The sequence below is a fragment of the Somniosus microcephalus genome, unplaced genomic scaffold, assembly GCF_052327205.1.
Source record: "Somniosus microcephalus isolate GS21.2 unplaced genomic scaffold, FLI_Smic_1.0 unresolved_chr1, whole genome shotgun sequence".
NCBI classification, from domain to species: Eukaryota; Metazoa; Chordata; class Chondrichthyes; order Squaliformes; family Somniosidae; genus Somniosus; species Somniosus microcephalus.
Window position 1 is genome coordinate 127,321,423 of NW_028225179.1, and position 72,089 is coordinate 127,393,511.

Sequence of the window (72,089 nt, forward strand, 5' to 3'; positions counted from 1 at the left end):
ATAAAAGACTGAGAGTTAAGAGAGTAACTAAAGGCTTTTATTAACAAAAGAATGAAGGTCTGCCTCGAGTGGTCGACCGGTCCAGAATACAAAGGGGCTGGGGAGCAGTCACCTTTATACGAGGACTTGTGGGAGGAGTCAGCCGAGGCATGTCCAGGCATGTACACAGTGGAATACAAACAGTGGTTTACCACATTCACCCCTTGTTTAAAATTGAGTCCGGTGGGGTGAAGTGTATTAAAAGTTAGTGTATTGGAGTCTCTCCGGAGGTCTTGTCTGCCGCTGTGATCGGCGTGGCGACGGCAGGAGTCGTGGAGCTTCCGGCGTCGAGTCCCGCGTAGGCTGTGGCACAGGCGTGTCGTCCTCGTAGGTGTCGAGCGGGTCGCTGGGCCCAGGCCTGCCGTCTGCTGGGGCTGGATATCGGATCGTGGTGGGGGGGGTGGTAGTGAGTAGTGGGTTACTGCGGCCCCCGAGGGTGCAAGGTCTCTTATGGAGACTGTGTCCTCCCGCCCGTCCGGGTATGCAATGTAAGCATACTGGGGGTTGGCGCGGAGGAGGTCGACCCTCTCGACCAGGGGGTCCGTTTTATGGGTCCTCACGTGCCTTCTCAGTAGGACCGGCCCTGGGGACGTCAGCCATGGCGGTAGCGATGTCCCCGATGTGGACTTCCTTGGGAAGACAAACATTTTCTCATGAGGGGTGGCATTAGTGGCAGTGCAGAGCAGTGACCGAATAGAGTGGAGCGCATCGGGGAGCACATCCTGCCAGCGGGAGGTTGGAAGGCCCCTAGACTTTAAGGCTAGCAGGGCGGACTTCCAAACTGTCGCATTTTCTCTTTCCACCTGTCCATTCCCCCGGGGGTTGTAACTGGTGGTCCTGTTTGTGGCAATACCCCTAGTTAGCAGGTACTGACGGAGTTCGTCGCTCATAAACGATGAGCCCCGGTCGCTATGGATATAGCTGGGGAAACTGAACAGGGTGAAGAGGTCGTTCAGATATTTAATGACCGTGGCACTGGTCATGTCCGGGCAGGGGATGGCGAACGGGAAACGGGAGTACTCATCAATAATATTGAGGAAGTACACATTGCGGTCGGAGGAGGGGAGAGGCCCTTTAAAATCAACGCTCAGGCGCTCGAAGGGGCGAGTGTCTTTTATCAGGTGGGCCCTGTCTGGTCTATAAAAGTGCGGTTTGCACTCAGCGCAGACTTGGCAGTTCCTGGTCATGGTCCTGACCTCCTCAATAGAGTAAGGCAGGTTGCGGGCCTTGATGAAGTGGAAGAACCTGGTGACCCCCGGTAGGCAGAGGTCATTGTGGAGGGCCCGCAGTCTATCGATCTGCGCGCTGGTGCAGGTGCCACGCGATAGCGCATCCGGGGGTTCATTGAGCTTCCCGGGCCGGTACAAGATCTCGTAATTGTAGGTGGAAAGTTCGATTCTCCACCTCAAGATCTTGTCATTTTTGATTTTGCCCCTCTGCTTGTTGTTAAACATGAAAGCAACTGAACGTTGGTCAGTGAGCAGGGTAAATCGTTTTCCGGCCAGGTAGTGCCTCCAATGATGCACAGCCTCCACAATCGCCTGGGCCTCCTTCTCAACAGCGGAGTGTCTGGTCTCCGGGCCTTGGAGGGTTCGTGAAAAGAAGGCCACGGGTCTCCCCGCCTGATTGAGGGTAGCGGCCAGGGCAAAGTCGGACGCGTCGCTTTCCACCTGGAAGGGGATGGATTCGTCCACTGCGTGCATGGTGGCTTTGGCAATGTCTTCCTTGATACGGTGGAAGGCTAAGCGGGCCTCTGCCGTCAAGGGAAAAGAGGTGGACTTGATCAGCGGATGGGCCTTGTCCGCATAGTAGGGGACCCACTGGGCATAATAGGAGAAAAACCCTAGGCACCTCTTCAGGGCCTTGAGGCAGTGGGGCAGTGGGAGTTCCATAAGGGGACACATCCGGTCGGGGTCGGGGCCGATGACTCCGTGTTCCACAACACAGCCAAGGATGGCGAGGCGGTTTGTGCGGAATATGCACTTCTCCTTGTTATATGTCAGGTTCAGGAGTTGGGCGGTGCGGAGGAATTTTTCGAGGTTTGCGTCATGGTCCTGCAAGTCACGGCCGCAGATGGTCACATTGTCCAGATATGGGAAAGTGGCCTGCAACGCATTTTGATCTACCATCCGGTCCATCTCCCTTTGGAAGACGGAGACCCCGTTGGTGACGCCAAAGGGAACCCTAAGGAAGTGATAGAGGCGGCCGTTTGCCTCAAAGGCAGTATACTGGCGGTCCTCAGGGCGGATAGGGAGCTGGTGGTATGCTGATTTCAGGTCAATCGTCGAGAAGACGCGGTACTGCGCGATCTGGTTGACCATATCAGCTATGCGGGGGAGTGGGTAGGCGTCCAGCAGGGTGTAGCGATTTATTGTCTGGCTGTAGTCGATGACCAGGCGCTGCTTCTTGCCGGTCTTAACGACCACAACCTGGGCTCGCCAGAGGCTGGTGCTGCCCTCAATAATCCCTTCCTTCAGGAGCCGCTCCACTTCGGTTTTAATGAAAACCCTGTCCCCGGCACTGTATCGCCTGCTCTTTGTGGCGATGGGCTTACAGTTGGGGGTGAGGCTAGCAAACAGTCGGGGGGGGTGACTCTGAGTGTGGAGAGGTTGCACCTGGTGCGCGGCGGGCAATTTGGAAGCTGCTGGCTGCGGACTGTGAGTGGGGGGAGGGGTCCACCGTACGCCATCGTAACACTTTTAAGGTGGCACTGAAAATCTAACCCCAGCAGGACGGCAGCGCAGAGGTCGGGCAAGACCAGAAGTTTAAAATGATCGTACACAGTCCCGTCTACTACGAGTGTCACCACGCAGTAGCCGCCGATGTCCGCCGACTGGGACTCGGATGCCATAGAAATCCGCTGGTGCGCAGGCAGGACTGGGAGAGAGCAACGCCGCACCGTGTCGGGGTGGATGAAGCTCTCCGTGCTCCCAGAGTCAAAAAGGCAGATTGTATCGTGACCATTTACCTTAATGTCCATTGTGGAACTGGCCAGCTGGTGCGGTCTCGCTTGGTCCAGTGTAACGGATGCCAGCGTAGGGGTCGGTGTGTCGCTGCGGGTATCAGATGAGGCGGTGTTGGGGGCCTGCTGCGTTCCGGCTGTCGTCCAAGATGGCGGCGTCCATGATCCCCATGTGGCTGGAGGCGTCCAAAATGGCTGCTGTACCGGTGGTTCGCACATGGCCGGGGAGGCCCAAGATGGCGGCCCGCATGGCCCACATGCGGCGCTGCTGGGGTTCGGGGTGGCTTTGGCCCTGCAGACGCTAGCGTAGTGTCCCTTCTTCCCGCAGCCCGAGCAGATCGCATTTTTCGCCGGGCAGCGCGCTCTGGGGTGTTTTGCCTGGCCACAGAAGTAGCATTTCTGGCCTTGGGGCACTGCTGTCTGGCCTTGGGACACTGCTGCGGTAGTTGGGCCGTTGCTGGGGTGTGGCTGGGGTGGCACGGAGCTATGAGGCGGTCCTACCGTGTCCCAGGCTGTCATTCCCCGCGGCGTCCACGGTGCAGAGGAGTAGGCATCCATGCCCCGGTAGGCTGCATCCAATGATAGTGCGAGTTCAGAGGCCTTGTTGAGGTCGAGGTCACTCTGCTCCAACAGTCGCTGTCGGGTGTAATTGGATCTGTGGCCCGCTACAAAAGCGTCCCGGATAAGTTCCTCTGTGTACACGGCGGCCTTTACATCCCTACAACCACAGGCCCGGCCAAGCACAGACAGTGCCTGAAGGTATTCCACGGTCGATTCCCCAGGTTGTTGTTTACGACTCCCCAGAAGGTGCCTGGCATACACTTCGTTCACTGGGCGCGTGTACTGGTCCTTGAGGAGCTTGATAGCGTCCGCGTACGAGGTCGCGTCTTGGATGACCGAGTACACTCGGTGGTTCACTTTGGAGGTCAGGACATCCAGTTTGTCCTCGTCCGATTTGATTGCTGCGGAGGCGGTCAGGAATTTTTCGAAACACTTAAGCCAGTGAGTAAACTTGGTGGATGAGTCCGCCTCCCAATGATCTAAGTCCAGGCATGCTGGTGTGAGGATCTTCTCCATTATAAAAATTTTGTTAATAAAATTGATGCGCTATCAATTACTCATAAAAGACTGAGAGTTAAGAGAGTAACTAAAGGCTTTTATTAACAAAAGAATGAAGGTCTGCCTCGAGTGGTCGACCGGTCCAGAATACAAAGGGGCTGGGGAGCAGTCACCTTTATACTAGGACTTGTGGGAGGAGTCAGCCGAGGCATGTCCAGGCATGTACACAGTGGAATACAAACAGTGGTTTACCACAGAGAGGACATTTAAATTGCCAGAAAAAGCAGTAAACCTGAGGATTCGGAGCAGTTTAGGATTGGACAAAGGGATTAATTAAGAAGGGGAAAATTGAATTTGAGAGTAAGCTTGCAGGGAACATGAAAACTGACTATACAAGCTTTTACAGATATGTGAAGAGAAAAAGATTGATGAAGTCAAGCATAGCTCCCTTGCAGTCAGAATCAGGGGAATTTATAATGGGGAACAAAGAAATGCCATACCAATTAAATACGTATTTTGGTTCTGTCTTCACAAAGGAGGACACAAATAACCTCCCAGAGATGTCGGAGAACATAGGGTCTGATGAAAGGGAGGAACTGAAAGAAATCAGTATTTGTAGGGAAATGGTGTTAGGGAAATTGATGGGATTGAAGGCCGATAAATCCCCAGGGCCTGATAATCTACATCCTAGGGTACTTAATGAAGTGGCCCTAGAAATAGTAGATGCATTGCTGATTATCTTCCAACATTCGATGGAATCTGGAACAGTACCCATGGATTGGAGGGTAGCTAATGTTACCCCGCTATTCAAAAAAGGTGGTCGAGAGAAAACGGTGAATTACAGACCGGTAAGCCTGACATCGGTAGTGGGGAAAATGCTGGAGTCCATTATAAAAGATGTAATAGCAGTGCACTTGGAAAACAATGACAGGATCGGACAAAGTCAACATGGATTTACAAAAGGTAAATCGTGCTTGACTAATCTACTGGAATTTTTTGAGGATGTAACTGGTAAAATAGATAAGGGAGAACCAGTGGATGTGGTGTATTTGGACTTTCAGAAGGCTTTCGATAAGGTCTCACATAAGAGATTAGCGTGCAAAATTAAGGCACATGGGATTGGGGGCAAGGTATTAACTTGGATAGAGAACTGGTTGGCGGATAGAAAGCAAAGAGCTGGAATTAATGGGTCTTTTTCCGAGTGGCAGGCAGTGACTACTGGGGTACCGCAGGGATCGGTCCTTGTACCCCAGCTATTCACAATATCTATTAATGATCTCGACGAGGGAACTAGATGTAATATCTCCGAATTTGCAGACGACACAAAGCTGGGTGGGCATGTGTGCTGTGAGGAGGATGCCGAGAAACCCCAGTATGATTTGGACAGGTTGGGTGATTGGGCAAAAGCATGGCAGATGCAATATAACGTGGATAAATATGAGGTTATCCACTTTGGTGGCAAAAACAGGAAGGCAGATTATTATCTGAATGGCAATAGATTGGGAGAAGAGGAAGTGTAACGAGACCTGGGTGTCCTTGTGCACCAGCCGCTGAAGGTAAGCATGCAGGTGCAGCAGGCGGTTAAGAAGGCAAATGGTATGTTGGCCTTCGTAGCGAGAGGGTTTGAGTACAGGAACAAGGATGTCTTGCTGCAGTTGTACAGGGCCTTGGTGAGACCACATCTTGAGTATTGTGTGCAGTTTTGGTCGCCTTATCTAAGGAAGGATGTTCTTGCCATGGAAGGAGTTCAGCGAAGATTCACCAGGCTGATACCTGGGATGGCAGGAATGACGTAGGAGGAGAGATTGGGACGATTGGGCTTGTACTCGCTGGAGTTTAGAAGAATGAGAGGGGATCTTATTGAAACTTATAAAATTCTGACAGGACTGGACAGACTAGATGCAGGAAGGATGTTCCCGATGGTCGGGGAGTCCAGAACCAGGGGTCACAGTCTAAGGATAAGGGGTAAGCCATTTAAACAGAGACGAGGAGGAATTTCTTCACCCAGAGAGTGGTGAACCTGTGGAATTCACTACTACAGAAGGCAGTAGAGGCCAATACATTAAATATATTCAAGAAGGAGTTGGATATATTTCTTAAGGCTAAAGGGATCAAGGGGTATGAGGAGAAAGCAGGGACAGGGTACTGAATTTGGATGATCAGCCATGATCGCATTGAATGGTGGAGCAGGCTCAAGGGGCCGAATGGCCTACTCCTGCTCCTATCTTCTATGTTTCTATGTTCAGTATCAGTAATGGTGAACCATGAATCTACCAGATTGTTGTAAAAACCCATCTGCTTCACTAATGTCTTTTAGAGAAGGAATCCTGCCATCCTTACCCAGTCTGGCCTACGTGTGACTCTTAACTGCCCTCCGAAATGGCCACTCAGTTGTACCAAATCTCTGCGACAAAGTCAGCACTGTGGGAGCACCTTCACCACACGGACTGCAGCGGGTCAAGAAGGCAGCTCACCACCACCTTCTCAAGGGCAATTAGGGATGGGCAATAAATGCTGGCCACCCACATCATGTAAATGAATAAATTAGTCAAGGCCTACAATAAAGCCTATTTTCTTCTTCTATGGCTTCCTGTCCACTTAATCACTGAAGTAAAGGCCAGGGACGTTAATCTAGCTCTAGAGAACAGGAAACTGCAAGACGGATAAACAGTAACAATGAATTTGAACAACACAGTTCCCTGCAATGACCATTTCTCGATTTTAATCGCTGCACCATTGGCAGCCTTGCCTTCAGCTAAATATGGGGAAGGCCGAAGCCATTGTCTTCGGTCCCCACCACAAACTCTGTTCCCTAGCCACTCTCCCTCTCCCTGGCAACTGTCTGAGGCTCAACCAGACTGTTTGCAACCTTGGTGTCATATTTGACCCCGAGATGAGCTTCTCACCAGATATCCACGCCATCACTAAGACCGCCTATTTCCAACTCCATAACATCGCCTGACTCCACCCCTGCCTCAGTTCATCTGCTGCTGAAGCCCTCCTCCATGCCTGGAGTACTGTGTACAATATTGGTCTCCTTACCATAGAGGGAATGCAACGAAGGTTCACGAGATTGATTCCTGGGATGGCGGGACTGTCGTATGAGAAGAGATTGAGTAAACTAGGCCTGTATTCTCTTGAATTCAGAAGAATGAGAGGGGATCTCATTGAAGCATACAAAATTATTACAGGGCTTGATAGGATGGATGCTGGGAGAATGCTTCCCCTGACTGGGGAGTCTAGAACCAGGGGCCACAGCCTCAAAATAAAGAGTAGGCCATTCAGGACTGAGATGAGAAGAAATTTCTTCGCACAGAGGGTGGTGAATCTTTGGAATTCTTTACACCAGAGGGCTGTGGAGGCTCAGTTATTGGGTATATTCAAAACAGAAGTCAATAGATTTCTGACTCGTAAGGGCATCAAGGGATATGGCGATAGGGCCGGTGAATGAAGTTGAGGCAGAAGATCAGCCATGATCTCATTGAATGGCGGAGCAGGCTCGTAGGGCTGAATGGCCTACTGCTGCTCATATTTCTTATGTTCTTACGTTCTTTGTTACCTATAGACTTGACTATTCCAATGCACACCTGGCTGGCCTCCCACATTCCACCCTACGTAAAACTGAGGTCATCCAAAACTCAGCTGCCCATGTCCTAACTCGCACCAAGTCTCGTTCACCCATCACCCCTGTGCTCGCTGACCTGCATTGGCTCCTGGTTAAGCAACGACTCGATTTTAAAATTCTCATCCTTGTTTTGAAATCCCATCATAGCCTCGCCCCTCCCTATCTCTGTAATCTCCTCCAGCCCCACAGCCCCCCCGAGATATCTGCGCTCATCCAATTCTGGCTTCTTGAGCATCCCCGATTGTAATTGCTAAGCCATTGGCGGCTGTGCCTTCAACTGCCTTGACCCAAAGCTCTGGATTTCCCTCCCTAAACCACTCCGCCTCTCTACCCCTCTCTCCTCCTTTATGACACTCCTTAAAACCTATCTCTTTGTCACCTGTCCTAATACCTCCTTATGCGGCTGGGTGTCAAATTTTGTCCGATAATGTTCCTGTGAATGATTTATTATGTTAAAGGCTCTGGCCACCATTTTAATGCCCGAGGCGGGTTGGAGTCAGGTTGCGTGGTGGGCGGGTTCCGGAGCCGCTTCTGGCGGCATCAGCTGTGGATGTCCGATTTTAATTAAATCAGCTCGTTGACTTCATTGGGGCCCGCTGGCCGGTCCAATGAGTGCGATCAGATCAGCTAGCCGCCTCTGATGACGTCATCATAGCAGCTGCTTTTAAAGCTCCCATTCAGCCTCAGCCTTTGTCTTCTGGATTCTGATGGTCTGTGAATTTGTGCAATGAATTCTTCCAGAGGCAAGGCAGCTTCACGCTTTAATGTGAGTCCCTCTGATGTAAGCCCCCAAAGTGTGGACTAAGTGATATACAAAGTCGACAACACTGGCTTGTTATAAGAAAGACAGACCCAATAATTGAAGTAAAAACGGTTTATTCAGGCCTGGGGAGCTGTGGCTCTTGCGTCCCAACACAAGGCTCCAACTCCACCGAATCTCTTGAGGTTCACACAGTTATACAAAAATTAAGGCCCTGCCCTAAAGGCGGGGATAAGCTTATTAACATATACAGAATTATAGTTAAATTGTAATTATAAAACCGTGACATTCCATTCTTCCAGTCGCTTACAAATCTCACATTTTGTTATCAGTTGGTCTTGTTACTTTCTCATGACACGGGCCTCAACTTTATTACTTTACGATCGCCCATTTGCTGTTGTCAGATGGCTTGGTCTTTTTAAGTACTTCTCTAAGATAGTAGATCTTTCCAAAGCGGGCAATCCGCAGACTTTCTGTCTCTCTCTCTTAAATTATTTCTACAGAGCAAAAACACTTTAATTAGTTAAAAGAATAGAACCCTATTGAGCTTCACACTTAACAAACCCTTAAGTGCAAAGGTGTCAACTCGCGTGGCCGAACCCATATATCTCTCCCTCTTTCTAAGGGGTTGTTTTGACAGTTTTAATCTCTCAGCAGTTAACCCGTAGTCCTGTTTAAACCTTATCTGGGTTTATACAACTTTTACAGACTTCTATTGTTCAACTCAGAGCACGAATTAACCTATTCCCTCCATTTTGTATATTGGTGTTACAGATGAATCCTGGTTTGTTTTACCTTATTAAATCCAATTTTTAATATCTTACTTCAGTCCCCCCTTTTGACCTTTGGACAATTGCTCCAAACAGGTCAACATGTATTTCCACTTCCTGGTGTCTGCCAGAGCGTGCACTCCCTGGCCTTCTACCAGTTTAGGTTATACATGTATATATATCTTATCAATTGGAGGCCGACTTCCCCCTCTGTGGTATGGTGGTCTTTCCTTTACGGTGGTCTTTCCTTTAGGGTGGGCTTTCCTTTATGCACTCCATCCGGTGTAACCATTCCCGGGGCCCCTTAGACCCTACACTAATGGTTGAGGCTTTTCTGCTCAAGCCTGTCCCTCATTCCCACGTGGGGTGTGTGACGTGCCAATTCGAGACTGTCATTACACACCAATCCTCATTCACCACCCTCCTTCTGCCACCTCCATCTTACGGTTGGCCGGCCCGGTCTTTATTTACCATGCCCAATTAATCCCATATAATTTCAGGGCTTCCCATCGCGTCTTACACCATTTGCCTTGGAGAGGCGGGGGAGTTGTCCATTCTTAACATCGCTACCTGCCCCTCCTCAGGCTCTACTTCTTTCACCGCACCAATTTCGGCCTTACTCATTCTGGCACAAAGGCACTGGAGAAATAAAAATACACAATATATCAGAATAACAATCAAGAGGAATATCATTATGCCTTGTATCACTGAGGCGCCCACAGTCCCCGACCATCCTGATCCCCAATTGTCAAAATATGAGGAAGTGGGTGAGTTTCCACTAATGTTGTAATAATGTCTTTTTGTTGTTTCTTTAAGCCTTCTTCTATTTTATGATAGTACTTTAAAATTTCCTTTGTTTCCTGCCGTAACTTCTGCCAAGCTTCCTCTAACTTAGGAATTGCCTTGGGCTCTGGTATGACATAAGTTTCAACCCTTTTTAGTAAGTCTCATATTATCAAATGACCAGGTTTTCCTATCTGTGTAGGTATCTTTAGACCAACACAAAGGTTTGGTTGGGGAATGGGACAAGCCATATCTTGATATTCATATTTCTGTTCAATTGTGGTGACACAACATGTCCCATTGTTCCTTGGTGCTACCCAGGTCCGGTGTATCCCCTTGGGTGAACCTCGAGGGTGCAATTGGTAATTTTCGTAAATCCGTACTCTGATGTGTCTCCCTCGGTGGGGGGGTGTGTGCACACCCATGTCCTTCCCTTGTGGTGGCACCCGTCCACTACCACCCCCCTTTAGGTTTCATTCTTCTGTTTATTATCTTCATCCCTTTCCCAAAGCGCCTTGGTAGGGACATCATGATATTTAACCTACTTTCCCTTTGTACTTCTCCTATATTAATCACGTCATATTGGAGTTGTCCCCCTTCTGGGAATTGTGGGATGGCCAGTACAAAGCCAATCATCTTAGTCCATGGGGTCAGACAATCGCCTGCCCGGTATACTTGTCCCATTTTACATTCCTTACATAGGCTTTTATTTGTGTCAATCCAAGGTTCCAGATCCTTATTAGTAATCCAATCAGGGATCTGTCCATTATTTATTTGCCTCATGTTATGCTGAGCATTCGACAATATCCATGAGCCCTACGTGGCACATATTAGTTCCTTATTGTTTTGGCGAGAAGCATTATTAAGTCTATCAATAATTGTATTGATTGTTTCTGCATGGGGGGCTACTATCTCTTCCACCCCCGACAATTGCATTATTGTTTGGTTTCCCTGCCAGTGTCAATTGCTGGCTATTTCCAGTAGCTTGTTTTAGTAACTTCTCTATTTTTGCTTGTAATTCTTCTACTCCTTCGTTTACTCCTTCTATGTCCAAGCTATTAACTGTTGCTAACCCGGCTGCATACCCTGCTCCGGTCGTTTCCAATACTCCCGTTTCTTACATCTTTGTAAGATAGATTTTTTCTCCTGTGGATCCTCTAATTGTTTTACCCACAGGGATTTCCAGGTTTGTTTTGTATCTCAAAAGTACTCCTATTAATGGCAAGCTTAGTAACTCTCTGTGCTACACTAAAATACACCTCATCCTGTGTTCTCCTTATTACTAATCCCCCTCGATAATGGCAATACTTATGTTCATCCCTAGAATCAAGGCGAGGACGCTCCATCTCATTCCGGACGTCCAGTATTCCTGTAATTACAAAAAGGGGCTGGTCGTCACCAGCCAGTTAGAATTATTCTGCTCTTATCCATTTTATCAGTTCAAAATGCTGTACATCTGGTTCATTTCTTGTTCTGTGGCTCTGTCCCCAGACATACCTGAAGATGCAAACTATGGCATATAATATTATCATCATACACAGCCTATTATCATCATACACAGCCCTATCATTGATATATGTAGTGACTCCCCTTCCCATTCTTTATATCTTCTAGTATACTCCTCACTCTGTCAAAAAGGGCACCATCTCTGGTTTACTCATTGTCTTTCTTATATATTTTTAACTGAGTCCAGTGTTTCCACCTTCCTTTACCCATTCCAGACCCATCTACATGAGCACATGTGTCATTATTCATTAGGTCCTGACCATCTGGGTGCTAGCCCTGGTTTGGCTGGTATTATTTCTGCTAAGACCTCCTTCTGGTCGTCCCATGTATCCTGTTCTCGATCCCGTATAATCTGTTGGTCTTTGGCCTCATGTCTCTAACTATCTGTCCAGATTTATCTTTGGGTAACAGGACAGCTTCCCAAGCAGTCTCCCTGCCGTTTGAGACGGTGCTGCAATTAGTATATAAGATAACTTCCATTTATCAAATCCTAATTTTCCTTCTATCACTGTGGGGAAATATTAACTCAACATTAAGAAATTTACATTTAATAATGTCCAATATCTTTAAATTCTGTTCAGTAATACTGAAGTTGTTGCTTGGTGAACTCAAACAGCTGTCAGTGGAAAGGGTTAACTCCTTCGCAGGCTTTTGAAGGTGGAGCTAAACATTATTGCGTCACTTCACGCAACCCAAAAAACATCCCTGACTGAGAGACAGTTGTGGTTTCACACTTTGACTCAACATGAACATTTGGGCTTCATTGGTCAGATTCCCTCTCTCAGTTGATCGTTTAGCTGCCCATCCTCTTGTGTGCTTTAATTTATTATTATGCACTCTTTGGGTAGGAGAGAGGTTCCTACTCATTCCTTGATTATATTCTTGTCTCTTACGGGTCTTCTCCTGGTGTCATATATCCCTGCCTACTCCCGCTATCATGTAATCAGACACCACCCCAAAGGCATTCCGACTATCTATATAGGTTTACACTTTTTCCTTTGGCTACCCCCCTTTGATCAAATCCTGTATAGGCTGGGCCATTTCAACTTTGTTTCCCGGGCCTGCCTGTTTGTTTGACTTATAATCTGGGGGCCAGTACACTTCATTCGCTTTAGGGTCGACTAAAGCTCCTACTTCTCGCAGTATATCTATCCCTAGGATTGTTCCTTCCATGTTATTGCATACCCACAACTGTGTAGGTATTATTATACATCCAATTTCTAGTAAGACTGTTTCGCTCTTATAAGCCCTGATTCTTCGTCCACCGATTCCTGCTATACTAACTGAAAGTTTCGTTCGGGGCAAGGGTAAGTCTGTCAAGAGATTGTGGCTCCTGTGTCTATTAACATTTTGCACTGTCTGCCCCCTACCAATGCATCAACAAACATCCTCGGATCCCCCTCCCCTCTCTGGCGCGGTCCCTTCCTGCTGCCATCCCTAGAAGCTTGCGAGCAATCAAAGCACGCAGCCAGTCCTAATGCCCCTCCCATCTGTTTTTGGGCATTTGTCTCTTCCCTTGTGTCACTATGTATCCTAGGTCGACTACTTCATCCTTCCCTACCTATACCTTTCTAAGGTTTAACTCTAGTCCCGCCTTCTATAAGGCTTCCAGTACCATAGTCAATTAAATATTGTAAAGGGACCTGCCACTATCAGATATTCTTGCGGAGTGGAGTTATCTTATTCAATTCGGACTACACCAATTTACATCAACCAGAATTTCACTGTGGCCACAATGAAAGTCTGGTTTTAATAGGTTAATTTACCTCATAACTTCAAGGTTAGATCTTAGACTGAAACTTAATCTTTCATTAAACAAACTTTTTGTTGCTCTTCTCAGTTTTTACACTCCAGCTTAACTTAAATTGTAATAGGTTTTTTTCATTCTGAGGGCACAATCTTACTTGCACATTCTTAAACTTCCAAAATCCCCGACAAGACAAAGGGGTTAAATGCTTTTACTTTAACACAGAGAAGTGGGTGGGGCTACAACACACAGCAGACATTTCTTTTTCTTAACGGACAGATTTTCAGACAAAGGAATATTGTAACCTCTTAAACATTCCTAATCAGGAAAACATCCACACTCACACATTTTTATACAAACTGTAATTTCAGCACATGTCTAAGGTTCCTTTCACTCAGCAAATCTCGTGTTTTACTTGTCTTGGTACAGATGCTAATAACTTCCATGTTGGTAAAACTTTAAGTTTATCTTTTCCTTCCTTTTTAAATCTGTGACTCAACAGCTTTCCCTAGTTTCCAAATCCCTGTTTGTTTGGTTTTTTTTCTTGCTGGGGTTTCAAATTGGTTTGCCTGCAAATTAGATCTTTTCCCTTCTTTATCTCTCCCTTCTGTTTCAATTCCTTACATTATCTGTTGCCTCTTTATCTTTAGCTCCTCCCCACCAAGCCTTTGGCTCTCTGCACTGTTTCTTTTTATTTTCCAGGAGTCGGGTTATAGAATCCAGGTCCCTTGAGGATTCTTCTTCCACCCTCTTAGTCATAACTAACTGCTATGTTTAATGCGTAATTCACGGTATTGGTGAATTAGGTTTACACTACGTTGCTCACCCCTATAGCGTTACTCTGATTAATTGCTCACTTCCTGTCAATCACTCTTTCGTTAAACACACCAACCCTTTAGTCCCGAGGTTTTGAGTTTTAACCTCTTTGTGACTGTAGGGGTTTTATTTCATTCACTCACCACGGTGCACCCATTCATTCAATTGTTGAGATTTCGCCGTCTCACGGCTGAAAGGATTTCCCACCTCCCGGGGTAGGGGTCTTTCCGCCCCTGTCGGTTTGCCGCCACATGGCTAAATGAGGATTTCCCGCCTCCCGGGGTAGGGGTCTTTCCGCCCCTGTCGGTTTGCCGCCACACGGCTAAATGAGGATTTCCCGCCTCCCGGGGTAGGGGTCTTTCCGCCCCTGTCGGTTTGCCGCCACACGGCTAAATGAGGATTTCCCGCCTCCCGGGGTAGGGGTCTTTACGCCCCTGTCGGTTTGCCGCTATACGGCTTAGGGAACACCTTATCCCTATCTTTTTAACCGCCTTCAATTAAGGGTGTCTTTCTTCTTATAGTTCTTTTATACGTCGATTCTGACTCAACGTCTCGCCAGCGATTAACCCCTAATTTTACAGGTGGTAATTAAAACATACTCACCCGTCTTAGGTTAACGCTGTCCGAGAGTCTTGTTCAGAACGCAGATCCCATCCTCGTCGCCAATTGATGTAAGCCCCCAAAGTGTGGACTAAGTGATATACAAAGTCGACAACACTGGCTTGTTATAAGAAAGACAGACCCAATAATTGAAGTAAAAACAGTTTATTCAGGCCTGGGGAGCTATGGCTCTTGCGTCCCAACACAAGGCTCCAACTCCACCGAATCTCTTGAGGTTCACACAGTTATACAAAAATTAAGGCCCTGCCCTAAAGGCGGGGATAAGCTTATTAACATATACAGAATTATAGTTAAATTGTAATTATAAAACCGTGACATTCCATTCTTCCAGTCGCTTACAAATCTCACATTTTGTTATCAGTTGGTCTTGTTACTTTCTCATGACCCGGGCCTCAACTTTATTACTTTACGATCGTCCATTTGCTGTTGTCAGATGGCTTGGTCTTTTTAAGTATTTCTCTAAGATAGAAGATCTTTCCAAAGCGGGCAATCCGCAGACTTTCTGTCTCTCTCTCTTAAATTATTTCTACAGAGCAAAAACACTTTAATTAGTTAAAAGAATAGAACCCTATTGAGCTTCACACTTAACAAACCCTTAAGTGCAAAGGTGTCGACTCGCGTGGCCGAACCCATATATCTCTCCCTCTTTCTAAGGGGTTGTTTTGACAGTTTTAATCTCTCAGCAGTTAACCCGTAGTCCTGTTTAAACCTTATCTGAGTTTATACAACTTTTACAGACTTCTATTGTTCAACTCAGAGCACGAATTAACCTATTCCCTCCATTTTGTATATTGGTGTTACAGATGAATCCTGGTTTGTTTTACCTTATTAAATCCAATTTTTAATATCTTACTTCACCCTCCATGTTCTTGTGGATACTGTCAGAGGTCGCAGGGAGGTTCTCTTCCCTCCGGATGGCTGGAGGAAGCCCCCTCAGCAGACCAAGGCAGCCTGGCTGCGCATTGCTGAGGAGGTCAGCGCAAGGCCAGTGATGTAAGAGAACTACTAGGCACTTGGTCTAAGCGTTAAACAAAGCTTTAATCAACTGTTTTACAACATGGAGGTCTAGTTGTGTCCTTTGCTAGTTCCTGTTAAGAATGTCCTGCGCAAGCTGGGCCCGTGCCCGAGTATTTATACTCTCCCTGGACAGCGCCACCCACAGGCCGCTCAGTTGATTCATGTCAGTCAGAGTGTTCATGCACCTGGATCCAGTGCCCAAAACGGTTTCATGCTCTTGTGCGAACATCAAAAGTGAGTATCCCATCACACTTGCCTTCAATCTGTTTCCCTTCTCTTCTCATCACCAGCAATCTGCATTGTAAACCTGCTCCTCCACATCCCACCTTACCCTTACTTCCCTTGCACCCTTACCAATCCATCTCTGTCTCTGCACTGAATCAATTCAGCATCCTGCCTATGCACCCCTCAGACTCGCTCTCACTGTCATGCAGTGACAAAAACTAACAATGCACCGGGAGCTAGCTTCCTCTTGGCACCTTACGCCATCTTCACCTCCCTCAAAGCTTCTATTGTAGGGATTCTTCACACTCACTCCATCACTGTTGTACGAAAGACTGGTATTAGAGATTCGTAGAAGATGGGAATCACATATGTATAAATTCAAGCGTTGCCATTGACCAACTAATCTTACCCATGATTCTCTGTGAGTATGGAAATGCTAAAGACTGTTCGAATCTAGCCACAAAACAGTTAAAAAGCAGCTTTGATTAAACTCAGATAACAAACAGCCACAGGCTGCGAGTGAAGGTTAAATTGTTAAATAACATATTACAGTACCAATAACATATTATAATGCTAAGTAGGAATTAGAGTTTGCTTAACAAAACTAATTGCAAAGCCATTTGAAAGACAATTAGTATAAAAGATGTAAAATGAAAGAGATCTTGGGAATTAAAGTGTCCACTTGGTAGATCAAAGTGAGATAGACTAAACACTGTCAAGATAAGGGAGACAGCTCTGACATGGGCCCTTGGTATTAGGCCGTATACTGCTTGTACCAGGGAAGATAGAATAAGAGAGATAAGATAAGTTCCAATAAAGTGAAGAAACGTATAAACCAGATAACGATGAAAGAGAGTAGAGTTATTGGAAAGTTACTGAGCCAGGAGGAGTCAAGATTTCAATTCAATTCAATTCAAATCGCTTTATTGGCATGACAAGTTACATCTTATGTTGCCAAAGCATCGGAAAACATTCATGTTTGTTCACAAAAATACAGATCTATCCATACAGTGTATAAACAGATATATCCCTGAGTGTATAAATATACTTTCATATAATTTATATATACTCTTATCTTATCTTTAGTGGTTGTCCCTCTGTTTATGGCAAGCTGTAACATAGTGTGCCACCAGTGTTATGCAACTTCTCTCTTCCCCTAGTAGGTATGGGAGTTTTTGGTCGTCATTCAATTTTCTGAATTCCGGGCATATTTTTGTAAATTTTGGGTAGAAATTCTCCCTTATGCCCTGATATTTTCTACAAGCTGTGAGGAAGTGCATCTCTGTCTCCACCATTCCCTGACTGCAGTGAGAGCATATCCTGTCCTCTCTTGGTAGCCGGGTCTGCCTGTGTCTATCTTTTTCGATCGCCAGGCTATGTTCACTAAGTCTGTACATTGTCAGGATTTTTCTCAGTTTGCTGTCCTTTACCATGGTCAGGTAATCAGCTATGTTGTATTGTCTGTTTAGGGCCAAGTAGCAATTGAGTTTGCTTTGGGTTTTTGTTGTTTCTGCCCAATATGTCAGATATTTTTCCTTTTGCTTAGCAACGATTGTGTTGGGTCGAATTCTTTGTGTTACACTGTCACTGTCCTGGGGCTGGTTATTGTTAGTAGTGTTAGTAGTTACTTCACTGAGTCCCAGGGCTAGTTGACTGAGGGTATTCTTCTTTATGGTCAGCTCTTGGCATTTCAGGGCGTCGTAGTGATAGCATTGGGGGTTGCTCATTTGTAGGTGATTCCAAAATTTGGTGGCTCTTTTTTGGATAGTGATTATTAATGGATATTGGCCTAGTTCCGCCCTGCATGCATTGTTTACTGTTTTCCTTTGAGTCCGGAGGATACTTTTACAGAATTCTGCATGTAGGATCTCAATTGGGTGTTTGTCCCATTTTGCAAATTCTTGTTGTGTTAGCGGTCCCCATACCTCACTGCCAGGAGTGCAATTGGTTCAATTACTGATTTGAAAATTTTTAGCCAAATGCTAATTGGGATTTCTATTTGGATTGATTTTTTAATGGCATAGAAAGCCCTTCTTGCTTTCTCTTTCAGTTCATTCACAGCCAGTTTGAAGTTTCCCGTAGAACTGATTTTTAAGCCCAAGTATGTGTAGTTAGTGGTTTGTTCAATTTTGGTTGTTCCTAGTGTGAAATTTATTTTGGGTCCCTGAGGTCTGTGCTACCCTTAGTCTGAGTGACAGATGGTATTTTGACCATTAGAACCTATGAAAAAAGGTGGTTTTGTTAAAGACCATATATAGACACTGGCCAAATGAACCGTTGATCAGAAAAGGGTTAAAACCCCGATACTAAAAGAATAACTTCACACAGAACTACTGCGAAGGCAAAGGAACAGATTGAAGACATCGCCACCTGTGTCCGAGAGGTTCCAGAAGCCAAGGGCTGCGAGCTACTTGTTAAAACTATCGCCTATTGTTAAGTATATTATGCTGTAAGCTTAATAAATCTTGATCTACTGCTCAAACATACTGGCTGTTGCATATTTGTGTCTTGTCCAAGGACTCTGAAGGATCATTTAAGATCTTACATTGTGGCTGAAACACCACTTGTGTCCCTCCTTGCAGGAAAAGATAGCCCACAATAAGAGGGCGAGAGCACTGACTGGAGGAGGTACACCAACCCTAGCAACCTTGACAAGTGTTGAGGAGGCTGCACACTAAACTGTTGGAGGTGGCGAGGATCTAGAAGTGGGCGATGGAGAGATGGGCACACTAGACGAAGCTGGTGACATAATAGAGTTTCATCGCTCTCATTGACATTTAGTGATTGACTGCAATGGCATATGATGTTCATGGAGAATCGCTTTGTATCATCTGCGTTAGATCCGTGTATCTTGATGTTGTGTGTCCTTCAATAATTAGACAATAATAAGACAAGAGACTGCAGGGAACAATCAACAGGTGTTTACTGGATGAGGGTTACTCTAAAACTAATTGTACAGATCCCTACTCAGGGTACATATACAGGTGTGGTCACTGCCGGTACTACAGTATACAGGAGCTGTAAAAAGTTGTTCTCCCCTTAAAGGTACATACACTACAATTCCTCCCCTTTTAGATTAACAGTACCATAACATTCATTTAACAATCAAATATCAACTAATTACAATTAACACTTTTAACATGCAACGTTAACTGAAAATAGTCTATTTATAAATTCAGTCTTTGGGGCGGCTTCCTGATCCTTTCTGGATAGCGCCTTTCCTGAGTGTCTTGCTCTTGGTGCGGAGGTGATTCTGGCCCCCTGTCGTCGGTTGGTTCATCAGCTTCCGATGCTACTGTTTCTGGGGTAGATGCTACCTGTATGTTGGGTTCATCACCAGGTACGCAAGACATGGGGTTGACTCGTTACTGTGACTCTAGGATCTGGTCAACATGGCATCTCACAATGTTCTCCCCAACATCCTCTGTGTACATTAGTGACCCCTGCCGTGTGCATATCGTTCCTGGTTGCCATTTCTCTGTTCGGTAGTTGCGGGCCAAGACTGGTTGCCCTACATTGAAGCTCCTTGTCGGCTTCTCATTGATGTGCTGGAATTGCTTATTCTCAACATCTCTTCATACATTTGGTCTGAGCAAATCCAGACGAGATCTCAACCTTCGGTTAAAGAACATCATGGCCGGGGTCTGGTTGGTGACTGCATGTGTCGCATTTCTGTAGGCTAACAGGAAATTGTCCACCTTATGCTGCAGTGGAATGTCGTCATCGCAAATGGCCCTTACTGCTTTTTTAAAGGTTTCGACTTCCCGTCGCACATTGGGTTTTAACAAATCCAACCGGGACCGCAACCTTCTGTTATAGAACATTATGGCAGGGCTTTGATTTGTCACTGCATGCGTGGCGTTTCGATACGCCATTAGGAAATTGTCCACCTTGTGTTGTAGTGGAATATGATCTTCACTCATGGCCTTTATCGCCTTTTTGAACGTTTGTACAAATCTCTCGGCCAACCCATTTGTAGCCGGATGATATGGGGCAGATATATAGTGTTTCACCCCATTCTTTTTCATGAATTTCTGGAATTCTTCTGACACGAACTGTGGTCCGTTGTCTGAACATATTTGCTCCGGCAATCCATTCCTTGCAAATATGGTTCTTAGAACTGCAATCGTCTTCTCAGAGGTAGTGGTCGACATCTTAATCACTTCTGGCCATTTAGAATGTGCGTCTACTGCTATCAAAAACATGGAATCCATGAATGGACCTGCAAAGTCGATATGCACACGTTGCCATGGGGCTGAAGGCCATTCCCACGGATGCAGCGGTGCAATTGGAGGTGCGTTCTGAACTTTTTGGCACCCTGAGCAGCTTTTAGTCAGATCCTCTATTTGTTTGTCGATACCTGGCCACCACACATAAGCCCTAGCAAGGCTTTTCATCTTGACTCCCCCCAGATGACCTTCGTGCAATTCTTTTAGAACTCTCTCCCTTAATTTAGGAGGAATAATCACCCTTGTTCCATACATCAATGTTCCTTGACATACGGACAGCTGTTCTCATCTGGCTGAGAATGCTGGTAACAGTGGTTCGCCATGTGCTGGCCATCCCTTCACTGTCAAGTCGTAGACCCGAGACAGTGTCGGGTCATTTCGGGTCTCTCTCTCAATACCCACATTGGTGACTGGTAAGCATTCGATGATGGTCGAGTGAAATATCTCGACAGGGTCAACTGCTGGTGCCTCTTCCGCTGTAGGTAGTGGCAGGCGCGACAGCCCATCAGCATTACCATGTTGCTTTGTACCTTTGAATTCAATATCATATTGATGTGCCCCTAGAAAAAGAGACCATCTCTGAAGCCTCTGCGCCGTCATTACCGGAACACCCTTCTTAGGGTTGAAAATGGAAACCAACGGCTGGTGATCTGTCAGCAGCGTAAACTTTTGGCCTTGCAGGTAATGGTTAAATTTCTTAACTCCCCACATGAGGCTGAGAGCCTCCCTATCTATCTGAGCATAGTTGCACTCAGCGGAGGTCAATGATCTGGATGCGAAAGCGACTGGCCTTTCCGAGCCATCTGGAAACTTATGTGAGAGCACTGCCCCGATACCATATGGAGAAGCATCACAAGCTAAGCGAATAGGCAGCGTTGGGTTAAAGTGAGCCAACACTTCCTTAGAGGTGATCAGTGCCTTGCTCTTTTGAAAAGCCCGCTTACAATCATCGTTCCACTTCCATGGTATTCCCATTTGCTAAAGAGTGTTTAGCGGGTGTAACACCGTGGATAAATTTGGAAGAAACTTGTGGTAATAGTTAACCAACCCGAGGAACGACCTCAACTGGGATACATTTTCCGGTGCTGGAGCTTTGACAACAGCTTCGATTTTGTCAGGTGACTTATGGAGCCCCTCCTGATCAATGACGTAGCCGCAGTACGAGATTCGCTTTTGAAAGAACTCGCATTTCTGGCGATTAGCTCTTAGCCCATATTCTTTCAATCTGATGAGCACCTGCTCCAAATTCGCGAGGTGATCCTTATCGTTATCTCCTGTAATCAGGATGTCATCCAGGTAGCAATGTGCACCTGGGATTCCCTGCAATACCTACTCCATTGCCCTTTGCCAAATCGCTGGAGCTGATGCCACTCCAAAAACCAGCCTATTATACCGATATAAGCCCTTATGTGTGTTGATCGTGAGATACTGACGTGATGCTTCATCAACTTCCATCTGTAGGTACGCCTGCGCCAGGTCTATCTTGGTGAAGTGTTTCCCACCAGACAGCGAAGCGAAGATATCTTCAATCCACGGAAGCGGATATTGCACCGTGTGAAGAACTGGATTAACAGTGATCTTGAAATCGCCACAGATGCGAACCTTCCCAGGTTCCCCCGGCTTGTTGCTCAACGAACGCTTCATGACAGGAACAATGGGTGTAGCCCATTCGCTCCAGTCCACCTTGGACAGTACCCCTGAACGTTATAGCCCTTCCAGCTCTGCTTCCACAGCAGGTCGTATCGCATAAGGCACCGGTCTGGCTTTGAAAAATTTTGGGTTTGCATGTTCTTCAACCTTGATGGTTGCCGTAATTCCTTTCAGTGTTCCAAGTCCCTGTTGGAACACCTCCTTAGCATCGTCTAAGATTTTGGACAGTCATTTAGGTTTGATGTCATCCTCCTTACAGGCATCCACAGTCAGTGCTTGTATGGAATGCCAGTCCACATTTATTCTCCGGATCCATTCCCGTCCCAGTAGTGGCGGACCTCCATCAGGTAACACATACAAGTCCATTTTCTGACTTTCTTTACCATTGTAGACCACATTTACTTTTATCTTTCCTTTGGGGTATACTATTTGCCCCGTGTATGTTTTCAATACAATCTCTGTATCCCTCAGGGGAATGTGCGAGAATAACCTTTTGTAATCTTGCTTATTCATTACCGTTAATGCCGACCCTGTGTCCAATTCCATCTTCACTTGGACTCCTGCTATCCGGAGCATGACCCAGATAGTTTGGTGGTCTGCTGTGTTACCCACATTATGTATTTTCAGACAACCCAGTTCCTTACTGTTGGAGTCTGAATCCGTCTTCTGTTCATCCGAACTGTTCTCTGTCACCTTGTGTACTTTTTTGTACTTCTCCTGCGGTGACTTTTTGCTGCTGGTCTTCTTTCCTGACCGGCATACTCTCGCTATGTGACCAAGTTTGCCACATTGCCTGCATTCTTTGTCTTTGAACCAGCACTGGTTCTGGTCATGCGTTGTCCTTCCGCAACAATAGCACTTTACTGCGCCCAATGCCATTTCATTGGTGCTGAATTCCAGTGGCCTTTGCTGTATCTCTGCAGTGCCCCGTGCTGCTGTCTCGTGGGATGCTGCAATGCTGAAAGCTTTGTCCAGCATAAGATCCTTTTCCTCTAGCAGTCGCTTCTGGGTTCCTTCCCTTAGGAGCCCACACACAAATTTATCTCTCAGTGCGTCTGCTAGTCCTGTTCCGAACTGGCATTACCTTGATAACTTGTGCAGTTCTGTTAGGAATTCAGCGTTGCTTTCTTCTTTAAGTTGAATTCTTTTGTAGAATTTAAATCGTTCCGCTATCAGCAGCGGCGTGGGGTTTAAATGCTCTTGCAGGATAGTAACAATATCCGCGAAACTCTTCCCTACCAGTTTGTCTGGGGTTACAAGGTTCCTTAATAACCCGTATGTCTTCGCACCCATCGAGTTTAATAGGGTTAGTGCTTTCTTATCATCCGGTACCTCATTCGTTGTACAGTAAACTTCAATGCATTCCACATAAGTGGCCCAATCTTCCACATCGTTATCAAAAGCAGTGATGTTACCCGTTTTTGGCATCCTTGCTGAGTTTCTCCTTTCCCTTCGGATATTATTTAATATGATGACTTTAAAAAAAAAAAATTATTTAAGATGGCGGCTTTTCCCGCGCTTGTCTTCTTCCCCCGCCGACTCAAGATGGCGATTCCCGCGCTGTTGCCGTCCACGCCTCCCAGTGGTCCTTTATTTTCCTTGCGCTGCTGCTCTTGTTGCCCCGCCACTCCCGCGGTCCTTGTGGCTGCTGCGCGTCTCTGCCCCGATTGCAGTCCGGCCCCTGACACCGGCTGCGGTCGTGTTCTCCGCCCTTTTCGTCGTTTTCCCTCCCCTTCTCCCACTGACAACTCGGCCGACTTCCCCCACGTGCCACTCGATCGGGCTTACCCGCCGCTGTCGTAGAAGGGATGATCACTGATGTTGGACTTCGTGGCCAGAAAACCAACCCGGGTTCCCGATGGCCTCCCGTGCGATGCAGTGCTCAGCAGGATGTTGAGGGCGGATGCCCTTTTTCGACGCTCGTTTCTGAGGACAAAGCTTCCTTGGATGCAAAACTGCCACTAGGTAAGATCAGACTCGTTGCCACTGTTGAGTCTGTGTTTACAAATGCAGTTATACTGAATAACAGGACACAGACTACAGAAGTAAGTAAACAGGTCTTTAGTGATTGAGGGTCAGGGCGGAACTGAGGTATACTTTGCTCCGCAGGGTTTATATACCGGTGTGGCCACCACCGGTACTACAATGTACAGGAGCCATCAAAAAGTAGTCCATCACCTTAAGGTATCCTCTTAAGGTTGTACAGGTTACATACACTACACAATGAATATAGGCCCAACCCACTCAACCTTTCATCATACGTCAACCCCTTCATCCCAGGAATCAACCTAGTGAACCTTCTCTGCACTGCCTCCAATGTAAGTGCATCCTTCCTTAAATATGGAGACCAAAACTGTACGCAGTACTCCAGGTGGGGTCTCATCAGCGCCCTGTAAAGTTGCATCAAAAATTCCCTACTTTTATACTCCATACCCCTTGCAATAAAGGCCAACATTCCATTAGCCTTCCTAATTACTTGCTGTACCTACATGCTAACTTTTTGTGTTTCATGTACTAGGACCCCCAGATCCCTTTGTACCTCAGCATTTTGTAGTCCTCCTCACAACTTGCTAACCCACCTATCTTTGTATCATCAGCAAATTTGGCTAAAGTACACTCGGTCCTTTCATCCACGTCATTAATATAGATTGTAAATAGTTGAGGCCTCAACACTGATCCCTGTGGCACCCCACTAGTTACTGGTTGCCAACCAGAAAATGAGAGTATTCCATCACACTCCTGACTTGTGCCTTGTAGATGGTAGAAAGGCTTTGGGGAGTCAGGAAGTGAGACATGGCTAGGGGCTGGAGAACAGAGATAGATGGAGATGGACCTGGGCCCAGGCCTCTGTCGGTCTGCACACTCTGCCAGTTATTTTACTGATACCTCAAACACACCCACTCGAGCTGTTTTTGAAGAAACAATATTCACCTAAAGGCTAAATTTATTATTTTAAATGGGAGATTTTTACATTTCTTTGCTAACAATCTGGTAATCTTTGCAGTGGGGAAAGAGTTAAACTGACCGCTGGCAGTTTCACTGAATAGTGTAAGGAAGACAGGGACTTCCATGAAAGACCACATCCATAAAGATGCGGTCAAAGATAGCTGACCTTTGGAGAGATATAAAACAATTAAATGGAGACGGGATATTCAGCATTTCAACTGCCCGTAAGAACTTTATTACCTAGGTTACATTCCAAGGTATCTTTTAATTAGCATTCAGCAGTTTGAGTGATTGATTGAGGAGGCAGCTTATACATGTTTATATTAAGATTCGTAACCAATCCGTGAAGGCGCATGTGGGCCAAGATCCAATCAGGAGGCAGGAATGAATTTAACATGCGGTGGCCATGCTTATTGTAATGTATAAAAATGTCGTGTTTTCTGTACCAATTTGGAAAGGTCTGGCTAAGACAGTGCAGATTGTTTCCCCACCGGTGCAATAAAGACGACTTGACTATCGATCTAAAACCTTGTGTCGAGTGTTGGTTTAAAATACTCCACATCATTTTTATTTTGAAATGTTTTTGAAATAATTTCAACACTTTGTTCTGGTCACTTTCAATGCAAACCCAAGCTCTGCATCACATGAGAAACTCTTCCTCCATTTCATTCAGTCCTGCTCGGTGTCCCGTTACCATGGTATCGGGCGACCTCCGTGGAGCTCACCATGTGCAGGGAAATAAATCTCTTTAAATGCACTGATTTTATTTTCATCAGTTATTTTATTTCCCATTATGGAATGTTTTTTTCCACACTTCTAGTACAACAACAACTTTCAGTAGTATAGTGTCCAAAGGCACTTTACAGGCGTGTTATAAAACAAAATGTAGCACTGAGCTTTAGGTAGGGAATTCCAGAGCCTAGGGCCGAGACAGCTAAAGGCACGGCCACCAATGATAAAGAAAGACTTACATTTATATAACACCTTTCACAACCGCCGGATGTCCCAAAGCGCTTTACAGCCAATGAAGTATTTTTGAAGTGTAGTCAATTTTGAACCCACAAACAGCAATGTGATAAGGACCAGATAATCTGATTTTGTTATGTTGATAGAGGGATGAATATTGGCCAGGACACCAGGGATAACTTCCCTGCTCTTCATCGAAATGTTGCCATGGGATCTTTCACGTCCACCTGAGAGCAGACGGGGCCTCGGTTTAAAGTCTCATCCGAAAGACGGCACCTCCAACAGTGCAGCACTCAACAACAACAACTTGTATTTATATAGCACCTTTAATGTAGTAAAACGTCCCAAGGGGCTTCACAGGAGTATTATAAGACAAAATTTGACACTGATCCACATAAGGATAAATTAGGGCAGGTGACCAAATGCTTGGTCAAAGAGATAGGTTTAAAGGAGCGTCTTAAAGGAGGGAAGAGAGGTAGGGAGACGGAGAGGTTTAGGCAGGGAATTCCAGGGCTTAGGGCCCAGGCAACAGGAGACACGGCCACCAAAGGTTGAGCGATTATAATCAGGGATCCTCAAGAGGGCAGAATTAGAGCAGTCGAGATATCTCAGGGGGTTGTGGGGTTGAAGGAGATTACAGAGATAGGAGGGGCAATGTCGTGGAGGGATTTGAATACAAGGCTGAGAGTTTTAAAATTGAAGTGTTTCTTAACTGGGAGCCAAAGTAGGTCAGCGAGCGCAGGGGTGATGGGTGAACGGGTCTTGGTGCGAGTTAGGACACGGGCAGCACAGTTTTGGATCACCTCAAGTTTACTGAGGCCAGAATGTGGGAGGCTGACCAGGAGTGCATTGGAATAGTCAAGTCTAGAGGTAATAAGGGCATGGATGAGGGTTTCAGCAGCAGGTGAGCTGTGGCAGGGGCATGTTGAGCAATGTTCCAGAGGTGGTAATAGGCAGTCTTAGTGCTGGCACGGATAAGTGTAATTCTATTTCTGAGTTCCCCTTGGCTGTTTATGAATGTGTTGCCGATTGTCTTTAATCGGGGCTGGGGTTCAATCGCTCACTGATCTAAAGTGAATGAAGCTCAACTCATTCCCGGAGATCTTCAGTCTCATTCAGTCGGGCTCCTGTGAACAGGTAGATTCCCGCTCACCATCTGCCCTCCAGTTACTGTCCGACACTGAGTTACCTGAACCTCCAACTGTAGCTGGGACTTATTAATGAATGAACCGATCTCCCACACGTCTTTATTTAATGATAGATGTTCTCGCCTCGTCACATGGAGCTGCGGCTGGAGATGGAGAAGGTGCAGCTTCTATCGGTCCACTCAAGTGTGCCAAGCTGAAGGGAGTGTTGCTACGTTTAGTTTTCCCGACACATCCGATAGTCGCGGCCCAATACTCTGGAAACTTTGGCAATCTGTTGGTGAAACACAGCATTCCGTGAGTTACTTTTATTGCCTCAGTTATCCTGCTTTAGATATCGGGCCTAGTTCCCAAGGCTTTGTGACCAGTGGCTGCAGCACAACAATAATTTAGGGCTGGGGTTGGGGGGGGGAATCTGACCTCCCAGTGAACCCAGTGAAGGGCCTCTGTTCCTTCTCCAGGGGGCGGCTGGGAGAGCGGTGTTCACGGGCAGGAGCTGTGTCCCCGGTGCACGGTGTCAGTGAACAAACCCGCTGACTCAGGACATGCCTGCCTGATTGCAGCAACTGTATATTTTTATTTCCGACCTCAAATCGAGAATTATCCAGCTGCTTTTTTTTAAACAACGTGATAATTGTTAACACAATGCCACACAACTTCTCTGGCCCAGAAAGGGAACAATTTAAACTGTTCAGTGTCATTCCTGCATGTAGTAAATTATTCTTAGCAATTTTTTTGAAAATTTAAAATTTTTCACTTTACTTTTCCTTTCTCTTTCTCTCTTAACCCAATCTTTCTTTCCCTCTCTCTATTTCACTTTCTGTACTGATTTGACTCTAATTCACCCTCTTTCTCCGTCACTCCTCTTTCTCAATCCTTAAATCTCATTGTTTTCGGAGATAGACTGTTGGTCCCGTCCTTCACTGAGGTCCCAGATGCTCCGTTGCCCTCGCTGCACCGTTATCAGCTCACACTTCCAACACATTACGACACGAATTATATTCGAGCTAAAGGATGCAGGAAAAAGTCTAATGAACGACGCACGTCACGAGATGCCCCACTCCAGCATGATTTGGCCCGTTATATCATTGACTTGATTTAATAAAGAATATGAACCAGGTGTTTCATAGAAACATAGAAGATAGGAGCAGGAGTAGGCCATTCGGCCCCTCGAGCCTGCTCCGCCATTTAATGAGATCATGGCTGATCATCCAAATTCAGTACCCTGTCCCTGCCTTCTCCCCATATCCCTTGATCCCTTTAGCCTTAAGAAATATATCCAACTCCTTCTTGAATATATTTAATGAATCGGCCTCCACTGCCCTCTGTGGCAGAGAATTCCACAGGTTCACCACTCTCTGGGTGAAGAAATTCTTCCTCATTTCAATCCTAAATGGCTTACCCCTTATCCTTAGACTATGACCCCTGGTTCTGGACTCCCCGACCATCGGAAACATCCTTCCTGCATCTAGTCTGTCCAGGCCTGACAGAATTTTATAGGTTTCGATGAGATCCCCTCTCAATCTTCTAAACTCCAGTGAGTATAAGCCCAATCGACACAATCTCTCCTCATACGTCATTCCTGCCATCCCAGGTATCAGCCTGGTGAATCTTCGCTGCACTCCTTCCATGGCAAGAACATCCTTCCTCAGATAAGGCGACCAAAACTGCACACAATACTCAAGGTGCGGTCTCACCAAGGCCCTGTACAACTGCAGCAAGACATCCTTGTTCCTGTACTCGAACCCTCTTGCTACAAAGGCCAACATACCATTTGCCTTCTTAACCGCCTGCTGCACCTGCATGCTTACCTTCAGCGACTGGTGCACAAGAACACCCAGGTCTCTTTGCACTTCCCCTTCTCCCAATCTATTGCCATTCAAATAATAATCTGCCTTCCTGTTTTTGCCACCAAAGTGGATAACCTCACATTTATCCACATTATAGTGCATTTGCCATGTTTCTGCCCAATCACCCAACCTGTCCAAATCGTACTGGAGTTTCACGACATCCTCCTCACAGCATACCCTCCCACCCAGCTTTGTGTCATCTGCAAATTTGGAGATATTACATCCAATTCCCTCGTCCAGATCATTAATATATATTGTGAACAGCTGGGGTCCTAGGACCGATCCTTGCGGTACCCCACTAGTCACTGCCTGCCACTCGGAAAATGACCCGTTTATTCCAACTCTCTGCTTTCTGTCCGCCAACCAGTTCTCTATCCAAGTCAATACCTTGCCCCCAATCCCATGTGCCTTAATTTTGCACACTAACCTCTTATGCGGGACCTTATCGAAAGCCTTCTGAAAGTCCAAATACACCACATCCACTGGTTCTCCCTTATCTATTTTACCAGTTACATCCTCAAAAAATTCCAGTAGATTAGTCAAGCACGATTTACCTTTTGTAAATCCATGTTGACTTTGTCCGATCCTGTCGCTGCTTTCCAAGTGCTCTGCTATTACATCTTTTATAATGGACTCTAGCATTTTCCCCACTACTGATGTCAGGCTTACCGGTCTATAATTCCCCGCTTTTTCTCTACCGCCTTTTTTGAATAGTGGGGTAACATTAGCTACCCTCCAATCCATGGGTACTGTTCCAGAGTCTATCGAGTTCTGGAAGATCACCAGCAATGCATCTACTATTTCTAGGGCCACTTCCTTAAGTACCCTAGGATGTAGATTATCAGGCCCTGGGGATTTATCGGCCTTCAGCCCCATCAATTTTCCTAACACCATTTCCCTACAAATACTGATTTCTTTCAGTTCCACCCTTTCATCAGACCCTATGTTCCCCGGCATCTCTGGGAGGTTATTTGTGTCCTCAAACTTGTAAAGGATATATGACAATATCCTATAATACCTCCACTTAATGGCAAAAGGGATATATGACAATATCCTATGTAAAGCCGACACTGGACGTGCCCGGCTCCTGCCTTCACTGGGATGGATTCAAGCCCAGGACCCGAGAAGATGAAAGGCCAGTGCACTAACGCACTACACCACCCAGCTCCCAGTCTATTAACAATGCACTCTTTCACAAGGGTAAACATGCTGAATGAGGCGGAGTTCAGTTGAGCCAGCACTGAAAGAGTTAACAGTTACTTGCCATCCTTCATTCATCTCGTCGTCCTGCTTGATTCTCCATCACTCAAGACGTGAGACCGGTTATCTTGCTGAAGGCAAATAAAGGATGAATTATAGACTTCACCTCCACTTCTGTTTTTTAAATGACCTTCTTTGCGTTAACTTCAATCTGATTTATAAAGGGAGACTCTACCCCCATTTCTCATTGATATACACCATGTCAAAGAATGAAATAATTTATATAGCGCCTTTCACAATCTCAGGACGTCCCAAAGTGTTTCCCAACCAATGAAGTACTTTTGAATTGCAGTCACTGTTGTAATGTAGGAAACGCAGCAGCCAATTCACAAACCGCAAGATCCCACAAACAGCAATGAAATCGATGACCAGATCATCTGTTTTAGTGATGCTGGTTGAGGGATAAATGTTAGCCAGAACACCAGGGAGAACTCCTCTGCTCTTCTTCGAAATAGTGCCGCAGGATATTTTACATCCACTTGAGGTGGCAGATGGGGCCTGGGTTTAACGTCTCATCCGAAAGATGGCACCTCCGGCAGTGCAGCTCTCCCTCAGCACTGCACTGAAGCATTCGCCTGGTTTATATGCTCAGGTCTCTGGAGTGGGACTAAGAAGAGGACCTTCTCACTCAGAGGAAAGGGTGCTACCCACTGAGCCACAACTGACAATGTGGTGTGGTACTGAGCCTTACAGACTAGGGAAATCTCAGGTGAACTCCCTGGTCCGTTTAAATAAGCTGATAAAATGTGGGGCCACAAAAAATGAGTCTCCGTGTCTAATGGATTAGGGAGGGTGACTATTGAACCAGGGTGCGTACCGCTGATTGCAATCCAGTCACTGCTGACAGCCAGTGCATGTGTGGACATGGAGTCAGGGCAGGATCGGGTGTAGGTGTGAGGCCCTCCTGGTCAAACAGCCCACCAGCACTCACTGTCCAGGCTCAGACACATAGGGGACGATTTTGTGATTGGGGGAGCATTGGAGGTGGGACTGCTGCTTGTCGGGTCGATGTCTCACCTCCATCGATTTGTGGCCAACCCGCGCTATTTTCCCTTGATTGACCTTGTTAAGCCAGCCCAGTGCGTTTAGCAGGCCAATCAAGGGAAAGCCGGTTGCAGAGCATGTCAACGTATGATGTTTCATCCAGCACTGACATTCTCTGTAGTTTGATGAGGCCTTGAATACAAGACCCCATCAAACTTCTTTTGAGATGGTTGTTGCATCTGTGATTGCAACGGCCAGCTGTCAATCCCAACACGGAGGTCCGAGACTCTCCGCATACACACCGACTGAAGCCTGCAGGAAGAAACAAAGGCAAGTACACTTTTAAAAACACGTTGCACTTACCTCAGACACTCACCTCTACACTCTTGCACCCATCACTTACCTTCCCCCCGACCCCAGTACTCGCCTCGCTGAGCTGGCTGGTTTTGGAGCCTTTGGGAAGCCCACACTTGAGGGCAAAAAGGGGATAATCCTATTTTCTGCCTGTTAACTGGCAATTAATAGGCTTTAACCCCTTCCCGCCTCCAAGGTAACAGGACCCGGCGCGGAACAGCTACCTACGTCCTGGGAAGATGGCATGGAGGCGGGTTGGGGGCGGGTTGGGCAGCCGCCCCCAAATTCTGCCATTTTCCCGGCAGTCCCGCCTCCATACCCGCCTCCCCAGGGCTGGCAAGATCACCCCCATATAGCCTCACTTGGGGGAGGTACTGCAGGCAGCTGCTCTGAGAGGAAATAGAACTCAGCGAGAGTCAGCGAGAAAACTGGAGCAAATAATGATTAACTAACTGGAGAGTCTCCTCCTCACAATTCCTCCCAGTCAGTGCCCACCCCCCACTGACCCCTCCCAGTCAGTGCCCACCCTCCACTGACCCCTCCCAATCAGTGCCCACCCTCCACTGACCCCTCCCAATCAGTGCCCACCCTCCACTGACCCCTCCCAATCAGTGCCCACCCTCCACTGACCCCTCCCAATCAGTGCCCACCCTCCACTGACCCCTCCCAATCAGTGCCCACCCTCCACTGACCCCTCCCAATCAGTGCCCACCCTCCACTGACCCCTCCCAGTCATAGAAACATAGAACATGGGAGCAGGAGTAGGCCATTTGGCCCCTCGAGCCTGCTCCACCATTCAATGAGATCATGGCTGATCATCCAAATTCAGTACCCTGTCCCTGCTTTCTCTCCATATCCCTTGATCCCTTTAGCCTTAAGAAATATATCCAACGCCTTCTTGAATATATTTAATGAATTGTCCTCTACTGTCTTCTTTGGCAGAGAATTCCCCAGGTTCACCACTCTCTGGGTAAAGAAATTCCTCCTCATCTCTGTCCTAAATGGCTTACCCCGTATCCTTAGACTGTGACCCCTGTTTCTGGACTCCCCCGCCATCGGGAACATCCTTCCAGCATCTAGTCTGTCTAGTCCTGTTAGAATTTTATAAGTTTCGATGAGATCCCCTCTCATTCTTCTAAACTCCAGCGAGTACAAGCCCAATCGACCCAATCTCTCCTCATACGTCATTCCTGCCAGTCTTCGCTGCACTCCTTCCATGGCAAGAACATCCTTCTTCAGATAAGGCGACCAAAACTGCACGCAATACTCAAGATGTGGTCCCATCAAGGCCCCGTATAACTGCAGCAAGACATCCTTGTTCCTGTACTCAAACCCTCTCGCTACGAAGGCCAAAAACCATTTGCCTTCTTAACTGCCTGCTGCACCTGCATGCATACTTTCAGTGACTGGTGCACAAGGACGCCCAGGTCTCGTTGCACTTCCCCTTCTCCCAATCTATTGCCATTCAGATAATAATCTGCCTTCCTGTTTTTGACACCAAAGTGGATAACCTCGCATTTATCCACGTTATATTGCATCTGCCATGCTTCTGCCCAATCGCCCAACCTGTCCAAATCATCCTGGAGTTTCTTGGCATCCACCTCACAGCACACATGTCCACCCAGCTTTGTGTCGTCTGCAAACTTGGAGATATTACATCTAGTTCCCTCGTCCAGATCATTAATATATATTGTGAATAGCTGGGGTCAAAGGACCGATCCCTGCGATACCCCACTAGTCACTGCCTGCCACTCAGAAAGAGCCGTTTATTCCAACTCTTTGCTTTCTGTCTGCGAACCAGTTCTCTATCCAAGTCAATACCTTGCCCCCAATCCCATATGCCTTAATTTTACATGCTAATCTCTTATGCGGGACCTTATCGCAAGCCTTTTGAAAATCCAAATACACCACATCCACTGGTTCTCCCTTAGCTATTTTCCCAGTTACATCCTCAAAAAATTCCAATAGATTAGTCAAGCACGATTTACCTTTTGTAAATCCATGTTGACTTTGTCCGATCCGGTCACTTTTTTCCAAGTGCCCTGCTATTACATCCTTTATAATGGACTCCAGCATTTTCCCCACTACCGATGTCAGGCTTACTGGTCTGTAATTCCCCGTTTTCTCTCTACCACCCTTTTTGAATAGTGGGGTAACATTAGCTACCTGCCAATCCATGGGTACTGTTCCAGAGTCTATCGAATGTTGGAAGATGACCAGCAATGCATCTACTATTTCTAGGGCCACTTCCTTAAGTACCCTAGGATGTAGATTATCAGGCCCTGGGGATTTATCGGCTCTCAATCGCATCAATTTCCTTAACACCATTTCCCTACAAATACTGATTTCTATCAGTTCCTCCCTTTCATTAGACCCTATGTTCCCCAACATCTTTGGGAGGTTATTTGTGTCCTCCTTTGTGAAGACAGAACCAAAGTATGTATTTAATTGGTCTGCCATTTCTTTGTTCCCCATTATAAATTCCCCTGATTCTGACTGCAAGGGACCTACGCTTGACTTCACCAATCTTTTTCTCTTCACATATCTATAAAAGCTTTTACAGTCAGTTTTTATGTTCCCTGCAAGCTTAATCTCATACTCTATTTCCCCCTCTTAATTAATCCCTTTGTCCTCCTTTGTTGAATCCTAAACTGCTCCCAATCCTCAGGTTTACTGCTTTTTCTGGCCAATTTATATGTCCTCTCCTTGGATCTTATGCTATCCCTAATTTCCCTTGTTAGCCACGGTTGAGTCACCGTTTTTGTTTTATTTTTATGCCAAACTGGGATGAACAAATTCTGTAGTTCATCCATGCGATCTTTGAATGTTTGCCATTGCCCATCCACCGTCAACCCTTTGAGTGACATTCCCTATCAATCCTACCCAACTCGCAACTCATACCATCGTAGTCTCCTTTATTTAAAATCAGGACCCTAGTCTCTGAGTCAACTATTTCACTCTCCATCTTAATGAAGAATTCTATCATATTATGATCGCTCTGACCCAAGGGGCCTTGCACAACAAGATTGCTAATTAATCCTTTCTCATTACATAATACCCAGTCTAAGATGGCCTGATCTCTAGTTGGTTCCTCGACATATTGGTCCAGGAAACTGTTGTGTTTCAAGGGGTTTTATACCCTTACCTATATAACAATTAAGAAGGGCTCCGGGGTGGAGAGTTTAGTTAACGGACGTTTTATTTACAATGTGCTTCTTCACTCAATGCACTACATTTCCCATAGTGCATTGCAAATCACCACTACGGTATCCCATGTGGGACAATTCTAATACACATTCAAAATACACAACATATTTCCTCCCCCTTAAAATAGAATGTCCACAAAACAGAATAACTGAAAATGACTATAACTTTGGAAGAGAGGGTAGACTGCCTTTACATTCCGCTAACCCTGGGGATTATTCTGCCCCATGCACACAGGTTAGCACTAACTGTAACTAAGGCGCTCTGGAGGCTGCCTTTCTCTTTGGGGGTAACGCCTAGTCTCAGGAGCAGGCTCTGGCTGGCTCTCCCGTGACCCTGCAGGCGTGGCTTCCTCCCTCGATGGCACAAGAGTGGATGGTGCCACCGTCTCAGGGTCAGACGACCAGTCCTTGCTGGAGCCCCCAGCAGGTCCTTGATCCTCTGTTTCTTGGGTTACCTGTGGCGACTGTCTTGGCAGTAACTGGTCTACATGCCGTCTCCATATTCGGTCGTCTCCGGTGCGGACTCGGTATGAAATGGGGCCCGTCTTTTGAATGACCGTAGCCGGGACCCACCGCTCCGGGGTGATGTAGTTACACGCGAGGACTTTGCCCCCCACCACAAAGTGTCATTCTTTGGACCTCTGAGCTCGTCTGCTGACTTGATGCTGCTGATTGGTGTGCACCACTGCTTCTGTGGACATTGGCCTCAGCAGGTCAAGGCGTGTCCGTAGCTGCCTTCCCATGAGTAGGTAAGCAGGAGATGCTCCAGTCGTAGCATGAGGCGTGTTTCGGTATTTCAGCAAGAAAGCATTCAGGCGCTGCTTTAGAGGAGCATCACTTCTTGCAGCTTTCAATGCGCGTTTCAGCGTTCTGATAAATCTGTCCGCCAATCCATTCGTGGATTGATGATAAGGCGCGGAGAACGTGTGCTGGATTCCATTGCTCTTGAGGAACTACTCCATCTCCTGGGATGTGAACTGTGTTCCATTGTCGGTTACGATCTGCTGCGGCAGACCAAATCGTCCGAACATCTCTCTGAGTCTCGATGGTTTTCTGCATAGTGGTAGTGGACATTACTGCAACCTCCAGCCATTTGGAATGGGAGTCCACCGCGACCAGGAACATCGCTCCTTCCACTGGTCCCACGGTGTCGCCGGCCATTCCCATGGATGCAGTGGCGCTGCTCTTGGCGTATCCCTGGTTGTCTTGCATGATGGGCATGATTTCGCTTCAACTTCAATTTCATGATCCAGACCGGGCCACCAGAAGTAGCTTCGTGCCAGCTCCTTCATCCGGACAATGACACAATGTCCTGAGTGCAGCTCGTTGAGGACATGTTTCCGCAGCTTTGGTGGTATGATCACTCGCATGCCGGGGGCATTGCTCACCATGTCAAAGTAGAAAATATTCTGCTCACAGCCTTCAGAGGGCACAGGCAGCGGAAGTCTTGACAATCCGTCCGCATTGCCATGTGCTGCTGACCTCCGGTATTTGATGTTGTAATTGTGAGCACTTAACATCAGCGCCCAGCGCTGCATCCTGCACGCTGCCAGGGAGGGTATTCTGTGTGTGGACCAAAGATCGATGTCAGAGGACGATGATCCATCAGCAAGGTGAATTTCCTTCCGAACAAGTAGTGATGGAACTTTTTGATTCCAAAGATGATGCCCAAAGCCTCTTTTTCGATCTGCGGGTATTTCACCTCCGCCTTGCTCAGGGACCTTGACGCAAATGCAATCGGCTTCTCTTCACCTGAGGGAAAGATGTGGGACACGACCGCGCCGACGCCATAAGGCGACGCGTCACAGGCCAGCTGAATCTGCAACGACGAGTCAAAGTGCGTCAACACTCTGGGGTCAGTCAAAGCTGCTTTGGCTTTCTTGAATGCAGCTTCGCACTCCTTCGTCCATGCCCAGGCCTTGCCCTGACACAGCAACTCATGTAATGGCTTCAACAGTGATGCCAGCTGTGGAATAAACTTTCCGTAATAGTTCAAGAGACCTAAGAATGACCGCAGCTGGCCGACATTTGTAGGTGCAGGAGCGTCGGCAATGGCTTTCACTTTCGACGGTGCTGTGTGTAGGCCGTCCGCGTCGATGACATGGCCTAGGTACTCCACTGATGGCTTGAAAAATTCGCATTTGTCCTTGCGAACACATAAGCCATATTCTTCAAGTCTTCCCAGTGTCTTCGTCAGCTTCTGCAGATGCTCGTTGTCGTCCTTTCCTGTGACAAGGATATCGTCGAGATAACATTGTACCCCTGGAATGCCGCTTAAGATCTGGTCCATAGCCCGCTGAAACAATGCTGGTGCTGACGTTATACCAAAGGGTAGGTGGCAGTACCTGTAGAGGCCCTTGTGGGTGGTGATGGTGAGGTACTTCTGTGAGTCCTCTTCTACATGCATCTGCAGGTAGGCTTGGCATAGATCAATCTTGCTAAACTTCTGACTGCCTGCTAGACCCGCGAAAAGATCTTCAATGATGGGGAGGGGTACTGTTCAGCTGAGAGCACAGGATTCACTGTTACTTTGAAATCTCCACATAAGCGAACCACGCCGTCACTCTTCATCACTGGTACCACGGGCGTGGCCCACTCACTGTGCGAAACCGGCACCAGGACCCCTATCTTGACCAGACGCTCCAGGTCAGCCTCCACCTTTGGTCTGAGGGCATAGGGAACGTTCCTGGCCTTCAGGAATCGTGGCTGGCTGTCAGGCTTCACCTTGAGTTTGACCATAATCCCCTTCATACTCCCCAATTCTCCATCAAAGACAGCCGCATGCTTTGTCAACACTGCCGTTAGCCCCACCTCTTCGACTGACACCGCATTCAGTTTTCTCCAACCATGGCCTGCCCATCAGGGATGGATAGTCACCCTTGACCACGTAAACTGGCAGCATCACGGTTTGTCCATTAAGCTCCACCTTGACCTCCGTCTTACCCAGCATTGGGACTGTTTCCCCAGTGTAGGTCTTTAAGATGAGCTTGGCTGGCGTCAGTGATAGGTGGTTCAGTTTATCTTTGAATAGCTTCTCTGAAATCAAGGAGACAGCGGCCCCCGTATCCAGCTCCATTTTGACCAGTATTCCCTCTAGTAGTGGAGTGACTCCATAGCCTAATGAGCCTCCATTCACCGTTAACACATGGAGATTCAGCTCCCCATCAGAGTCTGTGTCACTGTCTTCCTGTTCTTGTTTCACCATGTGTAGGTTTTTCTTTTTAGAACGCCAGTTGGATGTGTTTCCTTGTTTGTTTTTGTGTGTCTCTGTGTAGGATTGTTTGCTTTGCCCTTTACACACACGTTCAATGTGTCCTTTCTTTTCACATTTCCGACAGGTCAGGTCTTTACACCAGCAGTCAGATGGCTGATGACCTGACCTTCCACATCTGTAACACTCTCTGGCATCCCTTGCATGCTTATCCGGTGTAGCTGCTACCCTGTGCACTCTTGTTGCAGCCCCCAACAGCTGTGCATCTTTAGCTGCTAACTCCATAGACACAGCGAGCTCCACTGCTGATTTAAGCATCAGTTTGTCAGTCATGAGCAAGTGCTTCTGTGTTGCTTCACATCTTAATCCACACACAAACCTATCACGGACAGTGTCATTTAGAGTTTCACCAAACTCACAATGCTCAGTTAGCTTCTTCACTGCAACATATTTGGCTATGGACTCACCCTCCCCTTGGTTTCGTTTGTGAAACCTGAACCTCTCGGCAATCAGCAGCGGCTTGGGTGTGAAATGTGTTTCCAAAACTTCCACAATCTGATCATATGTCTTAGCGCCGGGCTTATCCGGGTGCATCAAACTCCGTAACAAGCCAAATGTTTTTGCTCCGATCACACTGAGGAACGTCGCCACTTTCACGTCATCTTTAATGCCATTTGCAGTCACGAAAAATCCGAAACACTCTGTATAAGCACTCCATTGCTCCGCCGTTTCATCAAGTGGTCCAAACGCTCTGGTTAGCATAGCCATTTTTTATTTTATTTTTACAGTCCTTTTCCTCCACTTCGTTTCACTGTATCGTTACTCTCCCCCTTCTTATTTGTGTAACACACGAACGCCACCTTTACGAGGCGATTGCATCAGCACTAAACTGCGGACGCGCCATTAAGACAGGAACTTCTTACTTTAAACATCACCGATTCCAGTGCAAAGTGCAGCGCAAGTCCGTCGTCCTCGTCGCCAGTTTTGTTGTGTCTCAAGGGGTTTTATACCCTTACCTATATAACAATTAAGAAGGACTCCGGGGTGGAGAGTTTAGTTAATGGCCATTTTATTTACAATGTGCTTCTTCACTCAATGCACTACATTTCCCGTAGTGCATTGCAAATCATCACTACGGTATCCCATGTGGGACAATTCTAATACACATTCAAAATACACAACAGAAACCATCCCGTATACACTCCAGGAATTCCTCCTCCACAGTATTGTTACTAATTTGGTTAGCCCAATCGATATGTAGATTAAAGTCACCCATGATAACTGCTGTGCCCTTATTGCATGCTTCTCTAATTTCCCATTTAATGCCATTCCCGACCTCTGCATTACTGTTTGGAGGTCTATATACCACTCCCACTAATGTTTTCTGCCCCTTGGCATTTCTCAGTTCAACCCATACAGATTCCACATCATCAGAGCTAATATAACTTCTTTTCAATTGTGTTAATCCCCTCTTTAACCAGCAATGCTACCCCACCTCCTTTTCCATTCTGCCTATCTTTCCTGAATATTGAATACCCCTGGATGTTGAGTTCCCAGCCTTGGCCACCCTGGAGCCATGTTTCCGTAATCCCAATCATATCATATTCGTTTTCCTCTATTTGCGCAGCTAATTCATCCACCTTATTACGAATGCTCCTCGCATTAAGACACAAAGCCTTCAGCCTTGTTTTTTTAACGCTCTTCGATGTTTTAGAATTATTATTTACTGTGGCCATATTTGATTTAAACCCTTGATTTCTCTGCCTGCCACTTCTGTTTTTTGTTGTGTCTGTGTGTTAATAGAGACACTGAAGACAGGAGTTGGTTTCATAGGTGTTTACTAAACAAAGTCTGGAGGGGAACTAACTGATACAACACAATATACAGGCTTATATAGCCCGAGTGGCCATTACCGGCATTACAGTACACATGGGGCTCTTAAAGGCACATACACTACATTTTTCTCCTTCCTGTCTTTTGCTTTTATCCTCGTTTCCCTTTCCTCTGTCTCCCCACTCAGGTTCCCAGCCCCCTGCCATTTTAGTTTAAACCCTCCCCCAGAGCATTAGCAAACATTCCCCCTAGGACATCGGTCCCAGCCCTGCCCAGGTGCAAACCGTCCATTTTGTACTGTTCCCACCTCCCCCAGAATCGGTTCCAATGTCCCAGGAATTTGAATCCCTCCCCCTTGCACCATTCCTCTAGCCACGTATTCATCTGAAATATCTTTCTATTTCTACTCTGACTAGCACGTGGCACTGGTAGCAATCCTGAGATTACTACCTTTGAGGTCCTAACTCCCTATATTCAGCTTTTAGGACCTCATCCTGGTTTTTACCTATATCATTGGTACCTATATGCACCACGACAACTGGCTGTTCACCCTCCCCTTCCAAAATGTTCTGCAGCCGCTCTGAGACATCCTTGACCCTTGCACCAGGGAGGCAACACACCATCCTGGGGTCTCGTTTGCAGCCGCAGAAATGCCTATCTAGTCCCCTTACAACAGAATCCCCTATTACGATAGCTCTCCCCCTCTTTTTCCACCCGTCCTGTGCAGCAGAAACACCCCTGGTGCCAGGAAGTTGGCTGCTGCTGCCTTCCCCTGGTAAGCCATCCCCCCCATCAGTATCCAAAGCAGTATATCTGTTTGAGAGGGGGATGGCCACAGGGGACCCCTGAACTACCTGCCTGCGCCTACTACTCTGCCTGTTGGTCACCCGTTCCCTTTCTGCCTGTGCCACCTTTACCTGCGGTGTGAGCAACTGAATAAACGTGCTATTCACGACGTCCTCAGCATCGTGAATGGTCCATTATGTATCCAATCGCAGCTCCAGCACCGCAATGCAGTCTGTCAGTAGCTGCAGCTGGACACACTTCCTGCGCACATAGTTGTCAGGGACACAGGAAGTGTCCCCGAGTTCCCACATAGCGCAGGAGGAGCATAACATGGCACCGGGCTGTCCTGCCATGACTTACCCTTTAATTAATTGAAATTAAATTAAACAAATAAATCCCACCAATTACACCACAGATAAATGATATATTTAAGGGCCCTGGTTTACCAACAGTCCCCGTTACACCACAGAGAGCTTCGAAACTATAAACCACAGAGTTAAAGTTTAAAAAAAGAGAAATACTCACCAACCAATCACTTACCTGCTTTCTGTTGATGTCACACTTCGATTACTTTTTACTTCTCTCCCTTTCTGAGATTGGTAAACCTACCTGGTCTCAGCTGCCATTTATAGCCTCGCCGCCGCGTTTCCCGCCCAGTCAGTGCCCACGCTCCACTGACCCCTCCCAGTCAGTGCCCACCCTCCACTGACCCCCCCAGTCAGCGCCCACCCTCCACTGACCCCCTCCCAGTCAGTGCCCACCCTCCACTGACCCCTCCCAGTCAGTGCCCACCCTCCACTGACCCTCCCAGTCAGTGCCCACCCTCCACTGACCCCCTCCCAGTCAGTGCCCACCCTCCACTGACCCCCCCAGTCAGTGCCTACCCTCCACTGACCTCCCAGTCAGTGCCCACCCACCACTGACCCCCTTACAGTCAGTGCCCACCCTCCACTGACCTCCCAGTCAGTGCCCACCCACCACTGACCCCCTCCCAGTCAGTGCCCACCCTCCACTGACCCCCCCAGTCAGTGCCCACCCTCCACTGACCCCCCAGTCAGTGCCCACTCTCCACTGACCCTTCCAGTCAGTGCCCACCCTCCACTGACCCCTCCCAGTCAGTGCCCACCCTCCAGTAACTCCTCCCATCATGGGTTAGAAACAGGGTATAAAGTTCCTTCTACGCTGCCCCGAACACATGCGTGATCTCCAACTCCAGAGTAGCACCATCCTTCTGCCCTTTTACTAGAATCCTGTGTGTGTGAGACCCTTACAGACGGCAAGCCGAGGAGACTCAACCCACCCAAAGGTCAAAGGCAAGCGTTTTCTAAAATAAGACCCTTTCAACCCACAGAAGCAAAAAAAACTGCTTGCATTGAGATTCTACCACACACAAGGACAGAGCTTAACCGGAGCACTGAGCACTCACCATACACCAGGACAGAGAGCACCATCACGAACACTAAGACAGCAAACAGAATTAACCCATATCGAGCTCTGGAATTGGATTCATGACCTAAGAAATGAAACGATTTGTCTTCGATTAACCCTTGTTAAAAGGAAACATTAAAAAAATTATTTTTAATTCAAATGTTAAAGGAGCGGTTGGACTAAAATGGAGACGGATTGGTGGAGGCAGAAGGTATGGCTGAGATACTAAATGAATACCTTGCATCAGTGGTTACCAAGAGGACTTTGACAAAGCTATGGTAATCGAGGAGGTTGCTGGGACACTGACGATGTACTAGAAAGGCTGGCAGTAATTAAAGTGGATAACTCACCTGGTCCAGATGGGATGCACCCTAGGTTGCTGAGGGAAGTAAGGGTAGAAATTGTGGAGGTGCTGTGGCCACATTCTTCTAATCCTCTTTAGATACGGGGGTGGTGCCAAAGGATTGGAGGATTGCAAATGATACACCCTTGTTCAAAATGGGGGAGAAGGATAAACCCGGCAATTACAGGCCAATCAGTTTAACGTCGGTGGTGGGGAAGGTTTTAGAAACAATAATCTTGGAGAAAATTAACAGCCACTTGGATAAGCATGGACTAATAAAGGAGAACTAGCATGGATATGTTAAGGGCAAATTGTGTTTGACTAACTAGTTTTTTGATGAGCTAACGGAGAGGGTGGATGAGGGCAGTGCAGTTGATGTTGTGTATATGGACTTTCAAATGGCGTTTGATAAAGTACCACATATTAGGCTTGTTAGCAAAATTGAAGCTCATGGGATAAAAGAGGCAGTAGCAGCATGGATACAAAACTGGCTAAGGGATAGAAAACAGAGTTGTGGCGAATGGCTGTTTTTCGGACTGGAGGGACATATACTGTGGCGTTCCCCAAGGATCAGTGCTAGGACCACTGCTGTTTTTGATATACATTAATGACTTGGACTTGCAGGGTACGGAGCACAATTTTGAATTTTGCAGATGACATGAAACGTGAAAGTGTTGTGAAGAGTGTGATAGACTTCAGGAAGACATAGACAGGCTGGTGGAATGGGCGAGCACATGGCAGATGAAATTCAACGCAGAGAAGTGTGAGGTCGATACATTTTGGTAGGAAGAATAAGGAGAGACCATACACACTAAATGGTACCATTTTAAAGGGGCTGCAAGAACAGAGAGACCTGGGGGTGTTTGTGCACAAATCATTGAAGATGGCAGGACAGGTCAGTGTCCTGGCCAATACTTATGCCTCAACCAACATCAATAAAAAAGAGATTATCTGGTCATTTTCTACTGCTGTTTGTGGAACCTTGCTGTGTGCAAATTGGCTGCTGCGTTTACTCGATTACAATAGTAACTACATATCAAAGACCGCTTCACTGGCTGTAAAGCCTTATGGGGCGTCCTGAGGGTATGAAAGTCACTGTATAAATGCAGGCTCTAGAGGTACCAGAGGGTGCGGGTTGCCAGTTCAGCAGGGGAGAAAAAACTGACAAGATCTCTAATCAATATTCGGCTGATGAAATTATGTGGCAATCACAACGGCATCATAGTAATTGCCTGGGATTTGAAACACATTGAGGAGCAAAACAGGGCACTTCATTACAACAACAACAATTTGTATTTATATAGCGCATTTAACGTCGCAAAATATCCCAAGGCGCTTAACAAGAGCGATATCAAAAAAGCCTTTTTGACACCAAGCCACAGAAGGAGATATCAGGACAGACGACCAAAAGCTTGGTCAAAGAGTTAGGTTTTAAGGAGCATCCTAAAGGAGGAGAGAGGTAGTGAGGCGGAGAGGTTTAGGGAGAGAATTCCAGAGCTTAGGGCCTAGACAGCTGAAGGCACGGCCACCAATGGTGAAGCGACTGAAATCGGGGGATGTGCAAGAGGCCAGAATTGGAAAAGCAGAGATCTCAAAAGCTTGTAGGGCTGGAGGAGGTTATAGAGATAGGGAGGGGGCGAGGCCATGGAGGGATTTAAAATCAAGGATGAGGATTTTACAATGGAGGCGCTGTCGGACCGGGAGCCAGTGTAGGTCAGCGAGCACAGAGGTCATGGGTGAACAGGACTTGGAGCGAGTGAGGATACGGGCAGCAGAATTTTGGATGAGCACAAGTTTATGGAGGGTGGAAGTTAGGAGGCCGACCAGGAGAGCGTTGGAATAGTCAAGTCTCGAGGTAACAAAGGCATGGGTGAGGGTTTCAGCAACAGATGAGCTGAGGCAGGGGCGGAGACAGGCGATGTTACGGAGGTGGAAATAGGCAGTCTTGGTGATGGAGCAGATGTGGGGTCGGAAGCTCATCTTAAACACAACAACAAAGGTTGCGAAAGGTCTGGATAAAAGAATAATATTGTGTTCCACACTAAACATAAACAAAGGTATCGAACCTTGGTTAGATCACAATTACAGTAAAATGCACAGTTCTGGTCTCCATATTATAATAATGACAGAGAGGCACTGGAGAAGGTGCAAAGAAGATTTACAAGAATAATATCAGAACTGAGAGGTTCTAACTATCAGGAAAGATTGACTAGGCTGGGGCTCTTTTCTCTAGAAAGGAGAAGACTGAGGGGTGACCTGATAAAGGTCTTCAAGATTATGAAAGAGCCTGTTAGGGTAGACATAGAGAATATGATTCCACTTGTGGGGGAGACCAAAATCTAGGGGCCATAAATATAGGATAGTCACCCATAAGTCCAATAAGGAATTCAGGAGAAACTTCTTTACCCAGAGAATGTGGAACTTGCTACCACAGGGAGTGGTTGAGGCGAATAGTATTGGTGGCTTTAAGGGGAAGATAGATAAACACAGGAGGGACAAAGGAATAGAAGGATATGTTGATGGGGTTCGATGGGAGGAGGCTCGCGTGGAGCATAAACACTGGCATTGGGCCGAATGACTTGTTTCTGTGCTGTAGACTATGTAATTCTCTGTAACTCTGACAGACTTACCCTTGATGGACAGCTGGTAGGTGTTGTTGGTTTGACTGACTGGGTTTGCCACAGTGCAGGTGTAGGGGCCAGAGTCCGATTTCTGTGCGTTTCTAATGATTAAAGTTGTGTTGTCGTCCGACAGCCAGTAGCGCTGGTCGGCTGGGAGCGCGACCCCATCTCTGGTCCACAGAACGGAACTGGCTCTCCCTCTCCGCACTGCGCAGCTCAACTCAACTGTGTGGTTCTCGAGGCTGAAGTTACTGGAGATGGAGGGTATGGAGAGAGGATCTGGAGAAAGACACAGAGAGAGGATTTTTCACTTAATGAACAAACGCACCAACTTGCATTTATACAGCACCTTGCACAATCACAGGACTTACCGAAAGCACTTTACAGTCAATGAAGTGCAGTCACTGTAGCAATGCAGGAAACTCGGCCGTCAATTTACACACAGCAAGGTCCCACTGAGAAAAGTCTGACACCAAAGTGCAATTGGAGAACCTGGGGTCGGATTCAGGAGGACTTCCCTAGTCTCGTTCGAAATAGCGCCGTGGGACCTTTTACATCCACCAACTCACTGTGCCATATTCATTCAAATTTAAAATAATAAAAGGCGGAAGTTCCCTTCTACAGGGGTTAATGGATCACAAATCAGTTCCAATTTTCATTACGCTTACAGCTGCCCACAGACTTTTCAGGGGCTTTTGCACAGCAACTTAGAGATCTGTTTCAGCACAGCGCCCTCTACACGGGATCTGAGACCAGTGTGGACAGGTCAAGCAACAGTGTGGCTCTTCAACCCATCAGATTGAAGAAATCTCACTGAGACACCCAGATTCTGAACCAGGAAGTAGGAATTAAAGTATTTAATTCAAAGTAAAATCATGTACAGAAAGTGATATAGAGAAGGAAAGAAAGGTGAGATTGAGAGAAATAATATTTTCTTTTTATTTAATTTAAAAAAAATCTCCAATAATTAAATTCTGAAGGAATGAGACTCCACACTTGTAAAAATAAATTTTCAGTGCCAAAATTCACACCTGAATGCACCAGCCCTAACCTTTCCTGGCATGTTTAGTGGGTGGGTACAGAAACTTCATGCCCTTCATGTATTTCAATGCCAAGTCTCTCGGCAGGGTACCAGTGGATCGCAGCTTGTGGAGGAGCAGGACAAATCAGACAGCAACTTCTTGATTTCCATGTTTAACTGTGGACACCAGCAGTTGCTCTCTGATTTACTCCATAATAACAGAGTGCTGATAATCTCACCATTACTATTACAGCAAAATCTCGGCCAATATAAAAGATGGTAAAAGAGTTGGGAGATTTCAGAAACTCGCCCCATAGTGAATCCTAGTGGCCAGAGCCTGAAATTACATTCACAGCTGGCACAGGGAGAGCTCATCCACACACAATGGGGGTGGGGGGGAGGGAGAGCTCATCCACACACAATAGGGGGGGGGGAGAGCTCATCTACACACAATGGGGGTGGGGGGGGAGTGAGAGCTCATCCACACACAATGGGGGAGGGAGGGAGAGCTCATTCACACAATGGGGGGGGGGAGAGCTCATCCACACACAATTGGGGGGGGGAAGAGCTCATCCACACAATGGGGGGGGAGGGAGAGCTCATCCACACACAATGGGGGGGGGAGGGAGAGCTCATCCACACACAATGGGGGGGCGGAGAAGAGCTCATCCACACACAATGGGGGGGGGGAGGGAGAGCTCATCCACACACAATGGGGGGGGAGGGAGAGCTCATCCACACACAATGGGGGGGGGGAGGGAGAGCTCATCCACACACAATGGGGGGGGCGGAGAAGAGCTCATCCACACACAATGGGGGGGGGGAGGGAGAGCTCATCCACACACAATGGGGGGGGAGGGAGAGCTCATCCACACACAATGGCGGGGGGAGGGAGAGCTCATCCACACACAATGGGGGGGGGGAGAAGGGAGAGCTCATCCACACACAATGGGGGGGGGAAGAGCTCATCCACACACAATGGGGGGGGAGGGAGAGCTCATCCACACACAATGGGGGGGGAGAGCTCATCCACACACAATGGGGGGGGAGAAGGGAGAGCTCATCCACACAAAATGGGGGGGGAGAAGGGAGAGCTCATCCACACACAATGGGGGGGGAGGGAGAGCTCAAACACACACAATGGGGGGGAGGGAGATATTATGTCCGTGTATAATTGAGACACGGACAGCAGGAGTTGATTATAACAAGTCTTTACTGAATGGAGACAATCGGGAAACTGAAACTACAGAAGGCTGCTAGCGCCTTTTATACAGGGATGGTCACTGCCGGTACTGCAGTCTGAGACCAGTTATTCCCTTAAAGGTACATACACAACAATTCCTCCCCTTTTAGATAAACAGTACATAACATTCATTTAACAACTAAATGATAACTAATTACTATCACAATTACGGTTGCTAGATACATTGGTTGAGGTTAAGCAATTATAAGTTCAGTCTTTGAGGAGGCTTCCTGATTCTGTCTGGAAAACACCACTTTGGGGTATCAGGTTCTTCTGGCAAGGTTGAGTCGGGATCAATGTCGTTGTTTGGTTCATCTGCTTCCAATATCACCAATTCTGTGGTAGATGCAATTGGTACGTCGGTTTCATCGCCAGGTGTATCAGATCGTGGTGTGGAGTTCACGTTTTCCAGTGACTCTAGAATCTGGTCAGCATGGCGTCTTACAATGCTCTCTCCAACGTCCACAGTATACATGTGAGGTCCTTGCCGTGTACAAATCGTTCCCGGCTGCCATTTCTCTGTGCGGTAGTCCCGGGCCAAAACTGGTTGACCTATCTTAAAACTCCTGGTCGGCCTTTCGTTCATATTCTGAAACTGCATGTTCTCCACATCTCTTCAGACGTTTGGCTTAACCAAATCCAAGCGGCATCGCAGTCTTCGATTGAAGAACATCATGGCTGGAGTTTGGTTGGTAACCGCATGTGTCGCATTCCGGTAGGCAAACAAGTTGTCCACCTTGTGTTGTAGGGGTATATCTTCATTACACATTGCCTTGATAGCCTTCTTGAATGTTTGAACAAACCTCTCGGCCAATCCATTAGTGGCTGGATGATATGGGGCAGATGTGTAATGCTTAACACCATTGTTCTTTAAGAACCTCCGGAACTCTTCAGACACAAACTGTGGTCCATTGTCAGAGCAAATCTGTTCAGGCAGCCCATTCCTGGTGAATATGGTTCGTAAGACTGTGATAGTTTTTTCTGTGGTGGTTGAGGACATTTTTATTACCTCTGGCCACTTTGAATGTGCATCCACCACAATTAAAAACATCAAGTCCATGAAGGGACCAGCAAAATCAATGTGCACACTTTGCCATGGAGATGAGGGCCACTCCCATGGATGTAGAGGGGCTTGTGGTGGGGCGTTTTGGACCTTCTGGCATCCTGTACAGCTCTTGGTCATCTCTTCGATTTCTCTATCGATTCCCGGCCACCACACAAACACTCTGGCTAAGTTCTTCATTTTTACCCCTCCCAGATGACCCTCATGAAGCTCATTGAGCACTCTATCCTTCAATTTGGGTGGAATTACTACTCTGGATCCACACATCAAGGTTTCTCTGCACACTGACAGCTGTTCTCTTCTCGGCGAGAATGCTGGCAGCAGTGGTTCGCCATGTGCTGGCCATCCCTTCACCGTTAAATCATAGATCCGGGATAGTGTTGGGTCATTTCGTGTTTCCTTTTCTATGTTTGCATTCGTCACAGGGAGACATTCGACTATGGTCAAGTGGAATATCTCCATTGGATCCACTGCAAGTTCTTCTTCCACCGTCGGCAACGGTAGGCGCGACAATCCATCAGCATTCCCATGCTGTTTAGTTCCTTTGTACTTGATGTCACATTGGTGTGCCCCTAGGAAAAGGGACCACCTCTGTAGCCGTTGTGCTGTCATTATCGGTACGCCCTTCTGAGGGTTGAAAATGGAGACAAGAGGTTGATGATCAGTTAGTAGAGTAAATGTTTGACCGTGCAGCTGGTGATTGAACTTCTTCACCCCCCACACTAGGCTGAGGGCCTCTCTGTCAATCTGGGCATAGTTACGCTCGGCTGAAGTTAACGAGCGTGACGCAAAAGCTATCGGCCTCTCTAAACCATCAAGGAATTTATGTGACAGTACCGCCCCAATGCCGTAGGGAGACGCATCACACGCCAGTCTTATCGGTAGTGATGGGTTGTAGTGAGCTAATACTTCTCTTGAAGTGATTAAGTCCTTACTCTTCTGAAAGGCCCGCTTACAGTCATTGCTCCATTTCCATGCTACTCCCGTTCGTAGTAGGGCGTTCAGTGGGTGCAGAATTGTGGACAAATTCGGTAAAAACTTATGGTAGTAATTCACCAATCCGAGGAATGACCTCAGTTGCGACACATTTTCAGGCGCCGGGGCCTTAACAACCGCTTCAATTTTGTCAGGGGACTTATGTAACCCCTCTTCATCAATCACGTGGCCACAATACGATATCTGTTTCTAAAAATCTCGCACTTGGGGCGGTTGGCTCGTAGCCCATGTTCCCGTAGTCTAGTGAGCACCTGTTCAAGGTTGTTAAGGTGTTCACTGTCATCTTCACCTGTCACTAGGATGTCGTCCAAGTAACACTGAGTCCCCAGAATCCCTTGCAGGACTTGTTCCATCGCTCTTTGCCATATCGCCGGAGCTGATGCTACTCCGAATACCAATCGATGATACTGGTAAAGACCTTTGTGAGTGTTTATCATGAGATACTTCCTAGAGGATTCTTCAACCTCCATCTGCAAATACGCTTGTGCTAGGTCAATTTTTGTAAAACGCTTCCCTCCAGATAGTGAGGCGAAGATGTCTTCTATCCTTGGAAGAGGATATTGTACTGTGTGAAGGACTGGGTTCATTATCACCTTGAAGTCCCCACAGATGCGAACCTTCCTTGGCTCCTCAGACTTATTGTTTAACGTTTTCTTCATGACAGGAATGATGGGTGTCGCCCACTCGCTCCAGTCTACCTTAGACAACACGCCTGCATTCTCCAGATTCTCCAGCTCTGCCTCGACGGCTGGGCGAATTGCATATGGTACCGGTCTTGCTTTGAAAAACTTGGGAACTGCATTCTCTTCTATTTTTATCGAGGCGGTTACGCCTTTAAGAGTGCCCAGTTCTTGTTGAAATACCTCTTTGGCGTTAGCTAAGATTGTTGACAATCGTCCAGGAGTGACGTCGTCATCTTTTTTACCATCCACCGTCATTGCCTGAATGGAGTGCCAGTCTAAGCTTATCTTTCTGATCCATTCACGTCCCAATAACGGTGGTCCACCATCTTGCAGTATGTAGAGATACAATTTCCGTATTTTCTTGCCGTTGTATTCGACAGGCACCCTTATTTTTCCTCTGGGGTATACCTTTTGCCCCGTATACGTCGTCAAGACGATGGATGTCTCTCTCAAGGGTATGTGTGAGAATAGCCGCTCGTAGTCTCGTCAATTCATGACGGTTAGCGCTGATCCTGTATCCAATTCCATTTTAACTTGGGACCCTGCTATCGTGAGGGTTACCCAAATGGTTCGGTGATCCTCTTTTGCGATTACATTGTGAAGTTTGAGACAGCTTAGTCTCTTGTTCCCGGATTCACTATCGCTCATCTGGTCTTCGGAACTACTGTCCGTCATCTTTTGTACTTTCTTGTACGGTTCCTTAGTAGCCTTTTTGTTGTCATTGGTCTTCTTCCCAGACCTGCAAACTCGTGCAATGTGTCCCATCTTCCCGCATTGCCTGCATATTTTGTCCGTGGACCAGCAGTCCTTCTGGTCATGGTTAGTTCTGCCGCAGCGATAACATTTTGCAAATCCCCGTGTCATTTCGTGGGTGCCGTATTCCTGTGGCTTTTGTTGTATTTCTGCAGCTCCCCTGGCTGCTGCTTCGTACGATACTGCCACACTGAAAGCCTTATCTAGCGTCAGCTCTTTCTCTGAGAGTAACTTCTTCTGTGTTCCTTCACTCAGGAGTCCACAGACAAATTTGTCCCGTAGGGTATCTGCCAGTCCTGCTCCGAACTGGCAGTGCTTTGATAGCTTGCGTAGTTCCGTAAGGTACTCAGCATTGCTCTCATCTTTATGCTGAGTTCTCCTGTGGAATTTAAATCTTTCTGCTATCAGCAGCGGTGCAGGGTTTAGGTGTTCCTGTAGGATAGCAACAATTTCATTAAAACTCTTCGCCTTCGGTTTGGCTGGAGTAATCAGGTCCCGCAATAGGCCGTACGTTCTTGCGCCCATTAAGTTTAGCAGTACCGATGCCTTTTTCTCATCGGCTATTTCGTTTGCCTCGCAATATACCTCGACTCTTTCCACATACGTGGTCCAGTCCTCTATTGCATTATCAAAGGCAGTGATACAGCCAGTCTTCGGCATCTTGGAAATCTAAAATGGCCTCCCGCGCTTTGCCTTCTTCCCCGATTTAACAATATGGCGCCTCCCACGCTTTGCCTTCTCCCCCGCTGGATTAAGATGGTGCCTCCCGCGCTTTGCCTTCTTCCCCGCTGTTGCTAGTGCTGCTTTCCGCGGTTTCCGTTGCAACCTGCAGCTCCTCGCGGTTTTCTGCGCGTTTAATATTTTTTTATTTTATTATTTTCCCGTCGTGGAACAACCCTGTGGGACTCTTGCCTCCCTCTTCTCGGGTCCGTACGCTGCCCGGCTTCGTAGCACCGGCCGCGCCCTGTGTGCTCCACCCTCTCTCTCCTCTTCTCGACAACGCTGCTCGGCCCCGTTGCAAGCCACCCGCTTGAGTTCTAGACCGCCGCAGCCCAGGAAGGATCAGTGTACTACCTGCCACCAGCCCAATTAGCTGAAGCACCATCGACAGGAACCAAGCCCCGCTCTCGACAGCTTCTCCTGCAATCTTCAACTCCGCTGACTCAGGGGCGGATGCCCACGGTCAACGCCCGTTTCTACTGCTTCTTTCTTCCTTCTGGCCTCGACCTCTGCTCACTTTGCTTCAGGAATGGATCCCATGAGGTGGTGCAGACTGTAGGTAAGTTCGTATCTGCTGGTCGCCAATATTATGTCCATGGATAATTGAGACACGGACAGCAGGAGTTGATTATAATAAGTCTTTACTGAATGGAGACAATCGGGAGACTGAAACTACAGAAGGCTGCTAGCGCCTTTTATACAGGGGTGGTCACTGCCGGTACTGCGGTCTGAGACCAGTTATTCCCTTAAAGGTACATACACAACAGGAGAGCTCATCCACACATAATGGGGGGGGGGGAAGAGCTCATCCACACACAATGGGGGGGGAGGAGCTCATCCACACACAATGGGGGGGTGGGGAAGAGCGAGGGAGAGCTCATCCACACACAATGGGGGGAGGGAGAACTCATCCACACACACTGGGGGGGGCGGGGGAGGGAGAGCTCATCCACACACAATGGGGGGGGAGGGAGAGCTCATCCACACACAATGTGGGGGGGGGAGAGCTCATCCACACACAATGGGGGTGGGGAGGGAGAGCTCATCCACACACAATGGGGGTGGGGAGGGAGAGCTCATCCACACACAATGGTGGGGGGGGGAGAGCTCATCCACACACAATGGGGGGGGAGGGAGAGCTCATCCACACACAATGGGGGGGGAGGGAGAGCTCATCCACACACAATGGGGGGGGGGAGGGAGAGGGAGAGCTCATCCACACACAATGGGGGGGGAGGGAGAGCTCATCCACACACAATGGTGGGGGGGGAGAGCTCATCCACACACAATGGGGGGGGAGGGAGAGCTCATCCACACACAATGGGGGGGGAGGGAGAGCTCATCCACACACAATGGGGGGGGGAGGGAGAGCTCATCCACACACAATGGGGGGGGAGGGAGAGCTCATCCACACACAATGGGGGGGGAGGGAGAGCTCATCCACACACAATGGGGGGGGAGGGAGAGCTCATCCACACACAATGGGGGGGGGAGAGGGAGAGCTCATCCACACACAATGGGGGGGGGAGAGCTCATCCACACACAATGGGGGTGGGGAGGGAGAGCTCATCCACACACAATGGGGGTGGGGAGGGAGAGGGAGAGCTCATCCACACACAATGGTGGGGGGGGAGAGCTCATCCACACACAATGGGGGGGGGGGAGGGAGAGCTCATCCACACACAATGGTGGGGGGGGAGAGCTCATCCACACACAATGGGGGGGGGGAGGGAGAGCTCATCCACACACAATGGGGGGGGAGGGAGAGGGAGAGCTCATCCACACACAATGGGGGGGGGAGGGAGAGCTCATCCACACACAATGGGGGGGGGAGGGAGAGCTCATCCACACACAATGGGGAGGGAAAGCTCATCCACACACAATGCGGGGGGGGGAGCTCATCCACATACAATTTGGTAGAGGGAAAAGGGACACAGAGTGCATCAGAACACTGGCTCACCACTATGCTAGTGTCTTTATTTAAGTAACACTTACCAAACACCTCAAGAGTTAGAATTCTTGTCCTCTTAGGGTCTAAGTCCACAATCAATTTGTATCTCCCAGTGTCCGCCCTGTGTAAATCTTTTAGTAACAAGGATCCGTCTGATTTGTTAAATTCAACTCGATTCTCATACTGATCAAATATGACCTGATAGATTTTGGTGCATTCCATAACGGCAACAGTCCTGTTGGGATTAGAGAATTCCCAACTGAAGTATGTGAATCCTTTATCAGTTCCAGGGAATTGAATGGAGGAACCTGTTGCAGCCACCATGCTGCCTTTCACCGTCAGTGCTGAAATATAAATGAGTGAATTAGAACAGTTCGTGTATTACAGGAGAGATTTAATCATTACACAAACAGTGTATCACTCAACCTCTCCCCATGGCAACCTGCTAACATTCCCCCCCACTCACTTTAACTATTTAAAGTGTGTCAGCATCTTTATTGGTAAACAGCAGCTTTTCTCCAACTCTTGCCCAATCAGTCAATGTAGAAACAGTATAATTAACATTATAATTGTATAACTTATCGGTGTTAGACGGTGACATCCAATAGGAAGATCACCACCAGGACCCACCGTCCTGTGACTGAGGCAAAAAGAAAAATATCTGAAATTAAAATAGGAAACAAATAGAAACTTACAACATGTAGATCAGCCCCTGAAGGTGAAAGGTGGACTGCACTGGGCTACAGGCTGGGTTGTAGTGGTCTAGCATGAACGTTGTACGGTATAGAGCCTAGATTCATAAAATCATACATCACAAAGGAGGCCATTCAGCCCATTGTGCCTGTGCTGTCCAATTCGTCCCACTCCCCCACTCGTTCCCCATAGCCCTGCATGTGTTCCCTTTTCTAAGTATACATTCAATTCCCTTTTGAAAGTTACTATTGCATCTGCTTCCACCGCCCTTTCAGGCAGCGCATTCCAGATCATCAGAACTTGCTGCCTGAAAAATATTGTCCTCATCTCGTCCTCCAAATCTGACAATTCCTTTAAATCACTGGAAACAGTTCCTCCCGAACTACTCGAACAAAACCCCTCATCATTTTGAGCATCTCTATTAAATCTCCCCATATTCTCTCCTGCTCTAAACAGAACAATGGAGCAAACCTTTAGCTCAGTGGTTGCATTCCTGGGATGTGGGCATCGCTGGCAAGCCCAGCATTTATTGCCCATCCCTAATTGCCCTCGAGAAGGTGGTGGTGTGCTGCCTTCTTGAACCGCTGCAGTCCGTGTGGTGAAGGAACTCCCACAGTGCTGTTAGGGAGGGTGTTCCAGGATTTTGACCCAGCGACGATGAAGGAACGGCGATATATTTCCAAGTCAGGATTGGCTGAAGACTGGCTTCTGTGATGGTGGGGATCTCTGGAGGAGGCCGAGATGGATCATCCGCTCGGCCCTTCTGGCTGAAGGTGGTTGCAAACGCTTCAGCCTTGTCTTTTGCACTCTTGTGCTGGGCTCTGCCATCATTGAGGATGGTGATGTTCATGGAGCCTCCTCCTCCCCTTAGTTGTTTAATTGTCCACCACCATTCACAACTGGATGTGACAAGACTGCAGAGCTTTGATCTGTTCTGTTGGTTGTGGGTTCGCTTAGCCCTGTCTATAGCATGTAAGTCCTGTGTTGCAGCTTCCCCAGGATGGCATTTATAGGTACGCCTGGTGCTGCTCCTGGCAAGCTCTTCTACACTCCTTATTGAACCAGGGTTGGTCCCCTGGCTTGCTGGTAATGGTAGAGTGAGGGATATGCTGGGCCATGAGGTTACAGATTGTGGTGGAATACAATTCTGCTGCTGATGATGACCCACAGCACCTCATGGATTCCCAGTTATGAGCTGCTAGATCTGTTCTGAATCAGCTGAGGGAGGGCAGTAGGTGGTAATCAGCAGGAGGTTTCCTTGCCCATGTTTGACCTGAAGCCATGAGAATTTTGACCTGAAGCCATGAGCCAGGAGTCAATATTGAGGACTCCCAGCGCCACTCCCTCCTGACCCACCATGGGACCAGGGATGGTGATGGAGGAGTCTGGGATGTTGGCTGAAAGGCCTGATTCTGTGAGTATGACTGTCAGGCTGTGGGACAGCTCTCCCAATTTTGGCACAAGTCCCCAGATGTTAGTGAGGAGGACTTTGCAGGGTCGACTGGGCTGAGTGTGCCTTTGTCGTGTCCAAAGCCAGTGCCGAGGTCGATACCGGGTGGTCCATCAGGTTTTATTCTTATATCTTGTGGTGGTTTATTACAACTGAGTGGCTTGCTAGGCTATTTCAGAAGGCAGTTAAAAGTCAACCACATTGTTATGTGATCTGCACATTATAGGCCAGACCAGGTAAAGTTTCCTACCCTAAAAGGAATTCTTGAACCAAATCTAACAATCACCATTAGTGATATTAACTTTTTAAAACAGATTCATTTAATTCACTGAATTTAAATTCCCCATGATGGGATTTGAAATCAGGCCTCCGGATCATTAGTCCAAGCCTATAACCACTACGCCACTTTCCCTGTTTCTACCCTAAACTTGAATTTAACCACCATTGCGCCCCGATCCTCGACAGAATACACATCCCCGGCTCCTGTCTGGCACTGGGCCGGTGCAACAGATGTGTAAAGATAGAACAGTCACTGTGGGAACTCTGCAAACACTTCAGGGTGCGGATTCTCCAGGTTTTTGTATTGTTCTTTCGGGGACATCTGTTCGTCATTTTAGCGCTGCCGTTAAATTTTCATTTTTCTTTCAAAACAGCTCCCTGTCTAGAGTCACCGCCGGTTTAAAGAGACTTATAGAGAGGGTTTTACCTGAAGCCGAGGCGGCGAGAAGGTGCAAAAGGCGGAGAAAAGGGAGGAGAAGGATCGTCATCTGAGTGGAGATCTCGCCGCTCGGACATTGGAATCAAATAACGGGAACAAGGGAGGAGCTGAGTGGTCGGAAGTGTAGGTCCACAGAAAGCGCAGGATCCGGGGCGAGACGTGGCGGGGAGAGACTCTTAAATATTATTATTACAATAACAAGTGTCATTTATTTAGTCTTTAATGTAGAAAGTTCTCAGACGTTTCAAAGGGGATCATTAAAAAGTAATGGACCAGATTCCAAACATACAGGGTAGATGCAGGGAGGATGTTTTCCCTGTCTGGGGAATCTAGAACCAGGGGTCACAGTCTCAGAATAAGGGGTGGGCCATTTAGGACTGAGTTGAGAAGTTTCTTCAATCAGAGGGTGGTGAATCTTTGGAAATTCTCTACCCCAGAGGGCTGTGGCGCCTCAGTCATTGAGTATATTCTAGACAGAGATCGATAGATTTATGAATATTAAGGGAATCAAGGGATATGGGGATAGTGCAGGAAAGTGGAGTTGAGGGAGAAGATCAGCCATCATCTTGTTGAATGGTGGAGCAGGCTCGAGGGGCCGAATGGCCGACTCCTGCTCCTATTTCTTATGTTCTTATAATATTATGAGGGGTGACTGAAAGGTTGGTCAGAGAGATGAGTTTTGAGGAGGGTAGTTGAGAGGTGGAGAGGTTTAGGGAGGGAATTGCGGAGCCTGGGGCCTAGGTTGCTGAAGGCACCACCAAAGGTGCGCAAGAGACCAGAGACAGAGGAATGGAGAGTTTGATGATGGGGTGGGTGGTTGTGGGGCTGGAGAAGATTACAGAGATAGGGTGGAGCGAGGTCAGAGACCGAGGAATGGAGAGTTTGATGGGGGGTGGTTGTGGGGCTGGAGAAGATTACAGAGATAGGGTGGAGCGAGGCCATGAAGGGATTTAAAGGCGAGGATGAGAATTTAAAATTTGAGGTGTTGGGGCAGCGCGAGCTAGTGTAGGTCAGTAAGGGCAGGGGTGATGATTTGTGCGGGATAGGATACGGGCCATAGAGTTTTGGATGAGCTGGAATTTATGGAGGGTGGAGGCTGGTCAGGAGATCATTGGGATAGTGGCGTCTGGAGGTTGGAGATGGGCACAAGAGGAAAACATGGGAGATGGAAGTAATGGGCTCGGTTCCGGATCGCACCCAAAATGTGGGCACAAATAGACAGAGTGGGAATTCAGGTTATGTAGAAAAAATGGAGCTTAGCTATTAACAGAGGTGAGTGAGTGGACAATATGAAAGAGTCCGAAGTTACATTCAGAGGCCCTGTTTTAGCGGGATGAAGTCGACTTGTAGACAGCGTGGAGTCAGCTTACTGCCTCCACAAAGCCAGCTTCCAGGTTCAGAGACAATTGTGACGAGGGAGTGGATCCAGGAGCCAGTCAAAGGATGGTTGGTTCAGCGGGCCTGCTGGTGGAGGTTGCCGAGTGGAATGTGAGTGTGAGGAGAAGAGATGATCTTGAGTGCAAGAATTTTGATATGTCTTTACAGTATTCTAATACAGAACAGCTAATATAGCAGAATTGGTTTAAACTGCACTCGCAAGTCCTGTCCTTTCCCCTCAATGACACTGATAACATTGGAGAAGCATGAATTGCAGGGTGAAAGACACTTTTCTGTAAGGATAGGCACATATAGATTAATTAAATAAATAAGCTAGTTGGACAATACGGACCTAAAAGGGTTGTTAGGTTAAAGCACAAAAGTTTTTAAAACACAGACTTTTGATCACAGCAGGGGAGAGTGTAAGAAAAGGAGATTGCTGCAATATAAAAGGCGGTGGCATCCTGTTGCTATGGAGCATAACATCAAAGGTTTGTATAACAAAAGCTATGGCTCGGGAAAAGCAATGATAGGAAGTTAACGGTGTGGTGTGGTGAGACACGGAGCCCCTCATCCCTGCCGAGCAATCTCTTAAAAAATCTAGGGTCATAACACACCCAATAATGTTGAATCCAGCAGGAACTAGACCATGAAAGAAAATGGCATAAAATAGATGCAACGTTTCACTCAGTAGGAACTTTTACCTACCTTCATGATCAGGTAACGTGAACAGGCTTGGATAAGCCATTCGCACAATTTCCCCCTTGAAGTTCCCTGCACAGATGGTTTTAGACATCAGGCTAAATATGTACTATTTTGTATGAAATTTTAAGTGAATGTTTAAAAACAAGATAATTGAATTTAATTCTCAGACATATTACTATCTCCAGCTATTCGAATCTGTTAAAAGGATAATGAAGGAATTATCCTGACAATGAGCTTGCAGAGGTCGATCCAGGGGTTGTGTGTTTGTGGCTTCAGCTATTAACAGTGGACACCCCTTCAGTACTGCACTGGATTAAGTGGTCAAGACCCTGGAGTGGGACTTGAACCCACAACCTTCTGACTCAGAGCCGAGAGCGCTACCCACCGAGGGGCGAGGAGCGCATAAGATTAGGAGCAGGAGGAGGAACACGATGAGCCGATTCAAGTCAGTCCAGTGAAGGGTGATGGTGGACTTCTGAAAGATGAGTTAAGAGCAGAGTCAGCGACCATGGTGGGCAGCAGCAAAGCAAAGATCACTTCACAGCAGAGTAACCGACAGGAACAGATCAGAGCAAGGTCAGCGCCGAGTAAAGATTCCCAGCAGAGGAGCAGAAAACACAGCCTGCAGGAATGGGTCTGGTAGTGGAATACAGGCTGTCCAGCAGAGAGCACAGTCTCAATACAAAACAGGTGCCAGGACGAGGGTCACAGTAAAGCCCAGAAGTCAGTGGAGAAATGGAAATTGGTCCAGAGGAAGGTAGATTCTTTTCCAGGACCCAACACTGTAGCAGAGTAAAGCTGAGAAGCCAGCAGTGGCTCAGTTGGTAGCACTCTCACCTCTGAATCAGAAGGTTGTGGGTTCAATTCCCACTCCAGAGACTCGAGTACCAAATTTAGCCTGGTGCAGTACTGAGGGAGTACTGCACTGTTGGACGTGTTGTCTTTTAGATGTGACGTTAAACCGAGGCCTCATCTGCCCTTGGATCCATGGCAATATTCAAAGAAGAGCAGGGGAGATCTCTATGGTGTCCTGACTAATATTTATTCCTCAACCAACATCACTAAAGCATAATAAGAACATAAGAACATAAGAAATAGGAGCAGGAGTAGGCCAATCGGCCCCTCGAGCCTGCTTCGCCATTTGATAAGATCATGGCTGATCTGATCCTAACTGCCAATCCACTATCACAGAACCATCTCCTGCATCTAACAGAATTAGACACACAAAATAGGAGCAGGATCAGGCTACACGGCCCCTGGGCCCGCTCCGCTAACCACAGGGCCATGACCAATCCGAACCTAGACTCATGTCCAAATTCCTGCCCGCTCCCCGTAACCCTTAATTCCCTTTACTTCTAGGAAACTGTCTATTTCTGTTTTAAATTTATGTAATGATGTAGCTTCTACAGCTTTTTGGGGCAGCATATTCCATGGACCTACCACCCTCTGAGTGAAGTAGTTCCTCCTCATCTCAGTCTTGAAAGAGCAGCCCCTTATTCTAAGACTATGCCCCCTAGTTCTAGTTTCACCCATCATCGGGAACATCTTCCCTGCATCCACCCGATCCAACCCCTTCACAATCTTATATGTTTCAATAAGATCGCCTCTCATTCTTCTGAACTCCAATGAGTAGAGTCCCAATCTACTCAACCTCTCCTCATATGTCCATCCCCTCATCCCCGGGATTAACCGAGTGAACCTTCTTTGTACTGACTCGAGAGCAAGTATGTCCTTTCTTAAGTATGGACACCAAAACTGTATGCAGTATTCCAGGTGCGGTCTCACCAATACCTTGTACAACTGAAGCAATACCTCCCTATTTTTATATTCTATCCCCCTAGCAATGAAAGCCAACATTCCATTGGCCTTCTTAATCACTTGCTGCACCTGCATACTAACCTTTTGAGTTTCGTGCACCAGGACCCCCAGATCCCTTTGTACTTCAGTACTTTCCAGTTTCTTGCCATTAAGATAATAACTTGCTCTACGATTTTTCCTGCCAAATTGCATAACCTCACACTTTCCAGTATTGTATTCCATCTGCCAAATCTCTGCCCACTTACTTAGCCTGTCTATGTCCCCTTGAAGGTTTTTTATGTCCTCCTCACTCACTACTTTCCCCCCCATCTTAGTATCATCTGCAAACTTTGATATGTTACACTCGGTCCCCTCCTCCAAATCGTTAATATAGATTGTAAAGAGTTGGGGACCCAGCACTGACCCCTGCGGAACACCACTAGTTACTGATTGCCAGTCTGAGAATGAACCATTTATCCCAACTCTCTGCCTTCTGCTAGATAGCCAATCCTCTATCCATGCCAGAATATTACCCCCAATCCCATGATTTTTTATCTTAAGCAATAATCTTTTGTGTGGCACCTTGTCAAATGCCTTTTGGAAGTCTAAATACACTATGTCCACTGGTTCCCCTTTATCCACCCTATATGTTACTTCCTCAAAGAACTCCAGCAAATTTGTCAAACATGACTTCCCCTTCATAAAACCATGCTGACTTTGTCCTATTAAATTATGATTATCCAAATGTCCTGTTACTGTCTCCTTAATAATGGACTCCAAAATTTTACCAACCACAGATGTTAGGCTAACCGGTCTATAGTTTCCAGCCTTCTGCCTACTGCCCTTTTTAAATAAGGGTGTTACATTAGCAGTTTTCCAGTCTGCCGGGACCATTGCCGAGTCCAGGGAGTTTTGGAAAATTATTACCAATGCATCCACAATCCCTACCGCCACTTCCCTCAAGACCCTAGGATGTAAGCCATCAGGTCCAGGTGATTTATCCGCCTTGAGTCCCATTATTTTACCGAGTACCACTTCCTTAGTGATTTTGATCGTGTTTGGTCATTATCTCATTGCAGTTTGTGGGAACTTGCTGTCTGTAAATTGCCTGCTGCGTTTCTTACATTGCAACAGTGACTGCACTTCAAGAAGTACTTCATTGGTTGAGCATCTCTGATTTTAATCACTCAACCATTGGCGGCCGTGCCTTCAGCTGCCGAGGCCCTAAGCTGAAATTCCCTGCCTAAACCTTTCCGCCTCGCTACCTCACTTTCCTCCTTTAAGACGCTCCTTAAAACCTACCTCTTTGACCAAGCTTTTGGTCACCTGCCCTAATAGCTCCTTATGTGGCACAGCATCAAATGTTGACTCTCCTGTGAAGCCCCTTGGGACGTTTTACTACGTTAAAGAAAGAAAGAAAGCCTTGCATTTATATAGCGCCTTGCATGACCACCAGACGTCTCGAAGCACTTTACAGCCTTACAGAAAATAATGCCATGGGACCTTTTACGTCCACCTGAGCGCACAGATGGGGCCTCGGTTTAACGTCTCATCCAAAAAATGGCACCTCCGACAGTGCAGCACTCCCTCAGCACTGCACTGGAGGGTCAGCCTAGCTTTATGTGCTCAAGTCCCTGGAGTGGGACTTGAACCCACAACCATCTGACGCTATATAAATACAAGTTGTAGTTGTTGTTGTAACGCGATTTGGGCTGTCCTGAGGTTGTGAAAGGCGCTATATAGATGCAAGTCTTTCTTTTATTCTAATATCCTGGAGTATAGTCCTGAAGCTCAGCAGGTAACAGCAGCAGGCGAGGGGGGATGGGCACAATAGACTGGAACAGGTCACCTTAACCTTAAAGATATTGGGCGGTGGAGCAGAGTCCCGGCAGACGAGGCAGATTGTAGAGTCCAGCAGAGCAGATCCATCCTGACGGCAGAGGAGTCCAGAAATCAGATGTGACAAGAGTCCCAGCTATCGGAAAGAGAAAGAAAGACTTCCATTTATGTAGCGCCTTTCACGACCACCGGACGTCCCAAAGCGCTTTACAGCCAATGAAGTACTTTTTGAAGTGTAGTCACTGTTGTAATGTAGGAGATGTTGTAATGCTGTGATGTAGAACAGATAGAAAGACAGAACAAGCCTGATTAGGGGAGGGGCAATGCGCTCTGCACAGGTGGATTTACACTCGTATTTTCAACTTGTACATTGAGCCAAATGTAGCCACAATTAGGAGCAGGGGGCTTAAGCAATGGAGGTGAGCAATCCAGCGGGAGAAAGGCAATCGATGGCCATGGAAGGAGTTGCAAAGGAGAAGAGAGAAGCTCAGCAGTGAGCAGCCAGCCTGGGAGACATCTTCCTCCGATAAACTGGTTTATGGAGGGTGGAGAATTAAGAGAAGTAACACAGTCAGCAATATAGTAATAACGTACACTAATACTATAATACCCCATATACAGTAACTAGTGCCCCCCATATAATAATAGAATAACACACCCTGATATATTAATAAAACATCCTAATACAGTAATATACTAATAATACGCCTGCATATATTGTTTTGTTTGGAACAGGGGAGATTTAATTGAGGTGTATAAAATTATGAGGGGCCAAGATAGAGTGGACAGGAAGGACCTATTTCCCTCAGCAGAGAGGTCAATAACCAGGGGGCAGAGATTTAAAGTAATGGGTAGAAGGATTAGAGGGGAGTTGAGGAGAACTTTATTCACCCAGAGGGTGGTGGGGGTCAGGAACTCACTGCCTGAAAGGGTGGTAGAGGCAGAAACCCCTCATCACATTTAAAAAGCATTTGGATATGCACTTGAAGTGCCGTAACCTACAAGGCTATGGACCAAGAGCTGGAAAGTGGGATTAGGGTGGATAGCTGTTTTTTGGCCGGCGGGGACACGATGGGCTGAATGACCTCCTTCTGTGCCGTAAACTTCTATGATTCTGTGAGTACACCATAATATAGTAAAAATCCACCCCAATGCAGTAATGATACACCCTAATACAGTAACAATCCACCCTAATGCAGTAATGATACACCCTAATACAGTAAAAATCCACCCTAATGCAGTAACAATCCACTCTAATGCAGTAATGATACACCCTAACACAGTAACAATCCACCCTAATGCAGTAATGATACACCCTAATACAGTAAAAATCCACCCTAATGCAGTAATGATGCACCCTAATACAATTAACAAACAGAAACAAGAAGACGTCCAGGGACAGTCCTGTTTTAAACAAGAGCCGACAAGCTGTTGGCCTTAAGCTGGAAAGTAAAATGCAGGTAATCAGCTTTTGCAGTTGGAAGTAGTCGGGAAAGAAAGGTAATATCAAAAACCAGTAAGTCAGCCCGCCAAAGGGACAGGGCATGTGATTTCTTGTTTTTTCCCCTTCTTTAAAGAGGGAAGCGAGATTTAGTGAAGTAAGTGGAATTTGAGATACATCGCAAACAATCGATTCCGTGGCCCAATCACAACTATCAACCAATCAGCAGCAAGCGCTATGTTTGGCTTGCTAACAAATGAGGGAAATCGTGCTTCAGGGCCTCAGTCATTGAGTTCCATCTAGTGGACCTTCAGCATCATTTCACCCTGAGGCTGTATTCCTGCACTGTAACTGGTGGGATCTGCCCAATGTGAAATGGTTGGCTGATTAAATATAAACGGAGGAAATACAAATGAATTGACAATAACAGATTGTAATTAACAAGCGATATGTCATTTTTTATGCATAACATCAGATTCTTCTTCCCTTGCAAGCCATAAATTCGTGAAAGACAACAGCAACCACAACAACTTGCATTTATATAGCACCTAAAATGTCCCAAGGCTCTACACAGGAGTGTTATTAGGCAAAAATGTAACACCGGTCTACATAAGGAGATATTAGGACAGGTGACCAAAAGCTTGGTCAAAGAGAGAGGTTTGAAGGGGCATCTGAAAGGATGAGGGCGAGGCAGAGAGGTTTAGGGAGGGAATTCCAGAGCTGTGGGCTTAGACAGCTAAAGGCACGGCCGCCCATGGTGGAGTGAAAGAAATCGGGGATGTGCGAGATAACAAGAAAGACAATGGCAAGAAAGAACAAATGTTGAGAAGATGGGAGAAGTGTACAGGGCGAGAAATTGGTCTCGGGCGGTGGTGCAAAGGGGGCGGGATCGGATCGGCCGCCCATTACACGCAGCACCTGATAGTCAATTTCATTGACTGCAATTGAACTGAACATCAGGCGCTGTGTATAAAGGGCGGCCCATCTAACCGCCCGAGAAACATTTCTAGGCCAATATTTTTACCGTAATCAGGCCTCTTGTCAGTTAAAATCTGAAATGTATTTGTACACTTGCGCCCAAGCCTTCCCCTTCACTTGGCTTGGCTGTTGGCAGCAGCTCCACCCAGGTATCGCCCGGTAAGCTGGTTTGGCCCATGGACTGCTCCAAGTTGCAAGGTCCATACTTCGGTTACACATTCTCCCCACTTGTGACGGAAATTTCCACTTTGAACTCTGTGCTGATCGAGGTGAGGGGTGTCATTGCTGGGAAATGGAACACTTTTCTATTTCAGGCGCCCAGTAACAGCATTAAGCACTCCCAGATCAGGAGCACAGACGAAAGAAAGATGCTAATCGGGTAGAAATTGGTCCTGGGCGCTTGCGCTAAACGGGGGCGGTATCGCACCAGCCGCCTGTTATAATCAGTTCGATTGAAGTCAATGTAGTTGGATATCTGACAGGGCGTATAACAGGCCCAAGGTGAATTTCTAACTCAGTGTCCATTATGCACAAAAGACACTGAATGGTGATTTACTGGGTGGTGGGTTCCCATTGGGCAATGAGCCAGGCGAAGAGGGTAGCAGGTCAATAAGAGGCAGAGCATGGTTCAAGGAAAGTGTCTTATGGAGTATTGTGAAGGCAGGGATGGGGAAGATTATTCCAGAGGGCAGGAGCAAGGTGGCGGCTGTTGATTTTTTTATATTCATTCACAGGATGTGGGCATCACAGGCAAGGCCAGTATTTATTGCCCTTGAGCAGATGTAGCATTTATGGTAAAACTGAGTGGCTTGCTAGGCCATTTGCGAGTCAACCACATTGCTGTGGGTCACATACAGGCCAGACCAGGTGAGGATGGTAGATTTCCTTCCCTAAAAAGACATTAGTGAACCAGATGGGTGTTTATGACAATCCAGTAGTTTCATGGTCCCCATTACTGATGCTAGCTTTTTATTCCAGATTTATTTAATTAATTGAATTTAAATTCCCCAGTTGCTGTGGTGGGATTTAAACTTCATGTCTCTGGACCATTAATCCAGACACTCTGGATTATTAGTCCAGTAACACAACCACCATGCTACAGTACCTGTGGATGGAGCAGAGGGAACTGTGAGCAAGAAGTACACAGGTGTCAGAAGACCAAAGGCTGTGCAGTGACATTGGACTGGAGGAGATCATGGACATCGGAAGGGATGAGGCTGTGGAGTGATTCAAAACTGAGGACAAGAATCCTAAAGTCTGGGATATGAGAAGCCAGTGGATATCGATGAGGGGATGTGGGCCTTGGTACAGGTGAGAACATGGGCCACGGTACCTTGGAGGACTTGTGACTTGTGCATCATAGAAACTGGCAAGAAGAGCACTTGAGACATCCAGTAGTGAGGTGATTAAAGTGTGGATTAGGGTTAAGGAAGCAGAGGGGTGAATTTGTGGTGGACAGGGGTAATGTTGTGGAGGCAAAAGGAAACAATGTTAGTGACAATTGAATGTGAGGAGGAAGCTGAGCTCATGGTCAAGTAATGCATCAAGACTCGGCATTCAGGACAGGGCCATTGGAGAGGATGGGGTCAGCTTTGCCAATTATTGAACCGGAAGAGATTTTGGCTTCTCCAGACCTTATTGCCCATCAGTTAATGGCAAGTGATAACTGCCATGAGGTCAATGGATAAGGTGATGCGCTATCAATTACTCATAAAAGACGGAGAGTTAGGAGAGTAACTAAAAGGCTTTTATTAGCAAAGAACAGAGCATGCCTCTCGTGGTTGACTGGGTTCCAAGAAGGCAGGGGGCTGCAGAGCAGTCACCTTTATACCTGGGCCTGTGGGTAGAGCCAGGGGCGGAGCCAGCAGAGACATGCTGAGGCATGCATAGGTATAACAGTGTGCAGCAACAACAACAACGGTGAACAACAATAACAGTGGTTTACCACATTCACCCCTTGTTTAAAATTGAGTCCGGCGGGGTGAAGTGTATTAAAGGTTCGTGTAAGTAAGTCTATCAGGTGGCCTTGTATGCCGTCCTGATCGTCGTGGTGGCGGCGGTGATGGTGCAGCATCCAACGTTGAATCTGGCATCTCATTGAGTGGTTGGGTGGTCAATGACGGGTCCTGGGGCTGCGGCATGCCGTCTAGCGGGGTTGGGTTGTGGGTAGTGGTGGATGGCAATGGTAGTGTTTCAGGGGCACCCGAAGGTGCGAGATCTCGTGTGGAGGCTGTGTCCTCCCGCCCATCCGGGTACGCTACGTAAGCATACTGGGGGTAGGCGTGGGTAGTGGTAGGTGGCGAAGGAGGTGTTTCGGGAGCACCCGAAGGTGCGAGGTCTCGTATGGAGACTGTGTCCTCCCGCCCGTCCGGGTACACCACGTAAGCATACTGACGGTTGGCATGGAGAAGGCTCACCCTCTCGACCAGGGGGTCCGTCTTATGGGAGCTCACGTGCTTCCGCAGTAGGACGGGTCCTGGAGAAGTCAGCCATGTCGGTAACGAGATCCCCGATGTGGACTTCCTGGGGAAGGAGAACATTCTCTCATGAGGGGTGGCATTGGTGGCTGTACAGAGCAGTGAACGAGTGGAATGGAGTGCCGCAGGGAGGACCTCCTGCCAGCGAGAGGTCGGAAGGCCCTTAGATTTCAAGTTTAAAAGGACTGCCTTCCAGACCGTCGCATTCTCCCTTTCCATCTGGCCATTCCCCCGGGGGTTGTAGCTGGTGGTCCTGCTTGTAGCAATACCTCTCGCGAGCAGGTACTGACGAAGTTCGTCGCTCATAAAGGGTGAGCCCCTGTCGCTATGAATATAGCTAGGGAAACCGAACAAGGTGAAGAGGTCATTCAGACATTTAATGACCGTGGTACTGGTCATGTCTGAGCAAGGGGTGGCAAACGGGAAACGGGAGTACTCGTCAATTATGTTGAGGAAGTACACATTGCGGTCGGAGGAGGGGAGGGGCCCTTTAAAATCGATGCTCAGCCGTTCAAAGGGGCGCGTGGCTTTGATCAGGCTTGCTCTGTCTGGCCTATAAAAATGCGATTTGCACTCGGCACAGATTTGGCAGTTCCTGGTCATGGTCCTGACCACCTCGATGGAGTAGGGCAGGTTACGGGATTTGATGAAGTGAAAAAACCTGGTGACCCCCGGGTGGCAGAGGTCATTGTGGAGGGTCTTCAGTCTATCAACCTGCGCGTTGGCACATGTACCACGTGATAGGGCATCTGGGGGCTCGTTGAGTTTCCCGGGCCGGTACAAGATATCATAATTGTAGGTGGAGAGTTCGATTCTCCACCTCAAGATCTTGTCGTTCTTGATTTTGCCCCTCTGCTTATTATTAAACATAAAAGCTACTGAACGCTGGTCAGTGAGCAGGGTAAATCGTTTTCCGGCCAGGTAATGCCTCCAATGTCGCACAGCTTCCACAATGGCCTGGGCCTCCTTTTCGACAGAGGAGTGTCGAATCTCGGGGCCCTGGAGGGTCCTTGAGAAAAAGGCCACGGGTCTCCCCGCCTGGTTAAGGGTTGCAGCTAGGGCAAAGTCGGATGCGTCGCTCTCCACTTGGAAAGTGATGGACTCGTCCACTGCGTGCATCGTGGCCCTCGCAATATCTCTTTTTATGAGAGTGAAGGCTGCACAGGCCTCTGCTGTCAGGGGGAAGGAGGTTGACTTGATAAGGGGTCTGGCTTTGTCCGCATAGTTGGGCACCCACTGAGCATAGTACGAGAAAAACCCATGGCATCTCTTCAGTGCTTTTTGGCAGTGGGGGAGGGGGAGCTCCATAAGAGGGCGCATCCTGTCGGAGTCGGGGCCGATGACTCCGTTCTCCACTACACAGCCAAGAATGGCAAGGCGCGTGGTACGAAACATACATTTGTCCTTGTTGTATGTTAGGTTCAGCCGCTGGGCCGTAAGGAGGAATTTCTCCAGATTAACATCATGGTCCTGCTGGTCGTGGCCGCAGATGGTGACGTTGTCTAGATAGGGGAAAGTGGCCTGGAGCGCATTCTGGTCAACCATCCGGTCCATCTCCCGTTGGAAGACTGAAACCCCGTTGGTGACGCCGAAGGGAACTCTGAGGAAGTGGTAGAGACGACCGTCAGCTTCAAAAGCTGTGTACTGGCGGTCCTCAGCCCTGATGGGGAGCTGGTGGTATGCCGACTTCAGATCAATCGTCAAGAACACCCAGTATTGTGCTATCTGATTGACCATGTCAGATATGCGGGGGAGTGTGTATGCATCTAGCTGGGTGTAGCGATTGATCGTCTGGCTGTAGTCAATAACTAGGCGCTGTTTTTCGCCAGTCTTCACTACCACCACTTGTGCTCGCCATGGGCTGGTGCTACTTTCAATAATCCCTTCCTTCAGGAGTCTCGCTACCTCGGATTTAATGAAGCTCCTATCCCCGGCACTGTAATGCCTGCTTTTGGTAGTGATGGGCTTACAGTCGCGGGTGAGGTTAGCGAACAAGGAGGGGGGGGGGACTTTAAGGGTGGAGAGGCTGCAAATGGTGCGCGGCGGGCGATTTAAAAGCTGCTGGCTGCAGACTGTGAGTGAGGGGAGGGGTCCGTCGTACGCTAATGTGACACTCTTAAGGTGGCACTGAAAATCCAACCCCAGTAGAACGGCAGCGCAGAGATGTGGCATGACCAGAAGTTTAAAATTTTTGTATTCTGTGCCCCGTACTGAAAGGGTCACTACACAGTAGCCACCGACGTCCGCTGACTGGGCTTTGGAAGCCAAAGAGATCCGATGGCGCGTCGACAGGACCGGGAGAGAGTAACTGCGCACCGTGTCGGGGTGGATAAAGCTCTCCGTGCTCCCGCTGTCAAAAAGGCAGGTAGTGGCGCGGCCGTTTACCGTAATGTCCATCATGGACCTGGACAGTTGTTGAGGGAGAGATTGGTCCAGCATCACGGAGGCCAGCGTATGGTCGAGCGAGTCGATGTGGTCGTCAGATGAGGCGGTGGTTGAGTCCGGGTCCCCCGTGGTTGAAGTTGGAGACGTCCAAGATGGCGGGCAAAATGGCGGCGCCCATGATCCCGATCCCCACGCGGCTGGGGGAGCCCAAGATGGCGGACAAGATGGCTGCCCCCACGGTTCGCACGCGCCGCTGCTGGCGTTAGCGGTTTTACCTTTGCAGGCGCTGACATAGTGTCCTTTCTTCCCGCAGCCGGAGCAGGTAGCGTTTCTCGCCGGGCAGCGTGCTCTGGGGTGTTTTGCCTGGCCACAAAAATAACATTTCTGTGCCTTGGACATCGCAGCAGCAGTTGAAGGTGGCGGTCCCATGACCCAAGGTTGTGGCGTCCACGTTGCGGAGCGGTTAGGGGAGAAGGCGTCCATATTCCTGTGGGCCGCGTCGAGCGAGAGCGCGAGGGACACTGCCTTTCTCAGGTCCATTTCTCCCTTTTCCAACAGTCTCTGCCGGGAGTAGTCGGACCTTAGACCCGCAACGAAAGCGTCTCGGATCAGTCCCTCCGTGTGTGCTGTGGCTGATACTTCTTTGCAATCGCAGCCTCGGCTGAGTATCCGTAGTGCCCGTAGGAAGGCCTCCACCGATTCCCCGGGCTGCTGTCTGCAGGATCTTAAGAGGTGCCTGGCATAGACCGTATTTACCGGGCGTGCGTATTGCCCTTTTAGCAGATCGATAGCCGCTGCATAGGTCGTCGCGTCCTGGATTATTGTATAAACTTGGCGGCTCACCTTTGAGGCCAGGATTTCCAGCTTGTTTTCGTCCAGGGTCACAGTTGAGGCTTGCAGGTAAGCCTCGAAGCAACGCAGCCAATGCGCGAATTTGGTAGCCGAACCCGCTTCTTGGGGGTCTAGGTCCAGGCATGTTGGTCTGAGGGCTCGCAGCAGCTCCTGCTGCTCAGCGTTTGGTGCAGCAGCCTGCTGCTCAGCGTTTGTTGCCAACATTTTGTTTTTGCTAATAAAATTGATGCGCTATCAATTACTCATAAAAGACGGAGAGTTAGGAGAGTAACTAAAAGGCTTTTATTAGCAAAGAACAGAGCATGCCTCTCGTGGTTGACTGGGTTCCAAGAAGGCAGGGGGCTGCAGAGCAGTCACCTTTATACCTGGGCCTGTGGGTGGAGCCAGGGGCGGAGCCAGCAGAGACATGCTGAGGCATGCATAGGTACAACAGTGTGCAACAACAACAACAACGGTGAACAACAATAACAGTGGTTTACCACATAAGGTAGAGAGGTAGATCTGGGTGCCACCAGTATCTGTGTCAAAGCTGACCCCCTGCTTATTAGTCACATTGCAAAGGGATAGAATATAATTGATCAAAAAGAAAGGGCGAAGGGAGGAACTCTGGAGTAAAGAAAGACTTGCATTTACATTGAAGAACTCAGGACATCCCAAAGTACTTTACAGCCAATGAAGTACTTTTGAAGTGTAGTAACTGTTGAACTGTAAGAAACATGGCAGCTAATTTGTGCAAAGCAAGACCCCACAAACAGCAATGTAATAATGACCAGGCAGTCTGTTTTAATGATGTTAGTTGAGGGATAAATATTAGCCAACAGACCAGGGAGAGCTCCCCTGCTCTTCTTTGAAATAGTGCCATGGGATCTTTTACACCCACCTAAAAGGGCAGATGGAGCTTCGGTTTAATGTCTCATCCAAAAGACAGCACCCCCGACAGTGCAGCACTCCCTCAGATCCTCACAGCCATTGGCAGGAGCAGACAGTTCATCCCATCTGTCTGGGCTGAATTCATATCTTCAGTTCAAAGGTGGGAAGTGAGCCAAACTTTATGCTACCCAGTTGTCCATGGAGCCAAATTCCATGAAGATGGGAAGACTTTCCCTCGTAGTTCTCTGGTGGTCGCGGTGCAATGAAGAGTTCCAAAATTTACCATTGCATTTTAATCCAAGTGTAGCAGTTACAACAACACAGCTGCCAGTCACGCATGCCGAAGGTTGAAGTCATGTTTTTCTTTTTTACACTAGATATTTTTGCGGGTTCAGCATTGCTGACCACTTCTGTGAGTGGACCTTGTGCTCCCTATGATCTGAAGTGCGCCTTTCTCTGCCTACAGTACATGATATTGTGACCCAGGGACTGTTACCAGAGAACACATGCTCTGCACAGCAAACACAGGAAGTATCAGGGGCCATCAAGTGATTCTCCACTTTTCAAACAAACACTCTTACCAGACCAAGACTCAAGCCCTGATCTTAACACTACCCACCTGGCGGTAACCAGGTGTGGGGGACAGTTAGAATATGGGCAGTGGCTTACCCCTTGTGAGTCCACCGCCTTTCTGCTGGGTGCTGATATTAACCTGCTCTGGGAGCTGTGGTGACTTTCCCACCAGGCTAAACCTGCTGGGAGCAGGATCGGCAACCAAAAGTTTTTTAGGTTTCCTTGAGTGCCAGAAGGTGCGAGAGTGTTTCTCCGAGCATCTCGCACAGATCCCCAGTGATACCCTGCAGCCACTCGTATAGGGACTCCCCATTGTACTGACCCAGTCTGATTCACAGTATAGGGGCTCCCCATTGTACTGACCCAGTCTGAATCACAGTATAGGGGCTCCCCATTGTACTGACCCAGTCTGATTCACAGTATAGGGGCTCCCCATTGTACTGACCCAGTCTGAATCACAGTATAGGGGCTCCCCATTGTACTGACCCAGTCTGATTCACAGTATAGGGGCTCCCCATTGTACTGACCCAGTCTGATTCACAGTATAGGGGCTCCCCATTGTACTGACCCAGTCTGATTCACAGTATAGTGGCTCCCCATTGTACTGACCCAGTCTGATTCACAGTATAGGGGCTCTCCATTGTACTGACCCAGTCTGATTCACAGTATAGGAGCTCCCGATTGTACTGACCCAGTCTGATTCACAGTATAGGGGCTCCCCATTGTACTGACCCAGTCTGATTCACAGTATAGGGGCTCCCC

General features: G+C 47.6%; 1 protein-coding gene across 4 annotated transcripts; it reads right to left on the bottom strand.

Moving 5' to 3' along the window:
* Positions 1–25,516: 25,516 nt before the first annotated feature.
* LOC147095826 (cell adhesion molecule CEACAM2-like) lies at positions 25,517–56,139 on the bottom strand. Of its 4 annotated transcripts, XR_015074829.1 has the most exons (6): positions 56,022–56,139; positions 53,217–53,516; positions 44,752–45,021; positions 41,777–41,863; positions 29,981–30,047; positions 27,052–27,140 (listed from the first exon to the last, which is right to left on the bottom strand). XR_015074829.1 is itself a non-coding variant. In XM_085974831.1 (5 exons), the coding sequence occupies exons 1-5, from the start codon at positions 56,080–56,082 to the stop codon at positions 27,049–27,051; spliced, it is 810 nt and encodes a 269-aa protein (XP_085830957.1). In that variant the 5' UTR covers positions 56,083–56,139; the 3' UTR covers positions 25,517–27,048. The 4 variants fall into 4 exon arrangements, 2 of the variants coding, with proteins under 2 accessions (XP_085830957.1, XP_085830958.1); XM_085974831.1 differs by lacking the exon at positions 29,981–30,047 and having other exon boundaries at positions 25,517–27,140; XR_015074830.1 differs by lacking the exon at positions 41,777–41,863.
* Positions 56,140–72,089: the final 15,950 nt, after the last annotated feature.

Coding starts and splice junctions, on each gene's coding strand:
- LOC147095826 (XM_085974831.1), bottom strand. CDS start 56,082: ATGACGATCCTTCTCCTCCCTTTTCTCCGCCTTTTGCACCTTCTCGCC. Junction 53,517..56,021: donor TCTCGCCGCCTCGGCTTCAG/GTAAAACCCTCT, acceptor TTTATATTTCAG/CACTGACGGTGAAAGGCAGC. Junction 45,022..53,216: donor TCTAACTCTTGAGGTGTTTG/GTAAGTGTTACT, acceptor GTCTTTCTCCAG/ATCCTCTCTCCATACCCTCC.